Source organism: Serinus canaria, chromosome 21, assembly GCF_022539315.1.
Source record: "Serinus canaria isolate serCan28SL12 chromosome 21, serCan2020, whole genome shotgun sequence".
In the NCBI taxonomy this organism is placed as follows: domain Eukaryota; kingdom Metazoa; phylum Chordata; class Aves; order Passeriformes; family Fringillidae; genus Serinus; species Serinus canaria.
This window is the reverse complement of record NC_066334.1, coordinates 2,857,632-2,918,437: the sequence shown is the minus strand read 5'-3', so window position 1 is coordinate 2,918,437 and position 60,806 is coordinate 2,857,632. Positions and strand designations below refer to the sequence as shown.

General features: G+C 46.3%; 4 protein-coding genes across 10 annotated transcripts; 2 read left to right on the top strand and 2 right to left on the bottom strand.

Moving 5' to 3' along the window:
- Window positions 1-5,058: 5,058 nt before the first annotated feature.
- On the bottom strand, window positions 5,059-22,163 carry DRAXIN (dorsal inhibitory axon guidance protein). The gene is made up of 7 exons (XM_009095625.4): window positions 22,002-22,163; window positions 13,516-13,991; window positions 12,016-12,203; window positions 11,520-11,631; window positions 11,072-11,161; window positions 10,735-10,824; window positions 5,059-6,082 (listed from the first exon to the last, which is right to left on the bottom strand). The coding sequence occupies exons 2-7, from the start codon at window positions 13,973-13,975 to the stop codon at window positions 5,970-5,972; spliced, it is 1,053 nt and encodes a 350-aa protein (XP_009093873.1). The 5' UTR covers window positions 13,976-13,991; window positions 22,002-22,163; the 3' UTR covers window positions 5,059-5,969.
- Window positions 22,164-22,173: 10 nt separating this feature from the next.
- Window positions 22,174-29,601, top strand: MAD2L2 (mitotic arrest deficient 2 like 2). Of its 7 annotated transcripts, none has more exons than XM_030231401.2 (10): window positions 22,174-22,347; window positions 24,338-24,389; window positions 24,618-24,736; window positions 25,265-25,336; window positions 26,185-26,285; window positions 26,401-26,495; window positions 26,598-26,671; window positions 27,653-27,745; window positions 28,044-28,131; window positions 29,458-29,601. In XM_030231401.2, exons 1-9 carry the CDS (start codon window positions 22,303-22,305, stop codon window positions 28,083-28,085), a joined length of 693 nt encoding a protein of 230 aa, XP_030087261.1. In that variant the 5' UTR covers window positions 22,174-22,302; the 3' UTR covers window positions 28,086-28,131; window positions 29,458-29,601. The 7 variants fall into 7 exon arrangements, with proteins under 7 accessions (XP_030087261.1, XP_050838347.1, XP_030087260.1 ...); XM_050982390.1 differs by having other exon boundaries at window positions 29,444-29,587; XM_030231400.2 differs by lacking the exon at window positions 29,458-29,601 and having other exon boundaries at window positions 28,044-28,522.
- LOC103820852 (F-box only protein 44-like) lies at window positions 28,956-32,992 on the bottom strand. The gene is made up of 6 exons (XM_050982389.1): window positions 32,958-32,992; window positions 32,489-32,802; window positions 31,793-31,919; window positions 31,005-31,100; window positions 30,525-30,660; window positions 28,956-29,812 (listed from the first exon to the last, which is right to left on the bottom strand). Exons 1-6 carry the CDS (start codon window positions 32,969-32,971, stop codon window positions 29,666-29,668), a joined length of 834 nt encoding a protein of 277 aa, XP_050838346.1. The 5' UTR covers window positions 32,972-32,992; the 3' UTR covers window positions 28,956-29,665.
- Window positions 32,993-33,154: 162 nt separating this feature from the next.
- LOC103820853 (F-box only protein 2) lies at window positions 33,155-39,625 on the top strand. The gene is made up of 6 exons (XM_009095630.4): window positions 33,155-33,251; window positions 34,657-34,922; window positions 36,021-36,147; window positions 36,242-36,337; window positions 36,826-36,961; window positions 37,850-39,625. Exons 2-6 carry the CDS (start codon window positions 34,679-34,681, stop codon window positions 37,982-37,984), a joined length of 738 nt encoding a protein of 245 aa, XP_009093878.1. The 5' UTR covers window positions 33,155-33,251; window positions 34,657-34,678; the 3' UTR covers window positions 37,985-39,625.
- The last annotated feature ends 21,181 nt before the right edge of the window (window positions 39,626-60,806 follow it).

Genomic DNA, 60,806 nt, shown 5'->3' with positions numbered 1-60,806 from the left:
GACACATTACTGTGTCTTGCAGGGAAGTCCTGTCTCCATCTGCAGAAGTAGTGGTATCAAATGAAATCAATGCTTGTGGTTCCACTAATGTCAAGTGTCACTGTCATATTTTCTGAAAAATCCCTTTGCCCAGGATTCTTCTCCTGGGAAGCTGAGAAGCCTCAGAGAAAATGAAAATAATAATTATCTGATTGCTTCTCCTGTGTTTGGCTGCTTTGGAATGTGGTTGGAGATTGTTTACCAACAGGTTTGATTGGTTTTATGTGAATTGTTTGGACTTAATGACCAAACACAGCCAACTGTGTCAGGACTCTGGAAGGAGTCATGAGTTTTCATTATCATTCTTTGTAGCCTTCTGTAGATATCCTTTATATTCTTTAGTATAGTTTTAGTATAGTATTCTTTAATATAATATAGTATCATAAAATAATAAATTAGCCTTCTAAGAACATGGAGTCAGATTCTCAATTCCTCCTTCATCCTGGGGACCCAGAAAATTCCACAGTCAAGGAATGACTGAATTTCAATGTAAATAACAAAAATGTAGGAAACTTGGGATGGGGGGAAAGACAGAGAGACTGAATAGCCATATTGCTGGCTCAGTGCTGTGTGTGAAGTGCACTAGGATGCCCTTCTGCCAAGACAGGTATCTATCAAAGGAGAACTGTTTGTTCTGAAGATAAATTCCACTGTCCCAGGTGAATGATAAGCACTGTTAGGATGCAGCATCATGTGGGTGTCACTCTGGCTTTTTAAGTTTTTCTGAGTCTTCTGATGTTGACATTCTTGTAACAAACTTTCTCACACACCTTATGTAAATACCTAATTGTTTTGCATTCTTTTATGGAGGAGGAGAAATTTGATGGACTGTTGGTTTGTCCAGTGTCATTGGAGAGGTGGCATTGTCACCCTCCAATCCACTGTCACTTTTGGAAATCTATGAACATTGGAGTCAGAGATTAAACTTCCCTCTTTTTTACCTTGGAGAGTTGTGTGTCTGTGTCATTTTATTTCACTGTCCTATAGTGACAGTGTGGGTGTGCAAAGGTCCTTCAGCATTCTCACTCAGCCTGAGACAGTCTCATTATCATTTATGCAGTGTGAGCCATAATTTGAATTGATGTGTCCTCTATTTAATGCAAAGCATTTCCCCTTGTACAATAAAAGCACTTGATTTCATTTTGTTCATCAATGTATCATGCAGCTAATTCATCCCTGCTTATTATATCCTGGGCTTGCATGTCATGGACTCAAGGGACTTAGGAATTATCTCATGGATATGAAAACAATGAGAGCTATGACTGACATTATGCATTTGTATGTCTCTCACACCTGTGTGATCTGGGAGTTGCTTGTTTTTTATTTCTACTTTGTGCTGGTGTACCTTGTAAATGCCCCTCTGTGTAACCCACTGTCTTTCTTCCCTTCCCCAGTTTTGATAAAGCAACACAACATGGTGAAGAAGAAAAGCAGCAAGTTAAAGAAGGCCTGCAGGGAGAAGCAGGTTACCCAGGAGACTGGATGCAGAGATTTTTGTGACTAGAAGATTGCTCCAGGTGAGTTCAGCTCACTGCAACCAATACCCAGCAATTAGCTGCTTTATGCAGGGTGTGTAGTTTTCAAAAATCTATTGGTTTGCCTTGTGCAGACTGAGTAAAAGCCTAATACACAGCTGGATCCCCTCCTGATAGTATAAAAGTGAGGCTAATAAGGCAGAAATGCTTTCCTTTGCATTTTCAGGACACTGTACCTTTGGTGTGTAACATGATAGCAATTCCATAGGGTTAATTCCATAGAGTTAATGCAATTGCTCCTGCTGGCCCTTGGAAGTGGAGACAAGCTCACCCCTCATAGTTCTGCCTTTCTTCCCCTCTCTAGGGGTTTAGTCTGAAGACAACTAAAGGCTGCAGCTGACACCAGTATCTCTGAGTTTTGCCCCTGGCTATGGAGTTGAGGGCAGTGAAGGCACCACCTCAGCACAAATACATATATATTAGCCACAGAGCCTTTCTGAATAAATAGTGAGGAAGGGCATATAGAAGTTGCCTGGCTCTACAAACTCCCTTTTAAATCCCAGTGGGAAGTCAGCAATCAGAATCATTGTCTGGATTGGAGGGGAAACTGAAGGCATTCTATAATGCTGGTGGAAAGCCTCCTCCTGCAATTTCACTGCAATTTCACTGGCAAGGTGATTTGGGGAGTGGAGAGGGTCACATTAATGTGGTGTCTTGACAAATGCACTTGGAAGTCCTTCCCATCTCAGCAGCAACGAGCTGCTCCTCTGATTTTCTGAAATCTAACTAAAGCTTTGAGATGTCATTAAGAGACCACTCTTCAAGGTTCACTGGCACTCCAGAAAATGAACTGACACACCAGAAGTGGTTTTATGGAGTACATATGCTCACTCAGAACATTCCAAGAAAACAGCAGCCCTCGGGGTTTTTTTCTGATAAAAAATATGAAAGCAATGTTTTTTCCAGGCTTCATGTAGCAGAGAATGACTGGCATGGATGTGAACAATTTGGTACAGCTTGGGTTTCAAATTGAAGCACTTTCACACACTGTGGATTTACAACAGGGTAATTACTGGGGGAGGGAGGGAAGAGGGAGAGTTTCAATAAAACACCTCCAAGCAAAAATGAATGCAGACTATTACAGACTTGAGACAGAATGATTCCCAAGTGTTTTAATTTGTGCTTCCACTCCTTGCCTCTCTTGCAGTCATAATTTTGGCAACTACCTGCAACATCCCTGAGATTCAACAGCATTTGCAGAGCAGGCTGCTGTTGAAATGATTATGTCAAAACAGCATGCTGTTCTCTCTTTTCCATGTTGAATAATTCTCACCCTTGGAGAAGCAGTTTAAGGTGATGCATAACCCTTGGACTCTCAGAGGCTACTAACAGCTGTAGCTGTAGAACAGGACTTTGGGTGGGACTTTGTCACTCACCTTTCTTGCATGCATGCTCTGTGATTAACTTTAGAAATTATTGCACAGAGTCTTGCTATGGCTGGTTTGGGCCTGGTCCAAAGTCCTTTCAAGACAATAGACAATCTTGCAAGAGCTCTGACTTAAATTCTCTGGGCGCAGCAGAGAAGCTGAGCTTGTGTGAATTCTTAATTTGAGTTTCTTAAACAATCAGTTGAGAAGAATTTATAAATCAAGTCTTGCTTGACATTTGTATCTCTCTCTTGTTCAGACCTAATGCCCCCAAAGGCAAAACTGTTACTGACAGCACTGTGACTACAAGACACTGGGAAGAAAGGGGAAAGCTGCTAAAAGTAACCCATGATGGTGATGCTCTGCAGCTGCTGTCATGCCTTCGAGACAGCACAGAGTGGCACTAAGAAGCTTTGCTGTGCTCAAAAGTGGGTTGGACTTGGACAAATGTTGCCCTGAGGTTTTATACCACAGGCTGCTCTTGCATTCCACACCTTTGCACGTTATTACTCAACAGCGTTCCTTTGCTCTGCAATTGTGAAGTCAGTGTTGATCTGCCTGAGCCATATTTCAGGCTGATTATTTTCATGCTGCTGTGGCTATGTAGCATGTGCCTGTACCACTGCTCACCCTGCCTGCTCCACTTCTGCTTGACTCAGCAGGAATGACACTTGGTCACAGGCTCTCTTTCTGAAACTCCAATGTGAGCAATCAATCCAGTAATCTGTAAATTGTATCAGTAAACTTGACTGGTAATAGTTAACGGAGTTTTCCATGACCTTAACTAATCCCATCAATAAGAATAATGTTTTCTTTATATTCAGAGTTAATAGCAGACTGAAGGCTGAAGGAGCAAGAACTGAAGGAGTAAGTCTCCTTTTAGAGTCTAAAAGCTGAGAAAAAATTCAGACTTGCTTGTATTTCATGATATGCAACAGTCTTGCCTAAAACACTGTCCATGATCCTACAAGGATCCCATTTGTAGTGTAAGAGGCAAGACCCCTGCAAAATTTCCTTCTCACTTTCAGTTGCTCTGTTCCCCCCAGACCTTGGCTCCTACACTAAAAAACAGTGTGATATCAAACCTGGTTTTGATAGTGCCTGTGCATGTGGTTGTCATCAGTGTCACACAGACCAGAGGCAGAGAGCTCTGCAGTTGAATGTGATCAATTAGGAGCCTTTTTCCCTTTATGCTTCCACTGACAATGGCTCTGGCAGCACCACCCACTATTCACATCTGGGCTGAAGGAGGGAGGGGCTGCATTGCACTATTGCACTCCCTGGGTTAATAAACTGAATCCTTGCTGCTGTGGCATGGAGCTGAAGGCAAACCACCTTTCTTTACTTCTGCCTTTTGTGCTAAGACTGTCATGCTGTAGACAGAAATCTAAACAGCTACATCCAGCTCTGTGGTAGGTTTTGCCTAAGTGCTCCCATTAAAAACTCCTCCTTTAGCAGGTGTGCACAGGTCAGAAGTGACATTGTGACATTCACAGCATTTCCCTGTGGCCATGAGTGGGCACTCAAATTAGAGATGTAAAGTGTAACACTCACAGTCTTTGAGTGAATACACAATGCAAAGTGGCACCCTAGCATAAACAAGATTGCAAATTGGAGTTTTGACTAACTAAATGGAACATAGGGGGTTTAGGGAAGATGTGTAAAGAGGATTCTGCCCACAGCACCATGATTAATATTTCTGTTCCTAAAGAAAGTGCTATGCATCTCCAGGCTCTTGGATATAAAAAGCATCATAGCTGCCTCCCTGCAGAAGTCAGGGTTTTGGGGTGTTAGCAGTAGCAAAGAACATCTTCACCAGCTACCACTACTCCAGGTTAACACTCGTAGCCTTTGTTGCTCCAATATATCCAGTAATTAAGTGTTAATATAAAGAAGTTTAAAACATCTGGCTGGCTACATTAGGTAGAAAACACTTATCTCCAATTTGAGTGAGAATACAGGCAACCTTGGGCAGAGAAATTTTTCTACCAGTGGCACAATTGTTCTGTGTGATTACCTCAAGTGGTTACCAGTGTTACCTGCTGACCAACTTCCTTATAGGCTTTTCTGGCTCTTCCACATCCTTGGGTACAGTCAAAAAGCAGAAGAGTTGCACAAAGGATATCCATCATATCTTTATTTACATATCACAGAAACACACATGCAACATGTCACAGGTTTTACTACAATGGAACAGCCTGTCCCTATCTCCTGTTACCAAAAACTTTATTTTTGGCTCACTAGGAAAACTATCACTTCCCCAGAAAGCTCCTAAAAATAATAATTAAAAATAACAGACCTGGCGGGATAGATAAATGAGTGAGAGCTACAAGCTGGGATATCTTGCCACATCCTTGCAGAAACCAGGTGGTCCTCTGAAAGGAAGGAAGGCTGGAGTGGGAGTGGATGGTCCCAAAGATGACAGGTCCCAAGATGCAGTGGTAGTGTGTAACAGCTAAGGAATATGTCTGGAGCAGTGAAAAAGGGAGAGAGCAAGAGGTCTGCCAGAGGGTCCTCTCTCACCTAGGCACGCAGCTGATCCGTTTCCCATCTTTGATTCCACCTGGATGCTACAAATTTCCTCTTCTCTAGGAACTTCCAGTTCTTAAGAGGGATCTGTCTACCTTTATTTTCAAGCAATAATTAAGGGGTAAAGTTTAAGCTCATATCCCCTTGGCCCTGAAGGATTTCCAATTCTTGCCTCTCTTGAGAGAAAATGAAACTGCAGAGCCTTTTCCTGCCAGGACCATCAGAATGGGAGTGATGATCATTGCTTGCTAACTAGGAGAGGGGGACTCAATTCAGTGGCAGGAATATGCTGAAGGAAGGGACAGGGAGTGCAGTCCTGCTATGGAAAAGGCTGATGTCAGTGTATTTATAATGAACATGAGTTTCAGTCTAGCTGGGACCTGGCATGTTCAGAGCCTGCAGCTTCCACCATTTGCTCAGCTTTTCCCTCTAATTCCCACTCCTAGATATAAACAGTTTGACCCCAGCTCCTGACCATCCAGGCAGGAGTCCCACCCTCCTAAACATTAATAAAAGATCCCTGCTCTCCGTTGGCTGATTCAGGCTCCACACAGCGCCCCTTCCTCCGGGTCACTCTCCGGTTCCGGTGGAATTTGGCGTAACAGCGCAGCCCTATGGAAAAGATATTGTGAAAAATGTGGATTTTATGATTGGCTTTTTGCAAATATTGAAATGAATATTATATGTCTTATGTTAGAAAGTTATGCTGTGTTAATTTTCTTAAGCAGTGTGTTAAATATAGTTTAGGTTATAACATAATGTTAAAATAGAAAGTATGCTATGTGAGATACTTTTTTAAAAGAGAGGACTCATACTGAGGTAGCAGCCACAGGACACCAAAATCTTTCAGAGAAAGAGAATTTACTGCTCCCTTATCAGGAGAAACGAACTTCTTCCTGCCTCGCTCAGCCCTGAAGACACCATCAGGATTCAGAGGAAGGAGCTGACACTGCCCAGACAGAATCCTCTGTCTGAGTGGAATTTATGCATCATGGATGAGATGTATGAATATGCAACAGGCTGTTGTTTTAAGGGTTAATCCTCTGTTAATGTGGGGCCTTTTTTGGGCTTATTTTGACCAGAAAGAGGTACCAGGACTGTCCCTAACTCTTTGTTTTTATTGTCTTATATTGTCCTAATCTTAATTGTCCAAATTTTTATTACTCTAATTCTAGTATAATTTTTATAACCATTTAATTACTATTAAACTTTTAAAATTTTAAAAACAAGTGATTGGGGATTTTCACAATGTGCAGAAGTGAGGAGGGAGCAGGGCTCACTACAGCAGTAGCACCAACTATTTCTCTGCCTCAGATACTGCTGCACTGGGGACAATCCTGGTGCTGTGTCAAACAGGGTGGGAGAGAAATGCCTCCCATAGACAAGGCCTATTGCTCTCTGGGCACTGCTGTTCTGTTTGGCTCACTGTTCTGATTTGGGATTCATTGTTCAGTCAGCTTTCCCTGGATTCTTGAAATACCAATGAATTATTCCAATTGTTTCCAGTGATTTTATGGAAGCCCTGCTTGGTTTCCTCCTATTACTTCCCATTACTGTCTAAGTAATCTCTCCATTGGGAAATTACTACAGATTTAATGTGCAGCAGCAATGACTAGGGACCTCCCCTTGCTATTTATTTCTCTGAAGCTTCAAGAGAGAAGGGAAGAGCCTTTGAAGTGTTATTACTGGGAGGTCCAATCCAAAGCCCACTGCTCACCTCCTTTAATTTCTCTGTTTTAGATGCTCAGTGTGCACGGTCTGAAGGAAGCTAGCTAATATAGCATGAGTGAGTATGAAGGGGAAAAAAGGCATTTTATTTGTAAAAACCATGAGTACATATTCTCCCAAGGCAGTGGAAGGTAATGGGAGCCTCGGTCATGGTAATTATTTGTTTTCTGGCTCCAAGAGGTTGATTTTATGGTGTTTCTTGTCTGACTTTGTTACACCAGAATGTGTAGCTAGTTGGGCCAAATAGGGTAAATAATTCTCATGAAAACTCTGCTTTTCAGTAGTGCAGGATCTTGTCATTGGGGTTGGCAGGAGCTGATTTGATCATTATAGAAAGTGCAGTTCTTTTCACTTCTAGAGCAGGCAGCAGAGGATTTATAGCTTTTGTAATAAGACAGCTCAAAACTTTCCTTGGTTGTACAGTGGAGATCCAGATGACGTCACATAGCAGTCCTTTGGAATTGTGTCCCTGGGCTACACTGAGAGCAGCTACCTTAAAAAGCTGGGTTTGTGCCCCTCATTACCAACCACCCCAGGGCAAACTGGCCTCCTAAAAGGGGAGCATGCAAGATCAGAGCTCTACTCCTATCTAAGCCTCTTGTCTATCTTACCTGGAACTTCCCTCTGGGGATCTTTTTTGTGCTACACAGGATGCACATTTGCTATCAACTTATGACTGGCTTAAGGATAAAGCAGGGCCTGGGGCAGCCTCATTAAGGATTGCTGAAACATGATTCTAGGCTAATCTATCAGAAGGTCATCTCTGATTAGGACCTTGTGGTGTTACACAACACGCCCAGGGTGAGGACTATCATTTAACACTGCAACTCCAGGAAAGCTGCCCATTGGACTGGGTAAGAAGTAGGCAAACAGCCTTTTCAAATCACTGGGTACCTGATGCAGGTCACAAAATTTGGCAAACAGAATGTTTTCTGGCAGGCAAGACTCAGTGCCTGGAGCTGATCCTGAACATGTTTAGACTAGAAGAGTGCCTTTTAACACTTTCATAATGCACCTGCCTAATAAAGGCTGCTGTGGATTCTTCAGAAATAGTTTTAAGAAACAAAAGCCTGAGTCCTTCCCACATCTACTAAATTGCTACAAGCTTAGTTGAAATTAACCTGGGAAAGTCATGTTAGGCACAAGGTCATACAAAACAGTGTTTTCATAGTCTATGATACTTGAAAATACCACTAAAATGTTAATATATTGTGGCTTCTTCTGTTAGGTTGGTAGACATCAGGATCTTTGTTTTCAAGAGAGAAAACAAGATATCCTAGAAGACTCAATAGTCACACTGTGAGTCATGGCAGAGAGATGCTAAGAGCAGGAAAGCTTGGCTCCTGCTTTCACATACAAACCACTATTCCAAGTCAGTGCTACAAAGTTGGTGAGTGTCTTGGGAATGGTTTATAGCCCATAAGCATGTTTGCTTTTGTTTCATGTCCAGCATGGTCACTGTCTCCCCAGCTCCAGCAATATCACGATGGGTGAGGGGCAGCCCAGGATCCTGCGAGAGTTGAGGACCAGGGGCTGCACTCCCTTCCAGTGGCTGCTTGACAGCCATGCAGTACAGTGGGTCTGACTGAGATTCTGCTGCCCTGTGGTTTTCTCATTTTTCTTTTTTCCCCCACTTCATTTTTTTTCCCTTTGGTACTGTGACTAGGGCTTGCTGGCTTGCTCCTCTGCCACTTAGGAGCCCAGAGCTGGTGTGTGCTGTGCCAAGACCCCATCTGGGTCCTCTTCACCAGTGATCTGTGCCAAGCAGCTTTCCCTGTCCCTCATTTCTTGCAGTTTCTTGCTACTGCTTTGGGCATTTTGCTATACTTCAGCATAACACTCAGTGTCCACCAAGACCCACCCCCACTGCTTCTGCTTCTGCTACTGTTTGGGGCTTAGTGCTACAACTTGCCACCCTGGGGATCTGCCCGCCCCTGCGGTGCCAGCCTGCGGCTCCGAGGTTCCTGCTGCAGTCCCTGTTGCCGTGCAGAGGGCCCCGGGCCCAGCTGCCCCCGGGAGTTTGCAGGGAGCCCCTTTGTCTCTGCCTGCCCGCCCGCCACAGCCCCGGGAGGGAGACCCGGAGCCGCCACAGCGCCCCCTGCTGGCCTGGGGGAATCACCGCACCCACCCTGCCCGGCCGGGAGCCAGCAGCGCCCCTGCTGGCTGTGAGCGGAACTGCACCAAGGGGAGGAGCCCGAGGGGCGGGGCTGGGGCTGGGGCTGGGGCTCTGCTTTTGGCTGGTGTTGCTGCCATCCTTGCTGTCTTGCCATACGTATAGATTTATATGCATATAGATATAAAGATAAAAATATATATGTATCTATATATATAGATATATCTAGATATAGATATAAATATATATATGTATCTCTATATATAGATATAGATATAAATATATATCAATATGTACAGATATATCTTTATATCTCTCTATATCTCTATATGTATCTATATATATAGATATATCTAGATATAGATATAAAGATATAGAGAAATCTTTATAGATATAAAGATATAGATATCTCTATAGATAAAGATATAGATATCTCTATCTGTATCTCTCTATCTATATCTAGATCGATTTATATAGATATATAAAGATATCTATATATAGCTAGATAGAGATAGATATAGAGATATATCTGGATATAGATATAAAGATATATCTCTATATATAGATATATCTATATCCATATCCATATATCCCTATATCTATCTATCTATCTATAGATAGATAGATAGATATAGATATATATAATGCGACCTCTGGCTGGGTTTCAGGGTATCCCCAGCTGGCCGGATTGCACAGCCTTGTTCAGCACAGCTTGCCTGGGCTCCCAGGCAGTTCCCAGCCGCTGGCTACCTTAGCAAGCTCAGCTCTTAAATGCGATCAGCTCTTAGTGATTATCAGCTCATTTTGTGATTTCAGCTCTTTTGCTTGCTAAGTGCCTTAGGCAGACGCAGGGAGAGAGAGGAGAAGGCTGTGTGAGTTTCCACAGTGATGCATTTATTTGCAGCCTCTGCGAAAGTCTCAGGGACAGCTCTTCTCCCAAGCTGGGCAAAAATAAATCTTTATATAGGATACAAGAGTTTTAGAAATTGTCCAATAGTAAGGGTCAAAAGGAAAGTAACCTATAGTCTTACAGAGAGATAAGCAAGGGTCTGAAGGCAGAAGAGGGGCTTCTTAGGTCCAGCCATCATGACTCAGCATTTCCTATCTTAGGCTGCTGCCCTCCACGGAGGCCTTTCAGGCCATGTGCCTGCTACAACTATATATATAAACAGATAGATAGATAGATAGATAGATAGATAGATAGATAGATAGATAGATAGATAGATAGATAGACACACAGATAGATAGTAAGTAAAGAACTGTTATTCCTTTCCTCATATCTTTGCCAGAAAGCCCTATAATTTCAAAGCTATAATAATTTGGAGGGAAGGGGTTAATATTTTCCATTCCAAGGGAGGTTCCCACCTTCCTTGGCAGGCACCTGTCTTTTAAACCAAGGCAGGGAGCAAAGAGCTGCACTCACCTTCAGTGCACATACAGTCATCATAACACTTGTTGTTAAGGCCTCGATTGTGTGGTTTGCAGAGGTGTTCACGTAAGTCACAGCAAGAGCCTGCAACACAGGACCAGGGGTCAGCACAGCTCAGGTATCCCCCTACCTGTAGGGCTACTGACACCCATGACAGCTCCGTTGTACAGACATCACCTGGTCCCAAAGCACGCCTAGAGAGCCTCTGCCCTTCCCTTGCATACCACTGCCTATCCCTAGTAGAAATCAGAATGCATGGAAATCTTAAAACCTGGGCTAGATTGCAAACATCCCATGTTTGGAGAAATGACTCTGCCCAGCTGATCCTGACCTGGGAGGCAGTCAAGGTGGTGATCACATGGCTCTCCTTCAGCTGTCGTGGTTTCATTTCCACTGTTGGGGCTCTTACTGCGGCGTTTTTCTATGGGAAAAAAAAATTATATGCTGATAGAAAATTTCATGCTAGTGTTTTCCTTTTGGAGAATATATTTTTCCAGGATAAAAACAGCCTCAAATTTCAAGAGTTTGAACTCTAAACCTTCATAGTCTACTCTCCTCCCTATTTCTCCACTCTCCATTTATCATTTTTACTCTGCCCTCCAAATATGCATCCAAAATGAGAAACAGTCTGTAACCTTGCACAAAACTCAATCAGCATTATGCTGCTTCTCTCTTCCTCCACTGCTGTGATCTCCTGTCCTTCAGCACATCTTTGAATACTAACCATAGACAAGCCTTACAGGATGACTTTTGGGAAAGATCACAGGGAGGTTTAGCACCTTTCTTTTTAGCAGATGGCCACATTTCTGGTTTGAGATCCTCATAATCAGTCCAGTCAAAGAGTGCCATATCCAAGGTGGGCATCACATCCCCATCTTGCCTGAGGCGAGCCTGCAAACCACAAAAAAAACCCAGACAGACAATGAATTACCTGTCTGTAGAGACACTGAAGTATTTGCAAATTTTCACATTGCTTTTACATTAAAAAGGCTTTATGATTGCCCCTCCCCTCCTCCACTCCTGTCTTATCCACGGGGGATTCCTGGCATCTCATTTTCAAAAGCAAAGAACTCTCTCTTGTTGAGGCTGAAGCCAAGAGGGAAGTTTCCACTGCTTCTGTGTGAGAATAACAGATGAGCAAGGAGTGTTAGGACCTGCTGGCACTTCAGTCAAGAGCTCCTACTGTCTCTCTGGTCCTTGAAACTCAGTGAAGTTGGATAGCTGAGGGAGAGGCAAGGCTTGGAGGTACAGAACAGTTCCCAGCTGTCTCTTTACCTGTGACCGTGGTGAAGTGGCTGGAAGAACAGGAGGCTCTTCTGTGGAAACAGCTGTGTCCAGTGCAGCAATGAGGAGTGTGCTGGGAGTCAGACTTGTAGCTTCCTCTGCCTGAAGATTTTGAAACTGTTCTTCAGAGCTTTTGGGTTTCTTGTACAGGGAGCTTGGCCCAGCACCAGGAGTCTTCCCTGCAGAGGGCAACAGGTACAGTGGCATTACCTCTCTCATCCCTTTTCTCCATGTGACAGATTTGAATCAAAGGAATTCATGTTTCATCCAGTTGCCAACCACTCTTCCATGATCCTGAGCTACTGTTTTAAACCACTGTATAACAGTCATGAGCTATTACAGTGATAAATCAGGTCCAGAGTTTATGCTTAAGACATACAAAATCACACTTCCTTGAATGTCTGTCTCTTGTTTGAGAAGCAAAACATGGTTTTTTGTGGTATCAAAAGTACAAAATGTACCTGTTTAACCATTTTTAAACCAAAGGATTAAGCTATTGCAAATACCTGTGAATACATTCTTATTTGATCTTAGTAGTGAGTTATTTCAATTTAGCTCAAGTCAGGACTTACCTAACTTGAAATTATCTACACAGAAATGTCCCTCTTCTTCATAAGTATTAATTTAAATATAGACCTTAAGTTAACCTCAAGAAATAAGCCCTGTTTGTAGTCTGCAAATATTGCTTCAAATCAGCTTTGTTGCATACTCTTTCATATTTCTAACACAAGCTGTTTAGTCAGTCCTCTGAAAAAACAATAGAGCTCTTCTTACTGAGGCAGGGAGGAGTGAAGGATGGAACTCAAGGATGTGACACCCAGCTTGTCACATAGTCTAGATTGACACAAATTGCCTTGCTTTAACAGAACTCAAGGTTTACCACATTGAGCTCATACCACAGCAACACCCACCCACAACTTGACCTGCAAAGGAAAGCAGTCCCGGTCAAAATCAAGCAATGTTTTAAAGTTATCTCTGCAATTTCACATAGGCAAAATCTGAATTTTTTGTTGTTGTTGTTCAGCATAAACATAGAAGAGTACAAGCTCTGGTGAGAAGAAACTGGTCTCCAAAGGAAAATAAAGGGGTTGTGTTTTTTCTAATTCTCATTATTTTTGAAGTCAGTGGACAGATTGGGCATGGCTCAGACATACGTGTTCCTAAATTGGGCCATTTGCTAAAAAGGAAAATAAAAACAAAACAGACCACCCTAAAACAGCCCCTCAAGTCTTAGGGTCTCTCAGAGCTCCCCCTGTAAGACAAACTAGGTCATTTTCACAAAATTGCAGCCAGCACTAAAATCCTGGTTCTGCAGTTCCCCTTTTTTCTTGTGCCTCTTTTGTTTGGCGGATTTCTCCCCAGAGCAGGCACACACTCCACACCCTCCACACATGCATGTGGCTCCACCACAGCTGCAACTTCTTGCCTTCACACAAGAGATGCTCATTCCCAGTGCCACAACAGCCCCACCTTCCCTTGGAGCTCAAATACCTTGGTGATGTTTCAGCCTGTCCCTGCGGCTGTGCCGACGATGCTCTCGGTTCTGCTTCTTTCCTTTCTCAGAGCCTGGGGACTGGTTTTCCTTCTCAGGATATGACAATTCAAACCCCAGGAACACATCTTTATTCTGGTTCAGGGCTGCTGGCTGTCCCTCTGCCACCAGCTCTTCCACAGCTGAAGCTCCACTGCCCATCTTGAGGGTCTCTTCCCCAGCCAGCTGCCCTCTTGAAGGCATGGTATGGACCCTCTCCTTCTTGGCCAAGCCTTGCCTGTGATGTCGCCCAGACCTGGGCTGCTGCAGCCACATCTCTTGATTTTGAAGGTGGTGGTTGTTTGGGGCATTTTTGAGCTTTGTGCCAGGGTTCAGGGAGATTGCAAGACTGATGTCTGAAAGAACCAGCACACACAGGAAAAGGAAAGAAGAGAAGGTGGAAGAAGTTTCCATAATCATGGGTGCTCTGTCTCACCTGCAATTAAAAAAAGGGGGGGGGGGAAGGAACCAACACTTAGGAACTGGAAAGGTCATCAAGATTCAGTCCTAGGACACTTAGATAAAAACCATTATGGTATCCTGAGGTGGAAGCAAGTTATTCCCTTTGCTTATCTCCTCTTCTCCCAGCCCTGGTTACAGCAGCTGAGACACATGTGCAGGGCCTGCAGGGCTGAGAGGTCCCAGTTTCATGTGCAAATGAGGTCATCAATCAGCAGGACACTTCCCTTTGATTCCCCACTAGCCCCCCTACCCTCCTATTCACAGCCCACCATCTGAGGGGCTGGGGGGCTGGCTCCTGCTCTTGAGCCTGGCACAATACCAGCTGCCAGGCTGGCATCCTGGGCTAGGGGCACTGGCCCCTCCTCACAGCTGGTTTTCTTGCAATGAAGATGTCAAAATGAACAGAACTGGAGGCAGATGGTGGCCACACAGAACCAGTAACAGCCCTGAGCAGCTCAAGACAAGAGACTTCCACACGTGCTTGCAGACTGCTTCAGAGTGGTGGAAATTGGTCAAAGAAAGAAAAAACACTGGAGATTTTGTGCTGATACCCCTTGGCATAGCAGGGAAATAAAAAGGCTGTCAGCAGAGCAGGGGATGCTAGTCTAAAGGACCAAGGGGCAGAGGCAGACTGAGGTTTCCTTAGCTTGAACACTTCCCCTCCTTGATCCTGCACAGGTCACCAGGCAAGGCTGTCACTGGGAGGGTAATTTAAGTCCCAAGAACATCGAGACCAAGTTCCATTGAGTCCACCAGCACAGTGGCTGCAGACTGTTCTCGTTCATTCTGCTTCTCTGTTATATTTTTGTGGGTCTTCTTTCATCCTTTTGTTTGTGTTCCAAGACATGGCTTTGGGACACTGTGGCTTGGTGCTCTGTACAAGTCAGAGCAATCTCTAATTAAGTTACTCAGTCATTCTCCCCTGTCCTTCCCCACAAAATGGGGGAAGGAATTTGCAGCATTTCTAGTGCAGCTTTTCCAGACTGTCCCTCTCTCTCTGGGCAGCATGAGGACATGCTTAAAAACAGAGCTCCCTGGGATACTGACTGCCACAAAAGCAGCACAGAGTTACAGCCACTGCTTTTCACTCAACCTCATCTCAGTCTTTCTGCACCTCAGCACTTGGCTGCACCTGATTCCCATCTGTTCACCAGGAGAACCACTTTGCTGCTTATCACAAGGGCTCATACTCCCTCCTCCAGGTGATTTTCTGCTTGGCCAGGGTGTTGATTTGGCACAGCCTGGTTTTTGGTAGCGGGGAGGGGGCCACTGGGGTAGCTTCTGTAAGAAGCTGCTAGAAGCTTCCACCATGTCTGACAGAGCCAAAGGGAAGGGAAGGAGATGTGAGAGGAACAGTGGATTTGTTTTTACAAACAAGCTATGGGTCTGCTGGTAGAGAAAACAAATATTCCACAATAAGGAATAAAAGAAATAAAATAAATTCTCCACAATAAGGATTCCACTGATTGATGAGTGGAAAAAGATATTTGCTTTTACAAATAATCTTTAGGTTTGCTGATAAACGAAATGAGACATTTGAAAGATGAAAGGAACAGTGGGGGAAAAAAACCCCTAAATTCCATAAGAATTAAAAATGAAAAGGGAGGGTTGTTGAAAAGGGAATTTCTGGGATCAGGCATTCTGGGAAGTCTGAACCTCTCAAGTACCTCAGCTGATGGGGAAAGAGAGAAAGGAAATGTGGCTGGAAATTGGGATAAAAAGGAGGCTGAGTCCTCCAAAAATTGGAGAGACCCCAGGGGAATGCCCCATGGCCTCTGCCATTATTGGAATAAAGTCAGAAAGGACTCCTCTGTCTCCTTTTTGGACATAAACCTCTGGTGCTTGTGGGTTAATTTTCCTAACAGGTGTTCCAAGCGTTGGAACTGAGATTCCTCTGCAAGCTGTGGTGAGGAGCCCAGTAAAACAAACTGTGCCCTTGTGCTGTATGAAGCCACAGGGCATGCAGAGATCCACTCACAGCCCCTGGGAAAAGTGCTCACAGTGGAGTGGGTGGATGGCAGAGGAAGCTGTGATCCAGCAGGAGACCCGGACAGAGAGAGGGCCCTGCTCCCAAACCAGAGCAGCCTGTCCTTTGAGGACTCACCCTGTGGAGGAGTGACCCACACCACAGCAGTTTTGGGATGGCTGTTGCCTGTGGGAGGGAACCCATGGCAGAGCAGAGGAGCCTCCTCTGCTCTGTGCTGTTAGTGAGAAAGAGGGAAGGGCTGGGGAGGGGAAGAAGTTGTCTTAAAGGCTTCTTTTACTTCTCATTATCCTCCTCTGACTCTGTTAATAATAAATTTACCTTATACCTTTAAATTTGAACCTGTTTTGCCCTTAAGAGTACTTTCCTGCCAGTCCTTATCGCAATCTCAATTAAATTTGTTAATTTTTTCTCCTTCTCATCTGCCCAACTATGGCATAAGAGTGTGAGCAAACAACTTTTGTGGGTGCCTGGTGTTTGGCCAGTATCAAACCATGACACCAGCCATTGCAGCCTGTGAAGGGCAGCAGGTAACAGCCTTTCAGGCCAATTCTGACTCCACTTTTTGTTGAGTTGGCAGAAGATATGCTATGAGTAGCTTGGGCTCTTCCTTTGCCCTTTTCTTCCAGCCTGAGAGACAGATATGGAGAATTTTGAGTCAGTGAAAACTTTGCCATCACAGCAGCCCAGCATCCTGGAGTTAAGAGAGAGATGCCTTCATCCTGTTAATTGAAAAAACCCTGCTGATGCACTCACCAGCCAATCCTGCCTTTCCAAGATTCCTCTCTGTTGCTGCTCATAGCCTGGGAACATGTTTTCAATTCAGCCATTCCCTGGAAAGAGGCAGGCAGCACAGGGGCCTTCTTTTCATGCAGTTTTCAAAAAGCAGGTCTTTCTACTGGCCATAAAAGACAATAAACTGTTCCTTGAGGACTGATTTAGGAGGCACTGGGAAGCTCACTTGCAAAGGTGTAACACTAGAAATGCAATTTTATTGGCAGCTACCTGGAACAAAGGAAAACCAGACTGACAGCTAAATCTATTTTAAAAAAATTAATATCTTCTTCCAAACTACTAAAACAAGTAGCAACACATAGCTCTGCATGGGGTCATTTGCTTTTTCCCCAGACCATGGGGTCTTCGCTTTTTTCCTAGGATTTTCTCTTTAAGAACCAGAGCGAACCAGCTGGATTAAGACATCACTCAGAACAACTCAAAGAGCTGTAAAGAGCATCTTACCTTTTCATCTGTAGGCAAAATACCAAGAGGAGAGAACAAGTGCAAAGAGAATGCAAGGGTGTCTCCAATCTCACTCTCGCAGACGTGTCCCTTTGATGGTGAATCTGACAGACACATTCTGATTTTCAGTGGGAGCTGGGAGACAGCTAAATGCTGCAGGGCAGTAAAACAGAAGGTCTGCTTCAAAGCAGAGGGGGTGTTTATTTAAGCAGCCCAGCTGTCTTGTTGGCACAAACCAGGATGAAAATGCAGGTAGGAACACAGATTGCCTCATCTCTGCACTGCCAGGTTAACGTCACGGTGTTACCGTCACTGGGAATCTTGCATTAATAATGCAGATTACCTGCATTGCCTGACAACCTACACTGCTGCACTGTTGTCAGGGGAGGTCTGAGCTGTTTGCTAAACCAAACCAGTGCATGGACAAGTTTTGGGTTAATGCAACACTGCTGTGCTAGAGGCAAAGCAGTCCCAGCCTTCTCCTAACCACTTGTCTCCATGTCCTGATCTACCTTTAATTCCAGAAAACTCTTCACACCTCCTTCATTTTTCTTACCCTGTAGAATTTACCCTTACAAAAGACAGCTAGATAACACAACAGTATCCCTAGTTCTCAGTGCTCAGGTTTATTACATTTGCTGGGAATGCCCAGATGAAGGCAGGAATGATGAATCTGACTCCATGTTCTCAGAAGGCTCATTTATTATTTTATGATACTATATTATATTAAAGAGTACTATACTATACTAAAGAATACAGAAAGGATACTTAGAAGGCTAAAATGATAATAATGAAAACTCCTGACTCTTTCCAGAGTCCTGACACAGCTTGGCCCTGATTGGCCAAAGAATCCAAACAACTCCCAGCAGAATCCAATGGAACAATCACCTGTGGGAAAACAATCTCCAAACATACTCCACATGTGAGCACAACACAGGAGCAGCAAATGAGATAAGAATTGTTTTCCTTTTCTCTGAGGCTTCTCAGTTTCCCAGGAGAAAAATCCTGGGTGAAGGGATTTTTTCAGAGAATGTGAATGCTACACAGATGGCTGAGCACCAAAATAAACTTCTCCCTCTTTTCTAGCAGGACCACAGTCCAAAAAAGAATCCCATGCTAGCCCTGGGATCATTGATGCAGGTGACAGGAAGGTTCTCACCCTGCTGATGCAGCCTGCAAAGGATGAAATTCTGCCTGAGATACACACCAGACAAAAAGAAGTCTGGCTTTATAAGGAGTTGCTTTTCCATTTAAGATGCCTTTAAATTGCTATAAACAAACACACATGTTACAACAAAGCCCAGAATTCATAATCTTCTTAGGATTCATATATTAGTGAGGGAAATAGATGGAGTATTTGCCACATTAAGCTGCTCCTGTAGTTCTTCACAACACCAGACCGACATCCTTATTGCTCCACCCCTCTTCCTGCACTGCCTTACAGACCCTCAGGATTACAAGGCACCTGAGGTAGCAAATCTGCATCTCACATGAACATATGTACAGCAAAGAGCTGCCCAGAGTATGGACTCAGGGCTGGTAAGTGAGTTGCACTGCTGTTTTCCAGCCACAATTTCTGATCCATTTTGGGTTAGTAGTGGATGTTTACCATCCCCTAAGTGAAATCCAGGGGGGGTGGGGGTTTGCATCTTGGATCATTTTCTCCGGGGGAAGTCTTCTCTGGACTCATTAATATAATTGCTATTTTTCTGCTCTCTGCTCGTAATCCTGCAAGACAGCCATGGACTAAACAGGTACATGGAAATTCTCTCATGTTTTTCTGCTATAAATATGGTTGTGTCACCTTGGTTCTGAAATAGACTCAGAAAATGTTCCTAGTGTATTTGGTTTGGATTTGACAAAACAGGAACATTAGACCATCTGCAATCATTCATGTGTCTCACTTAAAACATGATATCTGACAGTCCTAGCTTTAACTTTTCACATTTCTTCATGTCACACCCAAGAGGAACAAAACCCTTGAACTGAGAGACTGTCAAGATCTTTGATACATTTATTATGCTCAAGGGCTGAACCAAGCTGGACCCAAGCAGGTGTGCTGAGCTAGATTTGTTTTTGGCTCTGACAAGACTCAGAGCCAAAAACTCAGACTTTGGCAGACATGTGTAAAGATTTCCTGGACTCCAGACAACCCCAATCTGCAGCAATACACAAAATGTATGGGCATCTGCATGGGTGTTGTGTGTATGTGCCTGTGTGGCAGGGATGGCAGACAATAAACCCACTCTGTGTGCCAGGCTCCCTGTAAATAAGGAGCCATGGGGTGATGGATGGGCTTGAGAAGGCCTGGAGCAGAATGGATGGGGTAGGCTCTATGGTGGCTGACATGCAGAGAGCTGGCTGGAGCCATGAGGATGGCATTGTGCAGATAAATGAGATTTGACTTCCCTGCTGGGTCTCTTTCCATCTGTTTTTCTGTTTCTGGAGGCAAATGCTGGGAAGGTTCATAAACAATCTGCCAAGAGACTTTTCTATTTCTAAAAGCTCAATCCCAGTTTTGTAGGGTCTCCCAAAGCAGGCAGGTAATATTTGCCCTTCTCTTTTCCTTTCCAGGGCAAAAGTACTAACATTTTATTCTTTCCAACATTTCCTGCACACTAGATTTGTAAAGAATTTCAATTGTTTTTGCAGTTGTCCCAGACATCCTTGGGATGACAGAACAGCTCCCTGCTCACAGATTTTCATTCCTTTTGTGTTCCTTTTCAGAGCTGCCCTGCTTTTTAGGTTTCCTGCTTCCATCATCACCGTTCCTCCCTATCTTGCCTTTCATACTTATTGGACTCCAAAGTTTCTTTGTCCCTCCTGACTGTGATGCAAGAAATTTCCTCTCTGCAGATATTCAGGCTACCTGAACACCCCCTCCACTTTGCCCCTTGAAACACCTGGTTCCTTTACCTGTGCTGTTTTCTCTCACTTTTGCTATCCCGAGACAGCACTCCAGAATAGAAAGGGCCAAATTCAGTAATATACCAATTGCATTAGTGACAGGAGAGACAGGACGTAAAGATTCAGGCTTGTAAGGCATTAAGTAGTAGTTGTAGCTATCCCTGTGCCTTCACAAAGCCTCTCCCTGGGGCAGTTTGTATCCAGTGACCACTTGAAACTTGATTCACTCAACACTAGTTGGAGGGCTGGAACTGGGACTCCCCTCACCCATCACCTCTGGCTTACCCATCTCTCTGTGCTCTACTCTGCTGATGAGGACAGAAGTCATCTGTTCACACAGCACAGCTCAGGGAACTCCCTCTGCTGCAGCCCAGGCTTATGAGCTGCCTGAGTCCCTGCTGAGCTCCATCACCCTGGTTTTGGTTGACACTGGACGCCTTCGAGTCAATACATGCCCCTAGGCACAGCTGTGCCTCTCTTTCTCCTGAGCCTAGCCCAGCCTGCCCTGAGAGCTTCCCAACACAACATCTGCCAGGGACAGCCAGCCCAGCAAGTCGCTGCATTGAAGGGTAAGAGGGGCCCATGAATGAATATGCAGAACCCTCTGCTCTGCTTCCCTCTGGGACTTCACAGCCATCACAGGCGACCTGCCATCAAACAGAGTCTGCTCTACCCAATAAAGAGACTAAAACAGCAACGAGCCTGAAATTCACACCAAAGATATAGCTGCTTGCTGTCAGCATGGCAGAGAAGACTCTTTGGTTTCATGTGTGATGCCAGGTGACAAATGGGACACAATCAATAGGAAAGGTCATTGCTCACCCAGCTGGAAAGTACTCGCCAGTGTTACTGGGAAGAATGGGGCAGATTTGCCCTGATCTTTGCTGGGAGGGAGACATGGATCTGTCTCGACTGGCAAAACAGTTAGGCTGTGCTTTCAACATTCTTCCTTGCATGACATTCTCACTCTGAACCGTATATATAGAATTAATGCCTTCTTCAAGGGAGAGAACATGGCAATACAAAACCACTTCCATGAAACCCTCCAGCTGACAGAAAACTTCAGGTGTGAATTGGATAAGTGCCACTTAAATTCTGTGTGATTAATTCCTAGTTGCAATAAGCCATTAACTGATGCCAAGTTGATTTAATTCAGAAATGAGACCTCACTTTTAGCAACAGAGGAAGAACAGACAACAAGCCGCGGGTAGCCAGGGGCTCGGTGCACGGCAGCGCACGGCTCTGTAAACACAATGACTCGGTGGGAAAAGCTTCTGTCGCCCCTCGGCATCGCTGGCTCGGAGCCGGGACGTTCCCCTGGGGTGTGCGAGGGGCTCAGACCCTGAGAGAGGGACGGTGCCTCTGTCCGAGGCGACTTTGCTTCTCAGAGCGACCTGGGGAGGAAGGTGGCAGGAGTGACCCACAGCGGGGCGGTGGGACGCGAGTCCCAGACCCGAACCGCGCATCCCTGCGAGGCACGCGGCGGAGGGCACGGAGGCGACCCGTGTGGCAGAACCGCGGCGGGACCCGCGGAGTCCGGAGCGCGTTCCCCTGCACGGGTGACAATAGGTCCGGCCGAAGGCACCGCGCCCCGGTACCGGTGCTATCCAAGCTCTCCGCTCGCCCGCACCGCGGAGCGGTGCCGCCGTAACCGGAGCTCCGCGCGCATCCCGGCGGCGGCAGGACCGGGCATCCCCGTCAGTCCGTGTCTTTGTCTGCTCCGGGGTGCACGGAAAGTGGGAAGGTGTTCCCCACTCCTCCCCAGTCCCTGCGACAGCAGAGGGGAATCAGCTCGGCGGAGCATCCACCGCTGGCCCCGGGACGGGTGAGCACGGCGCGGGCAGCGCTGCCTACCTGTCCGAAGGTGCCGGTCCGGCGGAGCCTGACAGACAGGGCAGGGCAGGGCAGAGCTGTGCGAGCGGCGGAGGGGAGGCAGGTCTGCGGGGGGCAGGGGGTGTTCAAACCCGAAAGGAGAGGAGGAGGAGGAGGAAGAGGAGGAGGAGGAGACAGGGGGAAGGCAGTGGGGGAATGTGGAGAGGAATCGGGGACAGGGGGAATCCCGGGGGAGACTGGGGTGCATGGTGCCGGAGGAGGTGGGGCTGGGAGGGGCAGAGGGGCTCTGGGCGTGCGGGGGTCACAGGAGGAGTGCAGGGCCATGCCAGGGCAGCGTGCTGCGGGGGTGCACGGCGCTATGGAGGAGGTGGGTCCGAGAGCGCAGGGTGCTGGTGGCAGCAGCGCTCCCTGCCCCCGGCACGGACGGGACAGACAAAGACCGGAGACAAAGGCGTGGCAGCCCGGGGAGGCGGGGAGCGGGTGAGCCGGTGAGCCCCGCTCACCTGCGCGGTGGGGCGGGCTCCGCTCTCCCGCGGGCTTCCCCCGCGTTATGATCCCGGGGAGGGCGAGCCGCTGGTGGCTCAGCGCGCCCCGCTCCCCGCACCGAGCCCCGGCCCCGCCGTGCCGGGGGAGCTGCGGCGGTGCCGGGACCCCGCGGGGCAGCGGGACGGGCGCCGCTCCCGCTCCTCCCGCCCGCCGGGGGGCGCTCGCCGCTGCCATGACGTCATCCGCGGGCGCTGCCGCCGCTTCCCGCGCTGGGCGGTGTGAGGGGCGGCGGGCCCGGTAGGGAGCGGCGGGCGCCGGTGCGAGGGGCGACAGCGGGGCGGGGAGCAGCACCGGGCGGACACGGGGAGACACGGGAGCAGGTGGCCGTGCTGAGGCGGGGCGCTGGGCGGCAGTGGAGCCGTGCGAGGAGCCCCGTTTCGGGAGGGAGCAGCGGCGAGCGGGCGGTTGCCAGGCTCGGTTCCCAGGCTGAGGAAAGGCGGTGCCGTGCGGTGGGTGGCACCGGGGCGCTCGAGGGCTCTGTCCCCGTCCGCCGTTCCTTCTGGTCGTGCGGTTGAGATGAGGAGTGGGCAGGGGAGCGGCGGTGACGAGAGCCCGGGCACGGGCACGACACGTCCGGGCTGCTGGGGCGGCCTGTGCGGGCTGCTCTGGGCTGGTGCGGGAGCTCCCGTGATAGGCACGGCGAGGGCGCTGGGTTACGCTTACATGATGTGCCCCATCCCCGGAATGTCCAGGGTTGGATGGAGTTTGTACCAGCCTGGGGTAGTGGAGGGTGGCCTTGCCTCTGGTGGGGTGTTGTAATAAGATGAGCTTTAAGGTCCCTTCCAACCCAAACTGTTCTGTGATTCCATGATCTCCCAGCCTGCACGGTCCTGGAGTGTGTAGTGCCTAGTTCATACTTTGTGACTGTGTGGAAGGGTGGATCCCTTGGGTTGCTTGGGCTTGTCTTTAAGAAGGAATGAAGTTTAAGTGAGGACGTGAACCTAAACCTCTAAAAACACAGATTGTTTATGATACTCTGTAGATCTTTTGTACTAATTTGAGCGCCACTGTGGCTGGGGTGCTAGAGAGATGCTTAACTATCTTAACTTTATTTAGTGTAGCAGATCACTAATATTCCAGCTAGTCCTTGTAAACAGGGGTATAACTCTGTTTTAAAAACTGGGGATGCAAGTGGCTCCCTGTTTTGTGCAGGTTGGACTAATTCTTCATAGATCTGAAAAACTTGTTTTATTGCAGCTGAAACAGCTTGAAAATCAGTGTCTGTAGAGCTTATTGGAACATCTGTGGTTTGTCAAAAGTCTTTGTAGAACACCTGAGTTACTGGTGGAGCCAGAGTGCTCCCGAGGCATTTAAAGACCTCTACAGTTCATGAATGGTGCTGCTGTTAGTGGTTGGAATTTGTGAGTCAGTGGAAGATGCAGCGCCAAGCTTGGACAGGCAATGGCTCATGGAGATGAAATAGAATAAACCCAAATAATAGAATAAACTCAAAAGCTTGAGAGTTCTTGTGTTATATTAAGAGATAGGGCTTAGAAAAGGCAAGTACTATGAAGCTTTAAAAAAACAGTGTTTCTTGTGTTACTAAAAAGTATTTGTCTGAATTTTCCTGTATCCCAGAAAGGGAGAGAGACTGAAAACCCCAGGAATTAAATTATGGATAATCTCTCATCCTGAGGTGTGAGCACTGGTTTGTGCACTGCTGTAATCCCTGAGGACATGCTGGGCTTATGGGAGGTGCTCATACCTCTCACTGTGGGCTCACAGAGTCTTCTGGTGTACAGCTCCATGGACTGACTAGATGAATAAAATAGGAGCCACAGGATAACCATTCCTTTTGTGATTACTTCCAGGGTCTGTGGAAGATGACCACTCTCACACGGCAGGACCTTAACTTTGGGCAAGGTAATGTGTTGTACAAACCTGCCTCTGCTGTCCTTGTGAGGCTTCTCTGGGATACTGAGCTTGGGGGAGTGTTGTAGGGTTGCTCTGTCTCTAAACTCTCTGCAGCTAAGAGGAGGCAGGTGAAATTTATGCAGAAAAAAATAACCTGTAAAAAAAGGTCCCCTGAGTCTCTGGTATTGCTCTACTGTCTCACACCCTATTCCAGCATCCTTTGCTTCTGTTTTTCAGTTGTTGCAGATGTTCTTTCAGAATTCCTGGAAGTGGCTGTTCACCTCATCTTGTATGTCAGAGAAGTTTACCCTATTGGGATCTTTCAGAAGAGGAAAAAATACAATGTACCTGTCCAGGTAGGAGATTTTCCTGGAAGCTGACAGCCACGTGGACAAGCAAAATAGCAAGGATCAATCAACACTCACCAGAAAAAACTAACACTCTGCAAAGTGATTGTTTAATGTACAGACTTATTTTTGAGAAGAGCTTAGTTCCTGTCATAAGAGAGGATCCAGCAAATGCTCGTGGGACAGGCAGGTCATGGATAACAGTAGTAGAGGCTGCCCCAGCTCTGTGCAGTGAGGTAACAGGAATGATATTTACTAGGAAGTAGAGATGGTTGGAATATGCTATTCCCAATATGCTGTTCTGGGTATCCATTCCAGATGCACAAAAACTGTATGGGTGCAGTGATCTGCCTCAGCTGATTAACCCTTTCCTGAAAGAGTTGCTGATTTGAATGGGCAACTCAGCATTTTTCAGCACTATTTGAAGCAAGACTTGAATGCCTTGTACACACTGGTGCTTCTCTTTAAATCTTCCCTTGTAGCATTGTCCTGGCTCATGTCAAACACAGCTCTGACTCTTCCCTGTGTTTGCTGCAGATGTCCTGCCACCCTGAGCTGAACCAGTACATCCAGGACACGCTGCACTGTGTGAAGCCTCTGCTGGAGAAGGTGAGCTCAGACTGGGGACCTGGGCAAAAGTACTGCAAGTAGATTTAAAAGAAAATAAGAGAACATAAATATTATCTTAATTGCCACATTTGTTTACAAATTTACCATACACGATACACGAGCTGATAAAAGTTCCTAACAAAACTGAAAACATCATAACCTTTCCTGGCAGGTAAGACCCTGCCTTGCTTGTCTCCTATAGCACACAAGGACACGTGTCTGTGTATTTTCAGTTACATCATCCTACCATTCTGCTTTACAATCCATCCGAGTTTAAGCCCCTTTTGTGGCAGAACAGTTTGAATGCTTTGCTGTGAACCAGGAAGCAAAGGTAGGCCTGGACTCCAGGTTTTGTGACAGAAGGATGTGACCAATGAAACACTCCAGCAGGCTGCTGGCAGGTTTTGTATGCCTTGCTCTTTACAGACAATTTTAATGCACATGTAGAAAATGGAATTGGGTCTGTTCTAAACTGGGGTTGTACAGAGCTGCTCTGTTTGGACAACAGTCTGAACGTATCTTAATTTCATCAGAGTCCATCCCAGAGTGATGCAGTGAGATGGCTGTGCATTTCCAAAACAGGATCTAGAGGAACATACAATTTAGCACACTTCATCTCCCTCAGCCTTAGCCACAAGCTGGCAGCTTAACACCCATCAAGAAATGGCTTTGCAAAAACTTTTTTTTTCTGATTGCTAAGAATAATCTGAAGTCAGGTTTTAGATAAGGGCTTGTGCTGTGAGCCCCAGCAACTGAGTGTGCTCCACTGCATCAAAGAATGTGAAGCACACTGTGGGCATCAGACAACTCATATTAAGGAAGGGATTTTTCTGTCTTGGTTCCTGCAGAACGATGTGGAGAAAGTCGTGGTCGTAATTCTGGATAAAGAGCACCACCCCGTGGAGAGATTTGTCTTTGAGATCACCCAGCCACCTCTTCTTTCCATTAGGTGAGGTTTTCACTCTTGTTTTCCCCTGGCATCCAACACCCAGCCCTGGGAGATATTCTGGGAGCAACTTCAGGCCTTTGCTGCATGCCAGTAACAAGTGCTGTCTCCTCCACAGTTCTGAGTCCCTGCTGTCCCATGTGGAGCAGTTACTGCGTGCCTTCATCCTGAAAATCAGCGTGTGTGATGCTGTGCTGGACAACAACCCCCCAGGTAAATGTCACCTGGATCCAAATAGCCTCATGCCTGGCATTGCTGGGCTTGGCTGATCCTCTGGGAGCTGTCCCCTGAGCTGGAACCTGACACTTCTCTTAGGTTGCACCTTCACAGTTCTGGTTCACACACGGGAGGCTGCCACACGCAACATGGAAAAGATCCAGGTGATAAAGGTGAGTGATATCCTTGGGCACCTGATTGTGAGAAGCTGCAGAGCAAAGACTGGGCAGTGCAGAGTTTTGGCAACTTCAAGGTTAAGGCTGAGAGATATTTTGAACATGTAGGTTCACATGAGGCACATCATAACTGTACTTGAAATGTGGTGAAATGGTTTATGCTGGTGAGCTGACAGCACATTAGCCACGCACAGCCACCACTGCAGACACTTCAATTGAAATAGATTGTAACAATACTCACTGTCCAGTGCTTGCTCAGATACTTAAAAATACTCAGGCATGTAGAATAGGTACTTGAATTTAATCAAGCAAAATAGCAGCCCTCACCCACCATCCACTTTTGTATAAAGAGCAAGAAAGACTAAGATTAAAGTAATGAGTAGGTTTGGGGGCACAAATACATCGTATTTTACAGGAAACTGTGTGCAGAACACTTTCTAAAGGAACATTATTTTTAAATCCTTGCTTAGATACAGGGAAATTTTTTTCCTGAGTCAAGTTATTTTAGGTGTTCTAAGGCACAACAAATAAAGCTAGCAAAGTATAAAATTGTTTCAAAATGAAAGTCTGTTCTGCACTGCTTAGTAACAGAAACTTGTTCTGTAATAGACAGACCTTTAAACTTCCAAGGCAGGATGGAAAGCCATGCCCTAAGCATTCTAGAGTTGCAGTTAAATCTTGGTGTAACGAACTGGGCATGGTAGCTCAGGACAGCTGAGAGTGTATCTTTTAAAGAAGTGAGGTGTCACCTTTGCAGTAAGTGCAGTGGGCATCACTTTGACGCTGTAACTGAAGACAATTATGCTGAGCGTCAGGGACAAGTGTGTAAGTGTTAAATTTTGTTGTTGTGGAAGGTTCTGTTCCTTCCCTCAGCCACTCTGTCTCTCTTTCAACTTAACACAAAACAAGTGCTGAGGAGGAGCTCACCTTACAGCACTGCTGGGTTCTGCCAGTAACACCTTGTGTTCCTGCCCCCAGGATTTCCCTTGGATCCTCGCTGATGAGCAAGACGTGCACATGCACGACCCCCGGCTCATTCCCCTGAAAACCATGACATCTGACATCTTAAAGGTGAGCAGGGCATTCTGACCAAGAGGTGCTGAACCTGCTGTGGTTCTGAACTTTGAATGCTCTGACATCAGCTCTGCAGTTTTCTGTGGTGTAACAACTTTAAAACGTACTGCTGAGCAGTAGCTTAGACTTGCAGATGTCTGTGCCAGTAATCAAAGCAGGGCAAGACTCCTCATAATAAAAAAGGAAACCTGGTTATGGTGGAAGGTGTAAGCACTTCCTGTTCAGCCTGTTGCAGGCTTTTTTTTTATTCACCTACCTGTATACCAACAGGACTGTTGCTTGTTTCTCTCTCCAGATGCAGCTCTATGTAGAAGAGCGAGCTCACAAAGGCACCTGATTTCAAATCTTCCTCGCCTTCAAGCTTCATCTGATCTTCCAGTGGAGTAAGATCTGTCACAAACTGTATCTTGATAACCATCTCTTCAGCTGGCCTTCTGGGTGAATGTAGAGCAGCTGCTGCCTCTTTATTTCAAGTGCTCTTACCACTGTATAAAGAACTGACTTGGAATGGGGAGCCAGAGCCTGTTCCCATCTTGACTTGTGTGAGAGTACAGGTGTTGATACAGTGCATCCCTGGGGAGTCAGTGCTTTATTACCAGTCCAGTTCTCACCTGAAAAGGGCAGCTCCAGTGCACACAGGCAGTGATAGACAGCTAGGAGCTGTCACACAATCCATGAGAGCAACACTGTGCTAAAGGGGAGTGAGGCCTTATGTAGTGTCTGTCCACTGTGACCATCCCAAGCAGTCTTCAATAAATACCAAGTTTTACCCCAGTTGAACTGGGCTGATTTCTGTCAAAACCAGGCTCCTTTCTTCAGTGAAGAAGTATTTTTATTTTCTGTGGAGCTTCCACTGCTTTTCTGGCCTGTATGTGGACTCTATCAATTCCTATGAAAGGCTGTACCACCTTGGTCTCTCCCCTTTCACTCAGAGGTGGCATTAGCAACGTGGAATTTGCCTGTCCAGTAAGGACACCTGCCAAGTATCCTACTCCTAACCCAGAACAAGCAAGGAAAGCACTAATACTCCTACACCTCTCAGAGCAGATGGAACATGGCCTTCACATCATTTCTGGGTATATAAGGGTGAGAGACACAGTTCAAACAAGCTGAGCTTGTTTGTCAGGGATTTTGGTACACTAGCCTGTCCAGCACCTCCTGCTTCCTCCAAGTAACAAGTGTAGAACATTAAGGATCCAGTCTGGGCACTGCTTTAACATTTTATATTGGGTTACACTGCTCAGTATAAACCAAAGGTGATGTGGGAAAAGCCCAGCACAATCAAAAGGCACTTGTGTTGTTAGGCAGCTGCCTGAAGGGACTTCTTACCTCCTCTTTCTCTACCTGTTTATTCAAACACCAAGCGACTGTTTTGGATCATTTTGAACATACACACTTAGAGAAAGGGTAAGGAATTCACTACCAGTGACACAGCACTTAGGAACAAGAGGTGACAGTTTCCTGATGCTATGAAGGGTCTGATGCAGATCATAAATCTTAACACTGAAACAGGAAAGAAAATATACAGAACAAGCTGTGGCAGAGTCCTTGTAGATACCACTGATAATCTGAAATTAAGCATTTTAGCCTAATCTTTCCTATGTTCCATAAACAAGAAAGTGTCTTTAAGACTGTGTGTGTTAGCATAATAATGTATTAACTAGAAAAGATAGATCTCATATATAATTGTCCCAGTTTTTCTCTGGAAGGGCACCAGAAACTGGAGTAGCATCCTTGGTAGAAGAGAATGGAAGATGAAGACAGAACACCCTTCCAAAGGGCTGGGCCTGCTGAAGTTCTACTGTGAACAAGAGCTGCAAGACAAAGCTAGGACACACCCAGACAGTACAAGCAAATAGTGCACCTGAGGCCACTTGGTTACAGTCCTGAGGTAACAGCAAACCCTTGCACAGTGCTTCACAACGAGGTCTGGGGCCCAATGGTGATGCTGCTGTTGGTCACACGGATGCCATACCATCCTGCCCAGTACTGGGTGTCGTGGCCTCCGTGCTGGAACCAGATGTAACGAACTCCTGCTGGATAATTCTGGAAGGTGTGAGAAATCTGCACAGAAAAGAGAATTCCTCTTAATTTGCCTAAATAAACCAATGCTCACCTAGAAGCTCAGAAAACTGCAGTGTGTGAATCTTAGAATGAGCTCTTCCTGAACCTAGATAGCTTTCACTGAAAGTGCACCATACCCTGTTTTTTTGGGAGGAGGGGGTGATAGGGGGAGGAAAGAAGCCTTTCTCACTCAGCCTTCTCCCCAAAATCCTATCTGTGTTAAGCTAATATTAAGCTTGATTTTTAAGTGCATGTATAAGTAACATCTAATGCAGAATGTACAGCAAATCAAACCAGTTAAACACCTGTAACAGATTAAGAAAAGTTAAGTCTGCAGTACTTGGCTATCCATGCAGTAGTTTTAAAAGTTTTTTGATAAAAAAAACCATGAAATCTTCTATTGTTATTTAATTATTTAAACAGAATCTTATGTTAAACCAAGAAGCAATTAAAAATACTGCATTAAAACAACACAGAAGCCCACAAGATACTCTATAGAAAATGCAGGGCACCTAAAAATAGTATCTGTCTCATTCAGGACACTACTGCTTCTTCAGCATCATCAACAGCAAGGGCTGACTCACCTTCTCTATAGAGCAGAGGAGGCTGTGGAGCAGAGAAAGTCCACTGGCACTTCTGGCCAAGTGAGACTTGCCACACACCAGTGTCACAACACTGCTGTAAAGCTCCTGCCTCCCTGGCTGCTGCTCACCTCTCTCCACTGGGCATCACTCCACTGCTCAATGACCACTGGCTCGGGATGGAATTCCTCCAGGACGAGGTAGTCTTTGGAGAGCAGCCTCACGGTGAGCTCGTAGCGGCACCCGCAGTCAAACCTGGCAGCGTACCTGGAGAGGCAGGAGGAATCAAGGAGCAGGGCTGTATATACAGCATTCAGTGTTCTTTATTTTTCAAAAGCAGGCTCCAAGGAGATCCCTGTCTGCAGAGGAAAAGGAGTGAAGGAGTGTCATCCCCATAGCTATAGAGAAGTTCTAGAACTTACAGCCATCCCACCCTTCACAAGATTGCAACCATGTAGTCCCCCGAGTAAGTGTAGATTTAGCTTATTCTTCACTCAAGAACTACAACTCCCAAAGAATGAAGAACTGATTTTATGGCATGAAAAGCTCCAGAAGTCTAGCTTACCTCTAGACCAACACTAGAAATTCTAATTTTCAGTGCTTCCACTCACCAGTCCTTGACTGTAATTTCAGGCCGTTTCTCATCCATCAGCTGATTCCAATAGCCTTCTTTATCCAGGGTAATGAGTTGAGACTTGAAGCATGGCCTGAAACAGACATAGAAATACTCACAGTTCTACAGAACACCCCTCTCTTGCTGTCCTTTCCCTGACAGCTTTAATACCCACCCAGATCCTGATGGCCCTCAAAGCTGACCTGGCTAAACCCTGCCTTATCCATAGCCAGAACCTGACAAGAAAATGAACTGAATTAGCTTCACCCCAAGATAAAAAGAATAGTTACCTACAAGCTGGATTAAGAGGAGTCTCTGGATTGATGTATTGGTAACAGGAAACCAATGCCTGGTGCTTGTAAAAGCTGTTGATCCTCCTCTGGTGACAGCTTTTATTACGAGTTGTTTGTGTGACACACCCACCACTCCTGAAGGTTACAAAGCTTTGACCTTCTCAGGTAAGTACAGCTGACTGAGTTTGCAAGATCCTTAACCTTTCTCTACCACCTTTGGGAGAGGAGAAGCAGGGATCCCATGTGGATTACCCTAACTGTAAAAATTACAGGAAGTTCCTGGTAGGCAGAGAAATTTAGCACCTACTGTGATCAATTCTCTCAGCAGTACCCATCTCTTTAGATTAACTGGCATAAAGGGTTAATGAAGCTCCTTTCCCACAGGTGATCTAAGGTTCAGCACCTGCCACCAGCCTTCTAACCATGGTGCCTTTTCAGACAGATGGGAGGAAGCAGGTTTCCCAGTTCCACATCACTGGAATCCAGTTCTTACCCATATGAAGTGACAAAGTATTTCTGTACTTTGGGGTCTGGCATGTGACTTCCATGAGCTCCAGGCAGCTCCTCAATTTTCCACTTATCTCCTTCATTGTGATCAATTGTCCAGTGCTGGAAGTTCTCTAAAAACACAGGTGGCCAAGGTCAGGGTTAGGACTTCACTTCAGCTACCAGCAGTATCTCAGCTTTTGTTAGAATCAGCAACAGGAGAATTCTAGGAAGCTACTTGATCTTTCAGATCCACTGTATTTTTCCTGCAGCTGTGACTCCTGTCATTATGCTGCCATTACCTTTATGTGGCTCCCAGCATCTAGGACAGCAGGTAGCAGATTTCTGACTGCATCAGAAAATCAGCAGCAGCAATAAAGTAGGATCCCTCTAGTTATATTAGTCAAGTCTTTGGTAACAAAAGTTCTCCAGCTCCCCAAATGTTTAATCCCAGTCCCTGATCGTTTCAATACCACATTGTACTTGCAGTGCAAATTAATTGTCACTGCCTGTCGTACTGGGGCCTTATGACTCCAGATTTTTCTGGCTAAAACCACAAATTGCAGGAGCTGAGCTATAAGTCTGACCTAGCAGAGCTACACCCAATAGCTGGACAGTCCCACAGCACTGGCAGTAGCTGAGGCATGACTCATTCAGACTGCTCGGAAACTCTTAGTCCTTTATTATAAATAATGAAACCAACCTTCAGCACGAGGGTTTTTGATTAAGTTTTTCTTCAGGAGGAGCAGCATATAGAAGATCTTCCAGTCAGAGATGCTTCTGTCCAAGCTCTGATGATAAAACCCGTCGCGCTGGCACTTGCGCTTCCACAGGGTGTTCAGGTCCACCACGTAGCGCCACTGCGAGCACACCAGCCGGCAGCTGCGGATCAGCTCCCGGGCGGGCAGCAGCGACAGCAGCTCCACCAGCACATCCTCGGGGAGGTCCCCGATGGTTGTCATGGCAGGCCGCGGCCCGCAGGAGGGCGAGGGGAAATCCGCGGCACGACGGGCCGAGCTGCCGGAAGCGAAGGCAGTTTCCTCTCGTGACTAACAGAACACCGGAGAGCCCGTCCGGCCCCGGCCCCGGCCCCAGCCCCAGCCCCAGCCCCAGCCCCGCTCCCCGCCGCAACTCCCGCCCGGCCCGGCCCCAGGCCCGCGCCCCGGCCCCACCTGGCCCCGCCCATCGGCGCCTCCGGACGCGGATGTGCGGGGCCGCGGGGCGGGGCTGCCGGCCTGGGGCGGGGCTGCCAGCCCCGGAGCGGGGCGGGGCTGGGCGGGGCCACAGGGCGGGGCCCGGTCCCTTCTGACAGCGCCCGGGCCGCTCGCCCAGCTCCGTGTGCCGCGGCTGGCGCAGCGCAGCTCGACTCGACTCGACTCGGTTCTGCTCGACTCGGCTCGGCTCGGCTCGGCTCGGCTCGGCTCGGCTCGGCTCGGCTCCGGCCAGCCCGCGCAGCAGCGGCTCAGGTAAGAGCGCTCGGTGCTTCCCCTGAACCTCCGCGGGCTTTCCGGGCTGGCTCCTGGGGAAGGAGGAGGGACACGCGTGTGCCCCGAAGGCGTCAGGGGATGCGCGCTGCCGGGAGCGTGTCCGTGATGCGGAGCCTTCCCGGTTTAGCTGGGGTGGGAAAGGAGAGGCACCTCCGTCCCTCTCCCGAGTGCGGGAGGAAGCCTGGCTAACAGCGCTCTGTCAGCAGGCAGGGAGCAGGAGAGGCTTCTGAAATTCCTGTACGAGATGAAACCAGCATGATCCCTCCCTCCTACTTTTAAAAAATTACGTTTTGTCTTTCGGGACTGTGCATGAGGGTTGGAAGTGTGGGGAGAATAAGAAATCACTAATGCTGTCTCCATAAAAGCCAGGGAGTTTTAAATTACAGTTTGCCCCTGCTGGGTGCAGTGCAGATAGAGGACACATCTGAACCTCTAGATTTAGGATGCTGCTACAGCAGTGACTCCCAGTTTCTTTCCTTCCTTGCCAGGTTTGGCACCCCGGTATTTTGTTTAGTTGCATGCCAGGGTATTTCACCTCTGTTCTTAGAGCTCTCCCAGGCTCAGTGAGTCATTCCTGAGGAGTTTGGCTGCATCCATGCGGTGTGCTGCAATCTCATCAGCTTCCAGCACCAGGATGCAGCTGACACAAAAGCAGTGTGACAGTGCATCCCTCACGGGTGCCAGGGGCTCTGAATCTGCACACTCATCTTTCCATAGCCCTGCAGCACCTCACCTGGGCCTCAGGGCATCAGAGCTGTATGGAGTTTAGAATTAGCACATGAAGTTAGAGCAAACACTTCTGACTTTATTCCTCCAGTTATGAGGCCACAGACATTAGAATATTAGAGAATATCAGCTGAGTTCTTTTCAGTTATGCTCAGACCTTAACTTTATACAGGCTCCTGATTAAGTGCCAGCACTGTGAGGGAAAGACTGTCAGACATAGAATGAACCACTGCAAAGGTGGCTGGCAAGAAGCTTAACACTGATACTTGAGTACTGCTTTGCAGCATTTGTTATCAGGGATGTTCTTAAAGGCAGAACAAGCACCCATGTGCCTTCCTCTGCAGAGGAAATCTGTACTAGGAAGCTGATTTTTGCAGCAGCAGAGATTCTGGAAGGGCTGGTTCCAGCCTGGATAATGAACAAACTCAGTGGTCAAATACATACATTTTGTGGGCAGATTTAATTTAGGGCTTTTACTTAGAATATAAAAATAGTAATCTGCTTCAGGCTATTAATGTAATGAGGAACAGGAGACCTTGAGGCTAGGAATAAAAAATCCTTCAGATAACATATTTATTTTCCCTTTTTTTCTACTGCATCAGTGTCTGGCATTGCTGAGAGTGGGAAACCCTCACCATTGCTTTCTACCCTCTTTCAGACAGCTGTGCCCAGCCCCAGGGATGGAGTCCCTCCCTGAAGCAGTCCTGATCCAAATCCTGGCTTCCATCCCTGCGGTGGAGCTGGTGCTGGTGTGCCGCCTGGTCTGCTGCCAGTGGAAGAACCTGGTTGATGGAGCTGCACTTTGGATCCTGAAGTGTCAGCAGGAAGGCCTCACCAGAGCAGAGGCAGATGTAGAGAACTGGCAAAGCTTCTACTTCCTGAGTAAGAAAAGGAGGAATCTCATCAAGAACCCATGTGGTGAAGGTGAGAGGCATCACAAGATGCTTCAGGGTGTCAGAGAGAGATGACCAGCCACTGAGAATTGTGTTAGTCTAGTCTTTGAAAATAGATCTTAGTTGCTGTCAGGTTGTAGAATTTTCCCCCTGCCCAAGAGTCAAGTCACTCAATCTGTGCAGCCAAATCATTTAATGAGCACAAAGGCCCTCGATAATCAGCCTTTGCAAAGGGCTTCACATAACATTAACTTTATCTAACCTCTGCAAGGATCTAAATCATGTTTGAGACACAAAGATGTCCTTTGTAAAAACCATCCAACCCAGTAATGGCTGTGGCATTTGTTTCTGTATTGCTTCTTGCTAAGCCATGACAGGAGAGATGAAGCCTTTCCCAGCTCAGGGGTGAGTCTGCCCTCAGCTCACCAAGCCCTTCAGGCTTCTCTCCTTGGAGCAACTCAGGCCAATCATGTTTTTGCCCTCCTCACCTCAGCCCATGTTAGAGAGTGGGCACACACCCCATGTGCCATTATTTTGAATCTGTGACCTTCACTTGCCCGAGCTGTAAGCTGCTTAGCAATAAGCAGCAGTAACCAAGCCTCACAACCCAAGCAGCAACAATTTCACACATCATAGACCAAAGCAGTATCAACACAGCCTCCCCATTTTGTTTACAAGTGACCTTCTGCAAGCTTTTCCAACATCCAGGTTTACCTCTTGAAAACCCTGATGTTTAAGATCTTACTGCTTCAGAAAACACCACTTAGTGCTTTAGAAAACTTAGAAATAAAGCAGTCAGCATCTGTCCCCAGAGTCTTTGTGTGCTGTGGCACTGTTCAGAATACCTAAATACTTTCCCTGGAGTACTTTCTTAGACCCACACATACCCAGCCAGTTTGCTGGGGAATGTTCAAGTTTGGTGTGATTAGGCTCAGTCAGGCTGAAAGTTTTTGCCTGAGCTCTATTTAACAAACATATCACAGTCTACATGGATATGTTGAATTTCTGTATAAAATCAGTGCTGTGTCTAATATCAAACTTTGACAAGCCAGAGGAAGGTTCCAGTGGGAGATGGTCAAGTTGCCCACATCCACAGGACTCATCCAAGTCTCTTTTCTGCCATTTGCAGAAGGCTTGGAGCACTGGGGAGAGGTAGAGAATGGAGGTGATGGCTGGAAAATTGAAGAGCTCCCAGGGGACTTTGGAAAAGAATTTCCTAGTGAAGAAGTCCATAAATACTTTGTCACATCTTATGAGTAAGGCTGCTTTCTTCTCTTGCTCAGGAAAGGGGGCATTTTTGGTTCTCCCAGGAAGGAGAACTGTGATCCCAACTGGCATCTTGTGTTTCAGGTGGTGTCGAAAGGCTCAGGTCATTGACCTTAGGGCTGAGGGCTACTGGGAAGAGCTGATGGATACAACCCAGCCTAAAATCATGGTAAGAGACTGGTAAGTATTAAGGAAGGCTCTGAGGACAGGCAGAGGGTTAAGAAAGATAAGGAAGAGAGGGAGGGCAGACAGCTTTTATATATATATAAAAATTAAAAATTATTAAAAAAGATAAAATAGAGATACAAATAGATTATATACAAATAGATTAAAATATATAACTATATATAAAAATATATAGTTTATATAAAATATATATTTTATATATATATATATATATAAATATGTATATATTGGGCCTTAAAGCCTCAGCTGCCAGGACCCTGGATGTGGGACAGGGCTCACAGGCAGCTCCCACAGGCTTCAAACTGTTTGAGCACATGAACTCCAAAGCCCAGGTTCCTGTGGTCAGTGAGGGGAGGTGGTGGGCTGGGCTAAGAACCATTGCAGATTTCCATCTCCAAGCAAGGCTGCAGTAACTTGGTGAGCATGGTGGAGCCTTTGCAGAGCTCTTGCAGGTAATGCCAACACCTGGGCTCTCCTTGTAGGTATGCAGGACGTAGTGATGCTGGCTGTCTCTATGAGCTGTGTGTGAAGCTGCTCTCTGAGAACGAGGATGTGCTGGCTGAGTACAAGAGTGAGACTGTCACCATCCCACAGGGAAATGATGCCAGCTGGACTGAGGTGAGTTACAGGTATGGGCTCAGCAGGTGACACCCGACCTACATGAATCAGGAATATTTTTAAGCAGAGGAATTCTCCAAGGGGAGGAGAAGGCTCTGTAGTGCATTCTCTGGAGCCATGATCCTATGATTGGAAAAGGAAAAGGGAGGCTGCTTTACAGGAAACTTGCTGAGTCACCACTAGCAGGTGTAAGGTGCAGGAGATGTCACAGAATCACAAGGTTGGAAGAGATCTTCAGGATCATAGAGTCCAACCTGTTCCCTGATACCTCAACTCGACCCTGGCACCCAGTGCCACATCCAGGCTTTTTTTAAACGCTCCCAGGGACGGTGACTCCACCACCTCCCCAGGCAGACCATTCCAGTACTTTATCACCCTTTCTGTGAAAAACTTTTCCTAATATCCAACCTATATTTCCCTTGAGGCAGCTTGAGATTGTGTGATCTGGTTCTGTCAGTGCTGCCTGGAGAAAGAGACCAACCCCACCTGAGCACAGCCACCTTTCAGGAGCTGTAGAGAGTGATGAAGTTACCCCTGAGTCTCCTTTTCTCCAGGCTAAACACCCCCAGCTCCCTCAGTGGTTTCTCACAGGGTTTGTATTCCCAGCCCCTCTCCAGCCTCATTGCCTCCTCTGGATGTGCTCAAACATCTCAATGTCTTTCCCAAACTGGGGGGCCACAACTGGACACACACAATGTCCACCTGGGAGTGATTCAGTGCCCTCTGAACAATGGGATCAAAGCTCTCCCACTGTAAATGCCCCCACTGTTACCCAGCCTGGCAGGTCTGACCATGCCCAGCGGGGCTGAAGGCTCTGTGCACTGAACAACAGCAGGTTTTGTGGTGGTCTGACACTTACTCACAGCTGTTTTGTCCCTTGTCCCACAGATCTCTCACACCTTCTCCAGCTACGGGCCCGGGGTGCGCTTTGTGCGCTTTGAGCACGGCGGCCAGGACACGCTCTTCTGGCAGGGCTGGTACGGCGCCCGCGTCACCAGCAGCAGCGTGACAGTGGAGCCCTAGCTCTGCTCAGCCAGCACCTGCATGCTGCAGTTGACTTCCCTCAGGGCATCCCGCAGCCTTTGGATGGTTTCTGCATGGTGCTGCTGCTGGCTGTAGAGCATTTGGCCTTTCTGCATAGGAACGTGTGTGCGAGATGCCAGGAGCCACCACCCATCCTGCCTCAGGAGACTATGCAAAGAATGGGAATGAATTTGGGAATGCACTGCACCACTTGCACTGATGTCCTCTGTCAGACAGGAGATCACCTAAAAATCCTGCAGAGCTCCTGTCTTAGTCTCTAATGCCTAGCACCCAGCCTGAGGCAGCTGTCTCCCCTGCCTGCTCTCCTGACTTGGGCACTCCTTAACTTGAAGGGATACTTAAAGTATATTTTCTGGAAGTTAGAGTGGAAAGAAAAGAATAAAGAAAACCACAGACCCTGCATCTCAAAACATACCAGGGAAACCCAGAGTCCTGTCCCCAACTGTTTCCATGACCTGCAGTGAGAACCTTGGCTTCTTCCATTTATAAAAAGATAACATTGTTTACCACAGAGGAGCTCTAGCTTGGCTGTCAATACTATTAGTTTAATTTTTAGTGATAATGCAGAGCAAAAGAGAGCAAGAGAGGTTGAATCCTTTTCTCTTATACTGTTCCCAGCATCCATTTATCAAGGGAAGTGTTGGGAAGAAAAACATGTCTGGTGTCCAGCCCTGGGGCTTCATTTGGCTCCTTCAGAGAGATGGCATCTGGGAGTAATTGCTGGCAGAGAGAGAGAGATGACAACAACTTAGAGAACTGGGTTAGGAAAAATTTGGGATAGGGTCCAGAAACAAATGAAAACAAACTCATTTACCCCTTCCTGGCCTCTGCATGCTTCAGGCAACAAGCATCCTGTTCATCCAGTGTGACTCTGCTGGCAGGACACAGAAAGCTGCTGGCCTTGCTCCACCTCTGCTGACCATGTGTGCAAGAAGTACACATCTGCCTCTGCCGTGTGCTTGCTGACAAGACAGCATTTCAGTCTCCCACTTGAGCTTCTTGACATCCCTCAGGGCTGTGTGTCCCATCCTGAACAGGCCCCTAAGCTCTCCTGAACCAAGACTGTCCCTGCTAGTGTCGCTAGAGGACACGAAATAAAACAACGCGCACGCTGGAATCTCCAAGGTTAAAAGAAAGGTGTTTAATTTCTGACTCCAGCATTTATAGACTTCCAGAAGTGACAGTGGATTGAAGGATGACAGTGCCACCTCTCCAATGACACTGGACAAATCAACAGTCCATCAAATTTTTCCTTCTCCAGAAGAGAATGCAAAACAATAATTATTTGGAGAAAAGCGTGTGAGAAAGTTCCTTACAAGAATGTAAACATCAGAAAGCTTAGAAGAACTTAGAAGAACAGAGCGACACTGCTAGTTATTCCACTCAGAGGAGCATCCCCTAACAGAGCTGGTGTTGCCTAAAGAAAGTCTATTTTGGTGTCCATGTGTCTGCCTTCCCTCCCTGGGCTGCCATTTAAGTGCCCCTTTGCACATGTAGTGCCTGCTACTGCCTGCAGCCAAAGGAAGGAGCTCCCACCTGGACACTGTGCATGCTGCTTCCTCAGGCTTTCTGCACAGCTGCACCTGGGTGCCACACACACGCCACAGTCCAGGCAAACATAATAAAGTGACACAATTGTGTGTGGATTTCCTCTTTTGTACTGGGTATTTGTCCCCTGTGCTCAAGCATCCATCTTCTATTACATGGAGCGTGTCAGGCAGTTCTTTCCAAAAGCAGGAGTCCCTGTGCTGTGTGTAATTCCATGGGTGTCCCTGAAAGAGGAATGTGCTCTGTTCCCCAGCACCCTGGACCCATGGGAAGCACTTACTGTGCAGTGGGTCTGCAGTGTAACAGCAAGAGAAGTGCATTTCAAACATAGTGAGAATTCATTCAAGGCACAGAGAAGGTACAGGAAAGCTTCTACAGAGCCCAGCCCTGCTGCACACCTTCCAGGTCATTTGTCACTACTGTGAGTTCAACATTGGTTCTGACCCAGGAGGCACCAGAGTTAGTTCAGAATGTAATTGTTTCCCTTGCCTTACCCCTGCACACGCTGTCATGCAGTGCTGCTTTACCCACCCTCAGCTTTTAGTGCAGCTCTTAGTTAATATTCAGCTCACTGCCAGCTCCCTGCCCCACAGGGAGAGGATAAAATCCTTCCATTTGTCCCTAAGGAATCAGCTCAGTGAAGGGATCAATATTTGACACCTCCATGCAATTGTTAAACTGAACCTCTCCCAAGTCACCATCTTACAGGAGGATAAACCTCAGGACTGAGCCTTCAGATCCTGTGGCCCTTGGACATATGAGGCAGGACCATGGTCCCCATTTTGGGTCTATCCAGGCAGCACTAAACTCACACAGCCTTCCCAGCAGCTCTGTTGACATGAGCACAGCTGCCTGAGGTCTTCTCCTGGCACTCCCTCTTTATGCTAGCATCCCCCTGTCCTGGTTTAGGGTGAATGTGGGAGAAAACCTCCAGAAAGCAAACCCACACAGACCCTGCCCCCAGCCGGTTTGGGAAGGATTCCTGGGAGAGAAGTGGAAAGAACCTGTTTATAGAACAGGCACAGCACCCCCTGCACACAAAATGAACAGTACTGGGTGACAAAACCCTTTCACTGCTCTGAAAAAGATGACACCCCCACACCTCCTTCACTGCTGTCCCACAGCATACAGGTACCTTAGGGGACAAAGTAGTCCAGATGTCAGCAGCCCTGGCACTGAGCTAGACTGATTCCTGCCTCTCCTTCCATCCAGTTAGTGACTTCTGATGTCCTCAGAGCAGTGACTCCCCTGGCCTCAGTCTCCTTACCTGGTAGGGAAATAAGGACCTAAAGATGCTTCCCCACTGGGGTATTGTATTTGTGGGGTGCCCTGGTGAAGCCAGGAATGATAAATCTGACTCCATGTTCTCAGAAGGCTCATTTATTACTTTATGATGCTATATTATATTAAAGAATACTATACTATACTATACAGAAAGGATACTTACAGAAGGCTGAAAAGATAATAATGAAAACTCCTGACTCTCTCCAGAGCCCTGACACAGCCTGGCCCTGGTTGGCCAAAGAGTGCAAACAACTCCCACAGAATGCAATGGAACAATCACCTGTGGGTGAACAATCTCCAAACACATTCCACATGGGCACAGCACAGGAGAAGCAAATGAGATAAGAATTGTTTTCCTTTTCTCTGAGGCTTCTCAGCTTCCCAGGAGAAAAATCCTGGGTGAAGGGGTTTTCCAGAAAATGTGAATGGCACACTGGGACACAGTTTGGAATTGCAGAGAGAACAGCTACAGTGAGTTCATCTGGAAAGTCTCACAGGACCTGGAAGCACAAGGATTGCTCAGGGAGCTGAGCTCCTTACAGAGCAGCCTGTGTGTGAAGCAAAGGTTCACAGACAACCAGCACAACATGCTCATGGTCAAGACTGACACTTGAGGAAGAGATGTCACAGGCACAGAGAAGCCAGGCACAGCCGGGCAGGCACAGCTGGGGGCTGTGTCACCCTTCTAAGACAGAGTCAAAATTTTCCAGAGTAGAAATCCATTTTGATTTAGGTGAAATGTACATCTATGAACTAAGTCTGTAGCTTGCAAACATAGCTGTTTGCTCTGCCTGCCTGTTCTTGCAAAAAATCTATTCTCAAAGAAACTGCTTCAGCTGAAGGACAGAGATAAGGGAGTGTCACCCTAATTTTTAAAGATTTTCTAAGCCTTCTGATGTTTACATTCTTTCAACGAACTTTCTCACACACTTTATGTAAATAACTTCTTGTTTTGCATTTTTTTATGGAGGAGGAGAAATTTGATGGACTGTTGGTTTGCCCAGTGTTATTGGAGAGGTGGCACTGTCACCCTCCAATCCAGGGTCACATTTGGAAATCTATAAATGCTGGAGTCAGAAATTAAAAAGTCCTTTTTTACCTTGAAGGGAGCAGCATTGTGTTATTTCGTGTCCTATAGGGACAAGGGAGGGCCCCTTGAACTCTGAAACAGACACAGAAAAGCTGCAGGAGACAGGGCAGGATGACCCAGGAGTTCTTTCTGTTTAAAAAAACTAGCAGCAAATATAACATGAAATCAGTAGAATGAATATGTATGAACCCATTGTGAAATTGCATGCATATGGATTAGAGAGGGAGATTAAAAAGGATCTGGAGTTCCCAGAGGTACACATGTCATTTAAGGGCAACGATCCCCACATGCATCCAGGGCTGTAATAAACACCCCGGCTTTACAACTTCCACAGAGTTGAGGAGTTGGTTTGTTCTGCAGATCACTCCTCAGGCCGGGTCCCTGGGTGGTGACAGCAGAGGGCACTCAGGCTGCAGGCAGGAGCCACTGCTGGCTCTCTCCATGCCAGGAGACACACAAGAGATGTAATCACACTGCTCTGGATGCTGCCTCTGGCTCTGCTCCTGAGCCCTGCACCTTGTTTTCTCCAGCTGCAGCTCGGCTCCAGTGAATGTTTTCTTCTCATTCTCTTGCAGTGCCTGCTGGCCTGGCTTGCAGTGTGGCCTTTGTGTCCTGGACTGCCAAGCAGATTGTATTCTATTTGCCATCTGCATGGCACTTGTCTTCTGTTCAGGGGCAGTTTTCCTTATCTCTTCCACACCCATGGAGACACCTGCTGATAACAGGCCATGGACTGTCCCTGCATGGCTGATAAGAACTGCAGCATCCCAGTGGGAGATGTGAGCCCAGAGGGAGGAGCCAGGCATTCCTACCCAGATAGAATCTGAGATTCTGGAACACCAGCACAGCTTCTCCACTGGATTTCCCAGAGGAGCAGCAGCTGCCTCTGCCCCTGGCCCTTCAGAGGCAGAGTGCTCCCTTCTCCAGGATCCCTGCTCCAGCAGAACCAGCCCTGGCACTGCAGGAGGGCTGAGCCACAATTCCAGTGGCACTGCTGCCAGCCCCCTGACCCACAGGGTGTCAGGCTGTGCTCTGACTCTGGCAGTGTTGGTTTGAGTTACTGCATTGTTTATTTTATCTTTTTATTTTATTCCCTATTAAAGAACTGTTATTCCTGCTCCCATATCTTTGCCTGAGAGCCCCTTAATTTCAGATTTATAACAATTCATAGGGAGGGAGTTTACATTTTCCATTTCGGGGAGGCTCCTGCCTTCCTTAGTATACATCTGTCTTTCCAAACGGAGACACTTTGCTGCACAGACCCTAATGCTTGTCCCTGCCATCTGGGACACCTATGCACATTTTGGAAGGATTGTTTCCTCTTGGGCAGCAGACACAATACCCTTCTATTGGATGCAGGCAGGCTTTTAAACTGCAATGAGTAATCAGAGCAGTGAAAGCTGCCTGAACACAGACCAAGGCCTTTCAAATTCAAGTGGAAGCAGCACAATTTGCTCAACACTATCCTAGAGCATTGAAGTATCACTCAAATTAGTAACATGCCTTTCCTTGCAGAGTACTTTCTAACCTTAATGCAGCCCACAAGACTCAGAAGAGTCTGGTCACATTCATATTTTCTGGAAAAACCCCTTCACCCAGGATTTTTCTCCTGGGAAGCTGAGAAGCCTCAGAGAAAAGGAAAACAATTCTTATCTCATTTGCTTCTCCTGTGCTGTGCCCCAGTGAAATGTGTTTGGAGATTGTTCACCCACAGGTGATTGTTTTATTGGATTCTGCTGGGAGTTGTTTTCACTCTTTGGCCAACCAGGGCCAGGCTGTGTCAGGGCTCTGGAAAGAGTCAGGAGTTTTCATTGTTATCTTTTCAGCACTGTGTATAGTATAGTATTCTGTATTTTTTAGTATAGAATATGTATACTGTATATACAGTATACATACACTGTATTCTTTAGTATAGTTTAGTATTCTTTAATATAATATAGTATCATAAAATAATAAATCAGCCTTCAGAGAACATGGAGTCAGAATCATCATTCCATCCTTCATTGGGGCACCCCCCAAATACAACAGACTCTCACCCAGGGCAGCAGGGCTGTCTGTGTCTCACAGTGCACCATGCCCAGCTACTCCCACCCCCTCTGCCCTCCTCCTCTGCATGCAGAGCTCTGCAGCCCTCCCAGGCAGGCAGGAGTCCCAGACAGATCACACTGCCCTTGGCTGACCTCCCTTGCAGGCACTCAGAACAGCTCATCTGGAGCTGTATCTGTGCAGAGCCATTAAGCACAGAGCAATCAGTGCTCCCAGAGAGGCTGCAATAAAGCCATAAGAGCTCTCTTTGGGCTGATGGATGGTGGGGAAACACATCTCACTGCAGCAGGAGCACGGGCTTGTTGCAATAGGACACAAAATAAAATGACACGCATGCTGGAACCTCCAAGGTGAAATAGAAGGGAAGTTTATTTCTTGACCTTGATATGTATAGAATTCCAAAAGTGACCCTGGATTGGAGGATGAAATTGCCACCTTTCCAATGACACTGGTCAAATCAACAGTTCATCAAATTCCTCCTCCTCCAGAAAAGAATACAAACCCAATCACTACTTACATAAAAGTGCATGAGAACTCCATTACAAAAATCTAAACATCAGAAAGCTTACAAGAGCAGGGTAACATTGGCTGGGCACTGACAGGGAGGGGAGGGAGCTTTGGCAGAGACACCTCCCGCAGAGCACACTGCAGCTGTACCATGCTCAGAAGCTCTGAAATGCAGTGGGAGATCTATATCTATATCATCTACATCTATATTATCTATATCTATTTATATCTATATATCTATATCATCTATTTCTATATAATCTATATATCCATATCTATAAATCTATATCTATATCTATATTTATATAACTATATCTGTATCATCTATATATCTATCATCTATATCATCATCTATATAATAATCTATATCTATATAATCTATATAAATCTATATCCAAATATCTATATCTCTATAATCTATCTATATCTATATCTATACCTATATAATCTATATCTATCTATATCTATATATCTATATCTCTATAATCCACCTATATCTATCTCTATCTCTATCTATCTATATCTATATCTATATCTAGATCTATCTATATCTAATCTATATCTATATCTATCTATCTCTCCAAGTTTCCCCCAGCATGAAGATTCTTTTTTGAAGAGCTGAGAGTAGAGAAAGGATGGTATTGGAGCTGTGCTCCTTGCAATCCTTCAGAAGGTCCTGAAGTCAAGCAGGGAAATTTCTACCTCACCACACATAATGCTGCTCCTCTCGTTAAGCAAGCAAAATGAAGCACTGCAAAATGAAGCAGACAAAGTCCTGATCCAGATATGAGTAATGACTTTGCATTTTGTTTGAAAATTAAACCTAATCTTGTGTTGACTGTGCTATACAAGGAGAAATAATGAAACAGATTAAGATGAGATCTTGTTCACTCTTGCTGAACAAAAGCCAATTAATTGTCAGCAGGATTATTGTCAAGCCTTTCTTCTCTCAGACAAATACAATCAGACAGAGTGTGTGTGCTGGTGCAGGAGATTGGTTTGTTGGTAACTCTGCCAGGACAGATGAAAACATGCAAAGACTCAGTTACCCCCACAGACACCTTGCTTTTCCCCAGTCTCCCCTGCTAGCTTGCACATAGGAGAGAGATGCTTTGCAACCAACACACAAACTTCCAGCTATGCAACCCCAGCCTGCCTGCTCCAATTCCCCTTCTCCTGCCTCCTCAGATCCATTCCCACCTGTGCATCTCTCCTGACACAGATTTGTCCAGTCTTTTTTCAAAGCTCCCTGGCTAGAAAGGCTTTACACTTGCAAATCCTTTGTTACCCTCCTCCACCATGCTGAGATGTTTCCTCTCTCACCCAAAATCCCTGTTTCAGTCTGTCTGCTATTTGCCTTGTCCACAGCAGAGCCATCTTCCACCTGTCTGCCATGATGACAAGCAGAGAAGTAATTCCTGCCTCCTCTCCTCTGTCCTTTTCCCAATATAAAACAGAAATCTGTGAAAAGGCCAGGACTGTGGGAAAAGTTTCTGATATCACTGCTCTCCCAGAAAAAGGAGGGAAGACTCAGCACAAGGACTGATGAATGGAATATCACTTGGCAGTCATTCATGCACTGCTGGGTACATCCAGCACTGCCTGGCAGCCCTCAGACATCACTGGGACACAAGGAAAGGTGCAGCAGATGTTGTGGCACTGAAGGGTGGTGGTTCTTCACAGAAATCATAGGAAGGAAACCAACACCAGCATAGCTGGAAAAGGGAGAGCACCAGTGCTGAAGTCACTGCCCCACTCCTATGGCAGAGTGAAGTAAAACACCCCCTGCCTTGCCAAATCCCCCTTTTCTGACAGTACTGAGAGCTCCACACAGCTCAGAAGGGAAGGAGCCTGCAACAGCTGGAAATGAAAGGCATTGAGGGAATTTGTGAACAATTTACTTGGAGAAAATACTTCCTACTTTCACACCAGGTTAAAATAAAAAAGTAAAATCAAACCCCACCAAAGCCTGCAGCACCAGCATTGACAGACAAAAATGACTTAACAGAAAAAAACACGGGCAGGGAAAGTGATTTTCTTTGCCTGCATTGCCAGGGGAATTAAATCTTGGTTTTTTTCCCTGTCACCACCAAGTTGAATAATCTAATATATTAAAGTTAATGTGCTTCTTGTATTTATTGCTGTGTATTTGACCTAACAGAATTTTATTTCTACATCAAGAATAAAACCATTCCGGAAGGCAAACTGCAAAGCTCTAGATCAATTACTCCCTTCTCCAGCAGCTGAAAAGTGAGTTATTTCTTGTAATAGAGAAAAAAAAAAAAGTAGGAAATAATAATAAAAACAACGAAAAAAATCCTTTTCCCTGTGCAGCAAGTTCTGCACTGCAGACCTGTTGAAGTTCAGCAATATTGAGTTTGGTTTTGTTAGGAAAATTAACCCACAAACACCAAACAGGAGACAGAGGAGTCCTTTGACTTCATTCCAATCAAGGCAGAGGCCATGGGGCATCCCCTGGGGTCTCTCCCATTTTTGGAGGACACAGCCTCCTTTTTATCCCAATTTCCAGCCACATTTCCCTTCTCTCTTTCCCCATTTCTGAGGTACTTGAGAGGTTCAGACTCCCCAGAACACCTGATCCCAAAGATTCCCCTCTAATGTACAACCCTCCCTTTTCATTTTTAATTCTTATGGAATTTAGGGATTTTTCTTTCCCATTGTTTCTTTCATCTTTCAATGTCTCATTTCGTTTACCAGCAAACCTGAAGTTTATTTGTAAAAGCAAATCTCTTTTTCCATCATCAATCAGTGGAATCCTTCCCATTGTTTCTTTTCTCTCCCAGAGCTGGTTTTATCTCCCAGCAGCCCCACAGCTGGTTTGGAAACACAAACCCAATGCTCCTCTCAGTTTCTAGGCATCTTTTTGAGCAATCAGGCAGCATCCCCAGTTACCCCTGCCAGATGTTCATGTCCCCAAGTGCACACAGCACTGAGTGAGCCCTGAGCAGGGGCTGGGCAGAGCAGGGTGCTCAGCTCCAGCCCACACTTCCCTCTGTGCCTTCAGGGACCACACTGGATCCAAACACCTGGCACTGGCAAATGGAAAATGCCCTGCCCAAGGCAACCCATCCCCCTGCCCCTCCTTCCCTTTGTGAGCTCCAGCCCAGGCAGGACCTTCCCAAATTGTATTTTTGAATTGGGCTTCAGTGTCACAAGTGATAGATTGAGCTGAAGTTGTGCTGGGCAGAGCTCCAGCTGTTTCCCCTGGGTATGGAGGTAACAGGAGGAGCTCCTGACCTGGGGGACTGTGAGCTCTGCCATAGAGCACTGAAAACACACACATGTCTCAAGAAAATTCAGGCAGGGTTTCATTCCTGGAGATCAGGAGGTGATTTGGAAGATGCAGCCCTGCAGGTTTTCATTGTGCCCAGAGGCCACTGCAATTCAGAGGGCCAGACATTACAGGCTTTGGAGAGCAGCACTTCCCCAGCTGTTCCACACAAGGGGGACACTGCCTCCCTTCCTCCACTGCTCTCTGCCTCCTCAGCAGCCAGCACATCCAGTGACTAATGGGGAATGCAAGGCAGAGACAGCAGGGACACAATTTTGAACCACATCAGCAATTCCCACCATGTTCTTTGAGGTTTTGTTAAGTTTAAACAGAGGTGCAATCAGCCTTGGCCATGCTTGGAAAAAGGAAACAACCAACAGTGAGAGCTCATGAGCATCAGGGGATTTGGGGTGCCCTGGGGAAGTGGGAACACAGATGTTTAAAGGGACAGAAGGGGCAAGTGTGGGCTGTGGGGGTCCCAGCTGTGGGGGTCCCAGCTGTGGGTGTCTCTGGCTCTGGACTGAAGGCACTCAGACAGCAGTTCATGCTCACACTCAGGTGTTTATTATTCCTTATCAGTCAAACAGCCTCACTGCTGGGAGTTCAGCAGCTTTTCATTACAAGGCACAAAATGCCCAACAATCTCTTGGTCCAAGGGCTTGTGAGACTGAACTGTCCAATGAAGAGCTGACACCTGGATTATTTTCCCTTTTAACCCAAGAACTGATCCCACAGAGCTGCAGTGCAGACTTTTCTGCCCAATTCCAAAATGCCACCCAAACCCATGGAGAAGGAGGAAGAAGAAGCATGAAGAAGAAACCCAGGACAGCACCCTGTGCCCTCCACCTTGCTGCCATCCACAACATCCTAAAAACCCCAAACCCTCAATTTCTCACCCAGTGACACACCTGCACTGCTCTCTAGAATCTATTGCACACTTTTGTGGGTTCCAGTCTCTCCTGAAGTCTGGGAAACTTTCTCCATGGATGAGGGTCAGAGTCAGTGCTGCCCTGGGGGTCAGGGCACCCCAGAGCAGACACAGAAATATTCCTGTGCCCTGGGCTTGCATAGTGGGCCTGTGTGGAGCACAGGGGTGCAGGCAGGGTGCAGCTGGTCAGGCACAGCACAATCCAGCTGTCAGTGCATTTGGAAGCACCAAGCTGTGCACACAGAGTGACACCTGAGGGCAGCAGCATGACAGCAGCACCCTGTGCACAGGTCTGTGCTGGCGGAGTTGAATCCTCTCAGTCTCTGGCTGCCCCTGCACACTCAGCAATCCCCAAAGGGGCTTCCCCTTTTCCAGTCTAATGCCTTATTGGTTTCTTCTCCCTTTGCAGCAAGTTTTAAATTCACCCCTGTTTTTAAGGAAACACTTAAAGAACAAAGCAGAACTGATAGCTAAATTAAACCTGCTCAGAGTGCTTGTTTAATTGACAATGCCATCTGTAAATTAAATGTCAGGGCTGGGATGGTTATTAAAACCTCCCTTGATTATTGCACCTCATTTCACAGTTTCAAAACAGACAAGAAAAAGTTGCACGTGGGTCACACAACACAGAACCACCAAGCAATGAATAAGCTGGGAGATCATAATACCATTTCTTCTATCAAGAACTGATTTTTTTTTGTTTTGTTTTATAATGGGAAGATGCACATTTCAGAGTCTGATCTCAGCAGCATAGGTGAGCTATTCCTTAAGCTCTTTTAACTTACTACTGTGCACTGTATGTAGTTAAATCACTTTTATTATCACTTTTGAAAGAAGCCAAGCAACTCAAAGAACATCCTTCTCTTAATCCCAAAAAATACCCAGAGGATTTTTCCATTCTGCACCTGAGCATGTATTTACATGGTGGATTCATTACACCTCATTGAGGGGAGGATGGTGCATTTTTAAGCACACTTATAAATATGTATTCATCTGATAGAATGGAGGAACTAATCTAGGTTTGAGAAGGTCCACAATGATGAATTTTCAAGCTCTTCCCTAATTGCTCCTTCAGGGACAGGGTATGGATGGAAGAAGAGATGAGCAGCTGGGAGATTGCACACATTAGTGATGCTTCAGAACTCAGCAGCTCAGCAGAAGCACCCAGTTTTCAGAGAGTGGGGAAAGAACTGCCAAAGCACAGGAAAATGGGAAACAGGCTGATAACCTGGCACAGAGGCAACCCACACACATACAAGGGATGCAAATAATCTGAGTTTCCAGCTCCCTTTCCTCAGCATCTCTGAGCAGTGCCACCTTTCTTAGAAAAGACAGGAACAAAACCACAGCCCAGCTCTCCTGCTAAACAAGCCACACAATTAGCAGAAATTTGCTGTACTTCTGGTTCTTCTTGTCCTAATTTGTTTTTATTAGAGATTCTGCTTCTGGTAGGTGACAGCAGACTGACCATCATGTGAGAAAGAAAAAAAGCCAGTTATCCCTAAAAATATTCCAAGTTTCTCCCACCATTGCCTCCTTTTGAAGGAGAGAGGAGATTTTGGCCCAGTCATCTCAGCATTGGGACTCCAAGGGCAGTTGCCCAGTTCTACTCCTGCTCCTTCCAAGCACCTCTCTCACATCTCAGTTAAAGGCAGAGCAGAAGGTCAGTGCCAGGAGAGCTCCAGAGCTGCATGGCTGGATCAGCAAAAGGGGCTTGATCTTTGAGATCAGAAGGTGATCAGACTGATCCCTTTCCTCCTTGGAGCAGGCCCCTCCATCTTCCCTCTCCTCCTTGGAGCAGGCCCCTCCATCTTCCCTCTCCTCCTTGGAGCAGGCCCCTCCCTCTTCCCTCTCCCTCCTAGGAGCAGGCCCCTCCATCTTCCCTCTCCTCCTTGGAGCATGCCCCTCCATCTTCCCTCTCCTCCTTGGAGCATGCCCCTCCATCTTCCCTCTCCTCCTTGGAGCAGGCCCCTCCATCTTCCCTCTCCTCCTTGGAGCAGGCCCCTCCATCTTCCCTCTCCTCCTTGGAGCAGGCCCCTCCATCTTCCTCACCTGAGAGCAGCCAGGAGTTGGGAAACCCTCTGGACATGTGGCAGTTCAACCTCTGGTGCACTTGGTGCTCCCTGCACAGACAGCTGGACCCTTAGGATCCTGCATTTAAAAATTTCTGCAGAAACTGCATCACCCTTCAATTTAATTTATTTTTTATATTTGTGAACCTCAGTCAAACCCAGATTTTATTCCCTTCCTAATTTCCCTGAGATGCTGGAGTTTCTAATTAACCAGAAAGGCTTTTTATTCCTTAAAACTCTCCAGTTATGATCAATTATACTAGCTCATAAATGAAAATTGTCTCTCTACTTAAATTCTGTAATTCTGGGGGGTACATGGGGAAAAAAGCAAGCATGAAGCAGTGGCCCTTAGGTCATTTGCAACTTATTAATTTCAAGCAGAGCTCTTAGCTAGCTTATTAACAGTGAGTATACTGCAGTGGAATTTAATGGCTGGGATATTAATTACCTTGCAGGCTCTCACATATAGAAAATGGTTGATTTTTATTTTATGTTACAAAGCAGCTGCAGCAATGGGATCATTCAGCACTCTCAGACCTGGGCTGGGCAGGTCCTTTCAGGTCTGGCTGTAGCCAGGAGGAGCTGGGGGTGCCCTGAGCCCTCAGCCTGGCACTGTGCCCATGCAGGATGCACTGACAGTGCCTCTCCAGTACCTGGTGCTTTTCCCCAAATAGAGGCAGCCTGCAAGTGAGGTGCAGCTCCACTCTTCACCAGTGAACTGGAAAGGGCACAAACCACACTTGGTATGTCTGTGGCAGTGCCTTGTGCCCCTGGAATAGTCCCTCTGGAAAGCAACAGGGGATTTGTCTTTCCAAACCAGCTCTGGGGCTGCTGGGAGATAAAACCAGAGAGATAAAAGAAACAATGGGAAGGGTTCCACTGATTGATGAATGGAAAAAGAGATTTGCTTTTACAAATAAACTTCAGGTTTGCTGGTAAACGAAATGAGACATTCAAAGATGAAAGAAAAATCCCTAAATTCCATAAGAATTAAAAATGAAAAGGGAGGGTTGTACATTAGAGGGGAATCTCTGGGATGAGGTGTTCTGGAGAGTCTGAACCTCTCAAGGACCTCAGCTGATGGGGAAAGAGAGAAGGGAAATGTGGCTGGAAATTGGGATAAAAAGGAGGCTGTGTCCTCCAAAAATTGGAGAGACCCCAGGGGAATGCCCCATGGCCTCTGCCTTGATTGGAATGAAGCCAAAGGACTCCTCTGTCCCTTTTTGGACACAAACCTCTGGTGTTTGTGGGTTAATTTTCCTACCACTCTGGAATCACTCCACAGCAGACCACTGTACATGCACAAGCTGTTTTGGTACAGAAACAGGACAAACATGAGCTGCTGCCTCCTACCTGTGCCAGGACAGTGCCCACTGGGACTGAGCCCTCAGGCCACCTGCACCAGCCCAGGGGGGCTCCAGGGTGCCTGTCAGGGTGACCATTAACAGCCACAGAGCACCTTTAAATGCCAGTGCACTTTGGATGTTTTCTATCACTTTGGATGTTTTCTATCACCAGCTGGGGTCTGTACAAATCTCAAACAGGACAGGACTGCTGGGAACGTGCCTTGAGCTGTTTTATTTTTCAGCATCAGTCTCATTACATGGTTATGACAATGGGAAGATGCCATCAGCTCACATCCCAGGCAGCAGACAAAGAACTCAATGTTACAACTTACTTTAAAACTCTTTTGGCCAATCCCACAAAGCAGAAGCATATTGAAAGTAGTTCCATCCAACCACTATAAGCACACGTACCTTTGATTATTACAATGCTTGCTTATTTCAAATACAATACCTGCTTGTGAGCCTTAAAACACAGTGCACAGAGCTCCATTATGAGCTTTAAACTTCCTAATATCTCGCTAGATATACCTTTCTGCAGCTTAAGGAGTTATTCTAGACAAATGTTAATACACAGACCATTGTTCTGTTTGTTCTTAGTTTTCTACTTCTTACATAATTTTTCTGCTGACCTATCTCAGGCTACTGCTTAGCTCTGATCACAGTTCTGTCTCTGAGGGCTGCCTTCTGCAGCTTTCCCAAAACCCTCTGAATTTTATTGGTTCCCACAATTCCCCCTCTTGGTTCACCTAAAAAGAAACCTTCGTAACCATGTCGTTTATTAACTGCTTTGTGTTTCATACCTTTACCATAATATTTCTGTTTATTTCCTACTTAAAGCATCCTTTAGCTTGCCCTAAGCATTGCAATATTACAGCACAGCAGTTTAATGCTGTGAAAGTCCAGTCAGTTCAAAGGGCATAAGTCAAACCTGACAATAATTACAAGTCATTGTTCAAAAAGGTCTTGTCAGTTCCAAGCTCTTAATTCTCCCATTTCTTCCAGTTCCACCAGTTACCTACAGGTACTCTCTGCCTCTTGCTGGACTTAGCTGTGGCAGAACTTTTGGGTGCTAACAAAGAAGGGGAAATCTGTACAGCCCATACAATCAGTGACCAGGTAATTTCCAGTCTCAGGGCACTGATTTAAAGGCAGTTCACAGCATGGAGTAAAGACAAGACAACTTTTCTGAGCTAAATCAGTTAAGCACAAGGCCTTTGCTCTCCTGGCAGTGCCAAGGAGCACAAACAGATCATGAGCATTGATTTTCACATCATTCATGAGGCACATAAATGGGCCTTTCAGCCATGCTTAGAGGAGACACCTGCCTCTGTCCCCCTTGCCACCAACTCATCAAGTTCTAATCCCAGGCTGTTCCTGGAGAGTGCAGGTCAGTCAATTGACTGTAAATGGAAGAAAATAAAATGCAGCAGCACTTTACAGTCACTGCAGTGATAGTGAAGATATGATGTGACTTTTCTTGGCAATTTCTCTTGAGGAAGGATCCCACCTGCTTTAGGATGCAATACAGGAACAGTAATTTGCATCTCTGTTAAAACAATCTGACCCCTTGCAAACCCTGCAGCTGCCAAGTGGCCACTTCCATGGCTGCATGTGTTAGACAAGCTCCTCACCCTCCTACACTGCCATTAAAAGAACTGATAAACAAAAGCAGAATTCCCCAACAAATCTTGATGTAGAAAATTGCACTATAAGTTATAGGTACAACCAAACCACTGAGGAAAAATGTAGTGTCACAGCTAGAGCAGCCACTGTTATCACAAGCTCATAGATGACCCCAAACCTGAGCACAGTTGTCCCTCTTCCACCACCAAGAGCCATGGCTTTCTGCTTGGGACTGCAATGTGTATTTTTGAGATGATGTAAACATCTGTTAAAGGATGGAGAGACATAACCCCAAACACCTTTATCTGACACACAGCCTGAGGCTTTCAGCAAAGGAAAGGAACAGAGAAGAGAGTTACAGATTAAAATTATGATTTTCCTCCTCTCTGTCTCTTTCTTGTATTTTTAAACCTTGGTCATTTCCTTCCCCCTCCCCTCTTAAAATAAGTTTCTCAAAGAAAGGTTCTGGCACTTTCTCTCCCCTTTGTTCCTTCTTCAGATGCATCTCCTGAATATGGAAGAGCACTCCTTTTACATTCCCAGCTCAAAAGGATCAAAACAAGGATCTGGGCACTGGTGCCTGCATTGTTTCCAGGACAGAAACTCAGATGTACTGATGCTAATAGATAGATCCTGCCTCTAGACTCTCAGACACTCCCCAACTCCTTCAGTGCATCTGTCCTTAAATCTCCATTACTTCATTTGGGATGAGGGAGAAACCATAACCAACAAGGCAATATATTTCTTTTCATCATATTTCTCCTGTGAAAATGTAACTTCATCTAAGCCAAAGCCTCAGAGGTGAGTAAGGATTTTATTTTTACAAAACACAAATTTGTGCTTTGTTAGAGGTGGGGATGTGACCAGACATCAAAGTTGTTCCAGTGAAAATATTGTGTTCTGAATGTTATTGCTCCAAAGTTTCTCATCCCACCTTTACCAGAGCCCCTGACCATATGTGGATCTCTGCAAGCTCCTTTTCCCCAGCTTTGCCCCTCTCAGGCTCTGGGGCACATCAGCCTTTGTCTGACCAGCTCCCATTTGTATTCATGGAGGTGGGGACAGGTCAGGGGACCAGGGAAAGCCACCTGAGACAGCACATCCCCTCCTCCATCCTCATCCTCCCCCAGCTGGCTGGGAAAGGAGGGCACTATTATCTTGATATAATGAAGGTTCATTAATTCCTCTGGGCAGATGTTCCCCAGCAATGGCAGCCCAAAGGTCAAAGGACTTTTTGCACTGAAATCAAAGCAAGATCGTGTGGCTGAGCCTTCTCCAGTTTTAATAGCTGCTCACAGGGCATTTCAGGAGTCTCTGGTATTGTGACAGCTGGAATCATGGGCAGGCCTGCTGAAAGGACCTTTTTCTGGTGCAGATAGATGCACTAATCTGCTTTAATGGCTGTTCCAGCAAAGCCTTTGACACATTTTCATTATGGTAATGCTTTAATGCAGAAAGCATCCATACAATTAGCATAAAGTTTTCAAGATCTCCTCCTTGTTAAGGTTTCTTTTAATTTCAACACATTTTCAACTCACACAGAAATACCAGCTTTAAAAAGCTGCTTTGTACAGCCCAAAGTGGACCAATTCCATCCTTTGACAACAACAACAAAAAAAGAAATCTCCCACTGAACAAACCCTCTACTTCCTAGTTACCAGGTCAGCAGCACAGCTGGGGTGTAAACATGCATCACCCTCCTTCACAATCCTGGCCATGGCAGAGAAGAGTGTTTTACAGCCAAGCAGTGCCAGCTCAGGATATTACCCAGTTTCCATAGTGGCTTGGGAGATGCTTTCTTCTCACTGCCACAGCATCCTAAAAATAATCCTCAGGGATAGGTTATTTTAAATAAACTCAAAGATCCGGAAGTTTCTCTGAAAAAAACCCCAACATTCCAATCCCAACTCATCACAGTGCAGAGGAGATGGATGAGCAGTGTTTTACTGTCCTGCAGCTTGTCCCATGCAGGTGCTCCTATGTCAGATCTCACACTGCCAGCTCCCTCAGCTAATGCACAAACCAGTCTGACCCACAGCCCTCAGAGCCCTGGGTTAAAGCAGCAGAATAACTTCCTTCACTAAAGCAACAACAACAAAAATTCTTCCTGAAGTCTCAGCCAGTCTCAGCATTATGTCCTGGCACCATCTGCCTGCCCCAGCCAACCAAAACCCCCAGTGCCAGCAGCAGGGCTGAAATGGTGCCAGTGCCAGGGAGGGTATTGTATTTGGGGGTGCCTCAATGAAGGAATGATGGATCTGACTCCATGTTCTCAGAAGGCTGATTTATTATTTGATGATACTGTATTATATTAAAGAATACTACACTATAGAATACTAAAGAATACAGAAAGGATATTTACAGAAGGCTGAAAAGATAATAACGAAAACTCCTGACTCTCTCCAGGGCCCTGACACAGCCTGGCCCCAATTGGCCAAAGAGTGAAAACAACTCCCAGCAGAATGCAATGGAACAATCACCTGTGGGTGAACAATCTCCAAACACATTCCACATGTGAGCAAAACACAGGAGAAGCAAATGAGATAAGAATTGTTTTCCTTTTCTCTGAGGCCTCTCAGCTTCCCAGGGGAAAATCCTGGGCAAAGGGATTTTCCAGAAAATGTGAATGTGACAGGAGGGAATAGCAGCAGCCCTACGAGCGGGAGGAGCAGCATGACAGGATGGTGCTCAGCCAGCATGGCTCACCATGCAGAGCAGGCAATGATCCTGCCTCACACAGGGAGGCTTCTTGAAGGCTGTCTCAGAGGGCAGGTTTATTCTTAATGGAAAAAACAACCTCTTCATTTCACACTGATGATGTCAATGAATTTTGTATTTGTTTGAAATTATATTTCAGTGGGAGATGACTGCCAGCAGAGGGGGTCACAGGTTTTCCATCTGCTGAGAAGAAAGGGTTCTTGTGAAAGACAGAGCTGGCAACAACCCACTGTCAGCAACTGTCACATTCATGTTTTCTGAAAAATCCCTTCATCCAGGAGTTTTCTCCTGGGAAGCTGAGAGGCCTCAGAGAAAAGGAAAACAATTCTTATCTCATTTGCTTCTCCTGTGTGGTGCTCATGTGGAATGTGTTTGGAGATTGTTCACCCACAGGTGATTGTTCCATTGCATTCTGCTGGGAGTTGTTTTCATTCTTTGGCCAACCAGGGCCAGGCTGTGTCAGGGCTCTGGAAAGAGTCAGGAGTTTCATTATTATCTTTTCAGCCTTCTGTCTGTATCCTTTAGTATAATTTTAGTATACTATTCTTTAATAGAGCATAGCATAATAAAATAATAAATGAGCCTTCTGAGAACATGGAGTCAGATTCATCATTCCTGCCTTCACTGGGACATTTCCCAGCAAATACAACACAGGGGTACTGGTTTACTTCACCCAGACAGTGAGGCAGATGCAGGAAAGCTTTTCCCAGTCCTGTAAATACTGACTTCCAAAGCATGCTCTTGATTGCCCAGGCTGAGCAGGGTGGGAAAACACTGTGCAAGAAGATCTCAGAAGAAGAATCAAACAGCTTTATGTCCCACAGCTCTCAAAACCTGCCAGTGAAGTTCACTGGAAGCAGCAGGCAGTAACTCAGCCCAGCACACAGGAGCAATGTCATACTGCTGATCTCAGGCTGGGCAAAGCAGAAAATCAATGAGGTGCTTGGGATTTGTGTCAGTGACAGGGAAAGCATCAGAGACAAACACAATGGATTTTTACTTATTTTCAGCTATTTGCTCAGATCGAGCTGAGATGATGCTCAGTTTATATCCCACCAAGAAATGAGCCTGAAGATTGAAGTACCCCTTCACATCCTCCAAATTCCTCCTCCTGCTCTTTCTAGTGCTTCCAGTGTCTGGCCTTTTGTGAATTTCCTTAACAAGTCTCCTCTCCAGCACAGAAGGGCTGCTCTTCAGCTGCATAGTAACAGGGCAAACTGCAGGGCCCATAGGTGCCAGCAGCTTAGAGGGCAACTGAGGAAAAGCACAGATCACTCAACTGGCAGATAAAGAACTAATCCTGACAGAAAATTGGTGTTTCCATAACAGAAAATCGGTGTTCCTTTTGCTGCAAAAGGAAAGCTGAAGAGGCTGGATGGGGCTGAGATTGTACACAGCTGTCCTGGTCCACCATCCAACACACAAACACAACTTGTCTGCAAGGAGCTGACCTCTGAGCTCCATTCTGGACAGGATCCCTGGAGGCAGCCAGACCTCAGCCAGGTGCAGGGACACCACAGACCCTGGGCCTGGCTGGAACAGAGCACTGGTCTGTCTTCTGCAGCTCCTACACTAGCCAAAACCAAGAGCAAAGAAGAAAAAACTGCAGCTAGAAATAGCTGATGTAAGGACTATCCCTCCCTGAGGACCATTTCACCCTGACCTCATTAAAAGAGGATTGGTATTTATAATAACCCCATATTTTGTTTTCTCTCCTACATTTATTTTTATAGCCTTTCTCTCAGGACTTCAACCACACAGCCACACACCATAAGGGCACCACACACCTCTGATTTGCTGTGATGGATTTCAGGGGCAAGTTGCACAGGATAACTTGTCCTTTGACGTTGACCCAAGAGAAAAAGCATTTCCTTCTTGTCACAGTTATTTCACCACCAGCAGCTGTGGGGTTCCAAAGCCTGGCTCCCCTCCCTCCCTGGATATGGGGTCAGGTCCCTTGGTCCTGTAAGCAAACAGCTGAGCTGACAATTAACATGCAAGACAGGGGAGAACCAGGGTTCATTTTCAACTTGTCAGGGCTCACAAAATAAATTACAGAATAAAATCCCAGAATGACAAAATAATGAGCAATTCATTTGAAATGTAAAATAAATAGGTAAATCTCTAGCGAGCTGGCAGAATAAATGGGATTCAGCTGACATTTGGTGATTAAATTAAGGAGTAATGACCTCATGAATAATTGGCTACAGGATTGAATTTGGAGGGCAATATTTTCTTAAGTGAGGGCAGAGGAACAGCACATCCAGTAAGAGCCAAGCTACACTTTTTGCACTATTTCCAGTGCTCTGCACAAACTCCCCACTTCTGCAAAGCTGCAAGGCCTGAGGACACAGCCCTCCTCTGCAAGGGCTCACCACAGCCCTCTCATCCCAAGGCCTTCAAGTGGGGAGATCCCCAGCTTCCAAGGGGATTCCTCCTCTCCTGCAGGCAGCTGCAGTGTCAGGTCAGGGCATGAACAGGAGCACAAATCCTACTGCTCCCTGTGGAGTGGGGGGAAAGTTAAAACCAGCAGTAACTAAAAAATCATTAAAAAATCAATGCACCCTTCCTAGCAAAGCCACCTCCTGTGCTCAGAGACCTTCACATTTACTGGGCACACACTGTCCTCTGTCATGTCAGTCCACACCCAATGCACATCCAGGTTCCCAAGCTCTCCCCTCCCTCAGCTGCTGGCATTCTGTTGGAATTATCAGAGGATTGTGTTATCAGGGCTCCCATGGCAATGTCAGCTGCTGTTCCTTGACCTGCAGCTCTGAGCTGGCTCTTTTGGGCAGTCACTGACCCCAGCTGTTATTTTGGGCAAAATTCATTGGTGAGCCAGGATTCCTTCCCCAATCTGCTGCTGGCCACCCTCTTCTCTAAAAGCTCCAGGATCCCCCCAAGGGTACAGGGCCAATCTCTCCTTTCTCAGCCAAATCCTTGGAAGCCTGGGGAAGGACTTGATTCAGTGAGTTCATTTCTTTGTTTGCTTTAACTTAGTAATTGACCAAGAAAGAGGTGAAAAGGGAAATTTCCTCCTGGTTCAAGAGAAATTCAACCAGAAAATCCTGGTTTGAATCAAACAGAACAAAAATAAAGACTTTGTTTTAAAACATACTTGAACATTTCAGAAAAACACAAATTCTGAAACTTCAAATATTTATCTTTCTGTCTCACGTCACCTTGGCTCAAAACTTGATTTTGCAGGTATGCTTGAAAAAGGTCTTTTTTCCTCAGACTCAGATATGCAATATTGAGGCACAGAGGTCATCCCAAGAGGGGAAAGGAGAATAATTAACTCATCAATATTACATCAGTGCATCCAGTGTGGCAAGTATTGCCATAGTTTGCTTAACCTACATCACAAAACAATTTGGTTAAGAACAGTTCCCTTTACCAATACAGAACAAACTTTCTGGTCTAATAATTTCCCTCCCCCTTACAAATCAAAGCTAAGGAGAAGTGTTGCCACAGGCCAATAGATTAAGAGCAGAGAAATAAATCAAACCTACAGAGATATAAAACCTAATAATTCTATTAAGACCAAGTTAAGACAATTAAATACTGGTGAGACATCAAAAAGCTAAGTAGCCTGAAGAAGCTGATTTTATAAATTAACCAATCCATTTAAATCTATGCCCTCATAAATTGCATTTAATTCTGGCTACACATCTCAAGCTCCAAACCTTTCCCACTAAAACCACAGAGTCCCAGGTGTGCCCTGCTGAGAGAGCCACTGGGGAGAGGTGCTGCCCTCAATTTCCCTTCACCTTGGATCAGTAAGGACTCAGAATGGCTGAGGAGACTCAAAAGGTGTTTTTCCACATACCTGTGTAGCACACAGCCTCTGGACCTGCCAGGGACTGGAGATCAGCTCTCCCAGTTCAGATCCAGACCACTACCACTGCTGTTGGCATGCTGGTATTTTCATATTGTGCATGATAATGCAAATTAATTGATGCATCAATGGGGGAAGTTGTTTTCTCTCATTGGCCAATCAGGGCCATGTCAGGGCTCTGGAAAGAGTCACAGGTTTTCATTATTATCTTTTTAGCATTCTGTAAGTATCCTCTCTGTATTCTTTAGTATTCTTTAATATAATATAGTATTATATAGTAATAAATTTGCCTTCTGAGAACATGGAGTCAGATGCATCATTCCTGCCTGCCAGGGGCACCCTGCAAATACAATCCTTTCTCTCCTTAGGTCATTCTGACTCACTGCCAAGAGCCAGCATTACAATTTTCACACTACCTCATGCTCTAGCCTGGCAATCCCAGCACAGCACCAGGTGAAGCCTTTGCCTCCTTCACTCTGTGACAGAGCAGCCCTGGACTCAGCAGCACA

Excerpts from the sequence above, each read along its gene's own strand:
- LOC103820852 (XM_050982389.1), bottom strand. Across the intron at positions 31,920-32,488 it reads CAAAAACCCTCGTGCTGAAG|AGAACTTCCAGCACTGGACA; the intron begins GTTGGTTTCATT and ends CTGTGTTTTTAG. Across the intron at positions 30,661-31,004 it reads GAAATTACAGTCAAGGACTG|GTACGCTGCCAGGTTTGACT; the intron begins GTGAGTGGAAGC and ends CTGCCTCTCCAG.
- MAD2L2 (XM_030231401.2), top strand. The coding sequence starts at position 22,303 with ATGCCAGGGCAGCGTGCTGCGGGGGTGCACGGCGCTATGGAGGAG. Across the intron at positions 26,286-26,400 it reads CCACCTCTTCTTTCCATTAG|TTCTGAGTCCCTGCTGTCCC; the intron begins GTGAGGTTTTCA and ends TCTCCTCCACAG. Across the intron at positions 27,746-28,043 it reads TGACATCTGACATCTTAAAG|ATGCAGCTCTATGTAGAAGA; the intron begins GTGAGCAGGGCA and ends TTCTCTCTCCAG.
- LOC103820853 (XM_009095630.4), top strand. The coding sequence starts at position 34,679 with ATGGAGTCCCTCCCTGAAGCAGTCCTGATCCAAATCCTGGCTTCCATC. Across the intron at positions 36,148-36,241 it reads TACTTTGTCACATCTTATGA|GTGGTGTCGAAAGGCTCAGG; the intron begins GTAAGGCTGCTT and ends CTTGTGTTTCAG. Across the intron at positions 36,338-36,825 it reads AAAATCATGGTAAGAGACTG|GTATGCAGGACGTAGTGATG; the intron begins GTAAGTATTAAG and ends CTCTCCTTGTAG.
- DRAXIN (XM_009095625.4), bottom strand. The coding sequence starts at position 13,975 with ATGATTATGGAAACTTCTTCCACCTTCTCTTCTTTCCTTTTCCTGTGT. Across the intron at positions 11,632-12,015 it reads CCACTTCACCACGGTCACAG|GCTCGCCTCAGGCAAGATGG; the intron begins GTAAAGAGACAG and ends TGTGGTTTGCAG. Across the intron at positions 11,162-11,519 it reads GCCATCTGCTAAAAAGAAAG|AAAAACGCCGCAGTAAGAGC; the intron begins GTGCTAAACCTC and ends TTTTTCCCATAG.